Genomic DNA, 72,089 nt, shown 5'->3' with positions numbered 1-72,089 from the left:
CTCCCAAGCTGCTGCTGCCCAGCACAGGTGAGTTTTGATTTGTAGCAGATTGCCTTCCACTCGCTAGCCACTGCTCAAGCTAGGAATGGAATGGGTATGCCTCTGCTTGGCTCTCCCTCCCATAGACGAAACTGGTAGAGTACTGGAAACTCACCAGGTGTGACTCTGAGAGGGAACTGTTATCATCCCTGGTGTAAAGTCTGAAAGCTGTGGGAGCAGATGAGTTCATTGAGGAAGTACATGTAGATTGAAAATAGAAGGGGAACTAAAGTTAAGCCTTGAGGGAATCCTAAGTCAGAGGTCAAAGAAGATTGAGAAGGAACGGTCCAAAAAGTAAGAGGAGAATCAGGAAAGGACTTTGTCAAAAAAAAAGGTTAAATAGTGTTTCCAAGGAGAAAGGGGTCGTTCACAGTGTCAAAGACAGTGGAGTGGTTGAGGAGGATTTGGATGAAATAGAGTCTGTTAGATTTGGTGAGAAAGGATCATTGGTGACCTTGGATAAAGTGGTCTTGGTGGAATGAAGGAGGGTGAAAGCCAGATTGCAGAGCGTAAAAGAGATATTTGGAGAAGAGGAAGTGAGGCAGTGGGTGGATAAAACGTGTTCAAGGAGTTTGGAGAGGACTGGTAGGAGGGAAATTAGGCTCTCTCTTGATTATGTTGCCAACTTGTACTTCCCTAGTGCTTAGTACAGTGCTCTGCACACAGTAAGTGCTCAATAAATACAATTGAATGAATGAATGGTGCAGTGGAGTCAAGGGAAATTTTTTTTGGATAAGGAAAATGTGGGCATGTTTGAAAGCAGAGGGGAAGGAGCCATCTGATAGTGAGTGATTGAAGATGGTAGTAAGGGAGGGAAGGAGAGTAGGAGCAAGTGTCTCTATAAGGCATGAAAGGATGGGGTTGGAGGTGCAGGTAGAGGGTGTGGATTTTGAAAGCAGAGGAAAGACTGAGAGAGTACCAAAGTGGCATGGTTAGCAAGAAGCAGCCCAACACCTCTCAATTTTCCAGTAAGTCAGGTGGAGTGGGAAGTGAGGCCCCCCGGCCCCCCTTTAAGAGAGCAGCAGGAGAGGCAGTGTTGTCTGAAGTGAGCCAGAACTTGGTGATGACAAGGAGAAGCCACTGTCACTCCTTGCGTGGGGATGGGTTCGAGGATTGGCACGGAGAGAGCTAGAGACCAGGGTCAAAAAGGCTGAGCCATGAAAGATTTATTGTATGTGGTGAACTGAACTTCCCTTTTGGGAGAAATACATTCATTTTAGTTATTCACACGCAGCGAACTGAACTTCCCCCTCGGAAGGACTACACTTATAATAATAATAATAATGGAATTTATTAAGCACTTATTACATGCTAAGCACTGTTCTAAGCACTGGGGAGGATACAAGGTGATCAGGTTGCCCCACGTGGGGCTCACAGTCTTAATCCCCATTTTACAGATGAGAGAAGTGAGGCACAGAGAAGTTAAGTGACTTGCCCAAAGTCACACAGCTCACAAGTGGTGGAGCTGGGATTTGAACCCATGACCTCTGACTCCCAAGTCCGGGTTCTTTCCACTGAGCCACGCTGCTTCTCTATGTGTGTGTATGTATATATATATATATATATATATATATATATATATATATATATATATATGCACACACATATATAACCTAACCTAATATATATTACTTATCTATATTATATATATGTATACATATATACACACTCATATACACACATATATATGTAACGTGTGCATATATATATATATATATATGTAACTTATGTGTTACTTGCACATGGCGAAGCACCTAGGCTCCGACCATGAACGCTTCCCTCTCGGGAGGAATCCACTTATGTGTTACATACACGTGGAGAAGTGCCTAGCATCCAGATCCATGAGTGCTCAATGGGACACTCACCTGTCCCAGGGCTTCTCACTTGGTGCAGACAGACCCGGCATCCCACGCTCCGGGTAGAGGTGACAGACATTCAGCTTCTGCGAGTCTTGATCCACTGCCCAGAATATTAGGAGCAGCAGGTATTTATCAGCTGTCCTTCTGGGCTGTTTGGGCTTCTGGTTTCTGCCTGTCCAATCTCCGTCCCACCCCTTCCTCCATTCCTTATTTGATTAGCATGGGGGTGAGGGACACCTTCTGTATTCCTGGCCTGGTATTTCTGTCGATTTCAGTTGCAGTGTCCTGCCCATGCTCCCAAGTTCTGCTTTGCTAGCTCAGGCAGTCATGGGATTGTATTCATTCATTCAATTGTATTTATTGAGCACTTACTGTGTGCAGAGCACTGTACTAAGCGCTTGGGAAGTACAAGTTGGCAGCATATAGAGACGGTCCCTACCCAACAGTGGACTCAGTCTAGAAGGGGGAGACAGAGAACAAAACAAAACATATTAACAAAATAAAATAAATAGAATATGTACAAGTAAAATAAATAGAGTAATAAATATGTAAAAACATATATATAGGTGCTGTGGGGAAGGGAAGGAGGTAAGGTGGGGGGGATGTAGAGGGGGAGGAGGGGGAGAGGAAGGAGGGGGCTCAGTCTGGGAAGGCCTCCTGGAGGAGGTGAGCTCTCAGTAGGGCCTTGAAGGGAGGAAGAGAGCTAGCTTGGCGGATGTGCGGAGGGAGGGCATTCCAGGCCATTGGGATGACGTGGGCTGGGGGTCGACGGTGGGACAGGCGAGAATGAGGCACGGTGAGGAGATTAGCGGTAGAGGAGTGGAGGGTGCGGGCTGGGCTTGTCAAATGATTTTGACAGTCTAGAGTCTTCTAGACTGTGAGCCCACTTTTGGGTAGGGACCGTCTCTATATGTTGCCAACTTGTACTTCCCAAGCGCTCAGTAAGCGCTCAATAAATAGGATTGATTGATATAGAGACGGTCCCTACCCAACAGGGGGCTCACAGTCTAGAAGGTGGAGACAGACAGCAAAACAAAACATATTAACAAAATAAAATAAATAGAATAGAGTAATAAATACGTACAAACATCTATACAGGTGATACATCTATACAGGTTGATGGAGGCAGTGGTTCCGGATGGCCACCAAGTCGCCGGGCGACTAAAGAATTAGTTAGGCAGCATGTGACTACCGAAAGTTTTAATAAAGTTTTATTGGTAAGGCCGAAGACCGAATAGGGGGTAACGCACCCGGTGGGCTCATTTCCTTAAGGGAAAAGGCCCCAAAGACCGAATAGGGGGTAACGTACCCGGCGGGCTCATTTCCTTAAGGGAAAAGGCCCCAAAGACCGAATAGGGGGTAACGCACCCGGCGGGCTCATTTCCTTAAGGGAAAAGGCCCCAAAGACCGAATAGGGGGTAACGCACCTGGCGGGCTCATTTCCTTAAGAGAAAAGGAAAAGGTATTGACCTTGAGTTGGTGAGTACCCCAGTTCCCCTTGGAACAGCCATCCCCCTCTTTTTTTACAGGTTAAGGCTGAAGGAGAGTTTGCCTACGACGGAACAAGGGTTCCACAGACTGCATTTAGATGAGGTTACTGGGCAGGGGAAAGGACAGCATGAGCAGTGGGGATGGATTGGATAGGAGTGACCTGATGGGGTGCAATGCTGAGCAGTTTGGGGTGGAAGTGGGAGAGTAGGACAGGGACAGGGTGAGCAGAGAGTGCTTGGGTGGGAGTTTCATGGTGTAGTCCTAGGACCTCAAGCACCCCAACTACTAGACTTTAGTCTGGAGTGGTCCGGGGTCCACAAGATCCAGTTCCAGGGTGGAAGAGACCACATCTACCAGTCCCTGGTCTGGAGTCAGCACTGCTTCCAGTTCCTGGTCTGGAGTGACCATGGCATCCACATGGAGTAGTGGATAGAGCACAGGCCTGGGAGTCAGAAGGTCATGAGTTCTGATCCCAAGCGCTTAGTACAGTGCTCTGCACACAGGAAGTGCTCAAGAAATACGATTGAATGAATGAATTTTACTTGTACATATTTATTCTATTTATTTTATTTTGTTAATATGCTCCGTTTTGTTGTCTGTCTCTCTATGTGGCCAACTTGTACTTCCCAAGCGCTTAGGACAGTGATCTGCACACAGGAAGTGCTCAATAAATATGACTGAATGAATGAATTTATTTATTTTACTTGTACATATTTATTCTATTTATTTTATTTCGTTAATATGTTCCGTTTTGTTGTCTGTCTCTCTATGTGGCCAACTTGTACTTCCCAAGCTCTTAGGACAGTGCTCTGCACACAGGAAGCGCTCAATAAATACGATTGAATGAATGAATTTATTTATTTTACTTGTACATATTTATTCTAATTATTTTATTTCGTTAATATGTTCTGTTTTGTTGTCTGTCTCTCTATGTGGCCAACTTGTACTTCCCAAGTGCTTAGGAAAGCACTCTGCACACAGGAAGCGCTCAATAAATATGATTGAATGAATGAATTTATTTATTTTACTTATACATATTTAGCCTATTTAATTTCGTTAATATGTTCCGTTTTGTTGTCTATGTGGCCAACTTGTACTTCCCAAGCGCTTAGGGCAGTGTTCTGCACACAGTAAGTGCTCAATAAATAAGATTTAATGAATGAATTTATTTTACTTGTACATATTCATTCTATTTATTTTATTTCGTTAATATGTTCTGTTTTGTTGTCTGTCTCCCCTTTCTAGACTGTGAGCCCGCTGTTGGGTAGGGACCGTCTCTATATGTTGCCGACTTGGACTTCCCAAGCGCTTAGTACAGTGCTCTGCACAAAGTAAGCGCTCAATAAATATGATTGAATGAATGAATGAATGAATCCTGGCTCTGAACCATATCTTCTGTGTGACCTTGGGCAAGTTACTTTACTTCTCTGTGCCTCAGGTACCTCGTCTGTAAAATGGGGATTGAGACTGTGAGCCCCACGTGGGACAGGGACTGTGCCCAACCTAACTTGTATCTACCTAAATGCCTAGTACAGTGCCTCGCACATAGTAAGCACTAAACAAATAACATATGTAATAATAATAATGGCATTTTAAGTGCTTACTATGTGCCAAGCACTGGTCTAAGTGCTGGGGTAGATATAAGGTAATCAGGTTGTCCCACGTGGGGTTCACAGTCTTAATCCCCATTTTACAGATGAGGTAACTGAGGCACAGAGAAACTAAGTGATTTGCCCAAGGTCACACAGCTGTCGAGTGGTGGAGCCAGGATTAGAACCCACGGCCTCTGACTCCCAAGCCCGTGCTCTATTATTACCATTACTAAGTGGGTGCAGCTTCTAAACCTTCTACAGGTTGTGAAGATATGCACTTGGTGGCAGTGTTGGGGGAGAAAATTCTAGGTAAGATTTCAGGCCTGGGTTCCTCTGAATGAGGAATGAGCGGGTTGAAAGTTTCCAGGCCCTGGAAATGGTAGCTATAGCTATAAGCAAAGATACACTTTTCTTGTGTGTTGTGTAGAAGGGAAACATTCATTTTTTCAACCTCTACCTATGCCCACAGACAAAGATACCTTTCAGACACACCATCTCTGAAAATGGAGAATAATCAATCAGCTGACTTCTTACTTGAAAGTTATGCTATAACTGGTGAATTACTAGCTCTGTGTGTGTGTGTGTGTGTGTGTGTGTGTGTTCATGTGTGTGCTCATCTGAGATTAACCAGATGGGTTGGGAGCCACATTGCTATCGATCAATAAATCAATCAATCAATTTTATATATTTAACACTGTGTGCAGAGCATTGCACTAAGGGCTCGGGAGATAGAGTTGGTGGAGGAGGAGACAGACATTAATATAAATAAATAAATTGTGGATATATGCAATAAGGGCTTTGGGACAGAGGGTAGGGTGAAAAAAGGGTGTAAATCCATGTACAGAGGCCATCAGAAGGGAGTGGGAGAAGAGAAAAGGAGGGCCAAGTCAAGGACGACCTCTTGGAGGAGATTTGATTTTTATAAGGCTTTGAAGTTGGGGAGGGTGATCATCTGTCAGTTATGAAGAAGGGTACAGGGAGTTCCGGCCAGAGACAGGACATGGGCGAGGAGTTGGCGGTGACATAAACGAGACTGAGGTACAGTGCTTAGGTAGGCATTAGAGGAGTGAAGTGTGCAGGCTGGGTTGTAGGAGGAAATCAGGGAGGTAAAGTAAGAGGGGGAAAGGAGATTGAGTGCTTTAAAGGAGTTTCTGTTTGATGCAGAACTGGGTAGGCAACCACTGGAGGTTCCTGAGCAGTGGAGAAACATGAACAAAGCAGTTTCATTGAAAAATGAGCTGAGCAGCAGAGTGAAGTATGGATTAGAGTGGGGAGACAGGAGGCAGCAAGGTCAGCAAGAGGGCTGATGCAGTAATCAGGGCAGGGAAGGATAAGTACTTGGATTAACACGGTAGCAGTTTGAAGGGAGAGGAAAGGGCAGCGTTGTTATAAAAGTTGACCTGACAGGATTTAGTGACAGATTGAATAAGTGGGTAAAATGAAAGAGATGAGTCAAGGATAATGTTAAAGTTATGGGATTGTGAAAAAGGGAGGATGGTGGTGCTGTCTACAGTGATGGGAAAGTCAGGGGGAGGACAGGGCTTGAGTGGGAAGATGAGGAATTCTGTTTTGGACATGTTAAGTTTGAGGTGTTGGTGGGACATCCAACTAGAGATGCCCTGAAGGCCGGAGGAAATACAAAACTGCAGAGAGGGAGAAAGATTAGGGCTGGAGATGTAGTTTTGGGATTCATCTACATAGAGATGGAGATTGAAGCCAAGAGATCCAATGTAGATGAAGAACTGAGCCTTGAGGGACTCCCAGTTAGGGGTTGGGAGGCCAAAAGGAAACAGGCAGTAGAGACTGAGAAGGAGCAGCCAGAGAGACAGGAGGAGAATCTATCTCTTAGACTAGAACCCCCTTTAGCTAGTAAGCTCCTTGTGGACAGGGATCATCTATAATTACTCCTTTGTATTGCACTCTCTCAAGCACTTAATACAGTGATCTGATAAATACCATTGATTGATTGACTGATTAATTGAGAGTATCAGTGATTCTAAGGTTAAATAATGTTTCCAGAAGGGGGTGGTCTACAGTGTCCAAGGCAGATGAGTGGTCGAGGAGGATTAGGATGGAGTAGAGGCCATTGGAGTTGGTAAGACGGAGGTCATTGGTCAGTGGAGAGGGTGGAGGCCAGATTGCAAGCGGTCAATGGGAAAATTGGAGGAGAGGAAGTGAAGGCAGCAGGTGTAAACAGCTCACTCGAGGAGTTGGGAAAAGAATGGCTGGAGGGAGATGGGGCAATAACTGGAGGGTACAGTGGGGTCAAGGGAGGGTTTTTTCGGACAGGGGATACATGGACATGATTAAAAGCAGTGGGGAAGGAACCGTTGGAAAGTGAATGGTTGAAGATGTCAGTAGGGAAGGGAAGAAAGGAGAGAGCAAACCTTTTAATAAGGTGTGGCAGGATGAGGTTGGAGGCATTGTTGGAGTGGATAGATTTGAAGAGGAGGTGGGAGGTTTTTTTAAGATTCTGTTGGGAAGGATGATAGAATCAAAGAGGGCAGGAGGAGGTAGGACTGGAGAAGAGCAGGGGAGATTTTAGAGAGACCACACCAAATGGTTTCAATTTTATCAGTGACGTAGGTGGCAAGGTCATTAAGGGAAAGATATGGGAGAGGCAGGGGGACAGAGTTTGAAAGGGAGTTAAAAATCTACAACAACTGGCGGGGGAAATGGGCATGGTAGTAAGGAAAGAAACGCATTGCTGCTGGGGGAAGGAGAGGGCAGTGTAAAAGTAGATGAGGATGAGTTTAGGATAGACAAGGTCAGCCTGGTGTCTGAATTTCCTCCAGCAGCACTATGCAGATTGTGCACAGGAGCGGAGGAAGCGTGCTGTGGAGGTAGTTTTTCCAGACATTGTTCTACACTATGCTAATGAAACTTGATCCTTAGAGATGATCCCCTTAAGCAGTGAACTATGGACCTGCCCCACCAAATCTCTGCAAAGTTTAAATTACAAGGCTGCTGGAGTTTCTGAGCAGGGGGGTGGTACCAGGGAAGAGGGAGGTGGGAATTTGAGCTGAAAGTCATGTGATGCAATGCAGACCATCAAAGGTCCCAGGCCAGGTAAGATCTCTGCCCTTCACAGCAATTATGTTGACAGTATGAGCAGGGCAACGTGGAGGCTGGCATTTGTGAGATGGGCCGGGACCCTGGAGGAAGAATTTTATTCTGGAGGGAAGGTGGAGGTGAAAGAATGGGGAGTGGGGGCGGGCCGGCAGAGAAGAGAATTTACAAATAATTAAATTATGCTCTCCTCATATTTTCAAGTATTTGGGAATTAATAGGAAGCTGTCACCCATTGGGTGGGGACGGGTTGGAGGACTGACGCAGTGAGAGTGAGAGACTGAAGTGAGAAAGGCTAAGCCTTGCACGATTTATCCTGTGTGGAGAATTGAACTTTTCAGGAGGAATACACTTATTTAGTTACCAGCACATGGTAAAGCACCTAGCTCCCACCCCATGAACACTTCCCACTCTGAAGGAATACACACTTATGTGGCCAGCATGGTCACCAACTTCTAACAGCCCGAGGAACTGGGAAGGAGATACTGGTTGTCTCTAGGGGCTACTTTTCAAATCACGCTGGCATGGGGTACCTTTCAAATAACCCAGCAGTTGAGCTCCCTCCCCAAGAGGATATTCACTTCTCCCTGCTCCAGAGAGGAGGTCTGATCATTCATTCATTCAATCATATTCATTCATTCATTTCATTGTATTTATTGAGCGCTTACTGTGTGCAGAGCACTGTACTAAGCGCTTGGGAAGTACAAGTTGGCAACATATAGAGGCGGTCCCTACCCAACAGTGGGCTCTCAGTCACTCGATACTGCTCAGGGTCCAAAAGAGTGGGCATACCCTACTCTGGGTAGAGGCGACTTGCCACATCGGTGTGACAGAGTTCCAACCTACTGAAGAGTTTGTGGAGACGCCCCTCCATATATGCCCTGCCATATCTTGGTTGCTCTCCTCTGTGCTGGCAATAGACCAATGGCAGTTACAATGCCTTATTCAGTGGGGAAGGAGGAGGGGCGAGGATTGTGCGGCAAGACCCATCGGACCCTTCAGTATTGTTTCTGTGATCCCTTTGAATGGGGCCTAGTTTCCTGTTACGAACTTTGGGTTTATTTCTGAGATTTTACATCCCCTCTCAGCTGGGGCCTGGTTTCCTGTTATGTACTTTGGGTTCACAGACGCCTGCTTATGGCAAGTGGCAGATGCTTACAAAGATGGAGTTGGTCACACAGCAGACAAGTGGCAGAGCTGGAATTAGAACCCAGGTCCTTCTGACTTCCAGGCCCAGGCTCTATTCACTAGGCCACTCTAGCTCCTTTGAGGGTGAAGGGTGACCAAGGTGGGGAGCAGGAGCCAAACCTTTAGAATCTGTGGCGATAAGCAATAGCACAACCCTTCCTGTCAGGAACAGTGGCTTTGGTCATTTTCACTGACCTACAAAATGAAAGCCTGTTCGGGTGTCACGGTGCCTGTCCAGGAGGACAGAAGAGGCCCTAGAACAGACCTAGTGACATTGCTAATTCTCCCTCCCTCTCCCCTTCCCCCTTGGCCCCTTAGGCCCGGGAAGACCCATTTCTTGGAAACCCTGCCTACCCTCTCCAGTTTTGGCCTTGAAATATTCAGTCACCTGCCATTCCACTGAAATTCTCCCTAGAGTCGACCTGGAACTGGACTTGGAAAGATGGGAGAGGTGAGGGAAGTGGATGGCAAGCACATATCTGGCAGAAAGGGTTGCCGGGGTGGTATTAGCAGGGGCAGGGGGTGGGACCAGGAGGTGAGGTTGAAAAGACTGAACTGCGGAACTCAAGGGCAGACTATGGCTCTGAGGGGAGTTGGAGAGTGGGACTGGGGCAAGCAAGAACCTGAAGATCTGGAAGAAGGAGTGAGAGGATGGAAGGAAGACATTTGATCAGGACTCTGGGAGGGAAGATAAGGAGCTCTTATAAGATAAGGTCATGTTGAGTTTTAGGGGGCGGGAGGACATCCAAGTAGAGATGTCCTGAAGGCAGGAGAAGATGCGAGCCTGGAGGGAGGGAGAGAGAACTGGGGAGGAGATATAGATTTGGGTGTCATCTGCGTAGAGATGATAGGTGAAGTCGTAGGAGCAAATGAGTTCTCCAAGGGAGTGAGTGTAGATGGAGAATAGAAAGGGACCAAGAACTGAACCTTGAAGGACCCCTACAGTTAGGGGATGGGAGAGGGAGGAAGGGCCCACAAAGGAGACTGAGAATGAAGGGCCAGAGAGATGAGGAGAACCAGGAGAGGACAGACAGTGAAGCCAAGTTTGGATAGGTGTTGAGGAGAAGGGGGTGGTCCACAGTGTCAAAGGCAATAATTGTGGTATTTGTTAAACACTTACTATGTGCCAAGCACTGTCGGAAGGCATTCCAGGCCAGAGGCTGGACAAGGACAAGAGGTTGGTGGCAAGATAGATGATACTGAGGTATAGTGAGTAGGTTGGCATTAGAGGACCACAGTGTGCAGGCTGGGTTATAGTAGGAGAACAGCAAGGTGAGGTAGGAGGGGGAAAGGTGATTGAGGGCTTTAAAATTAATGGTAAGACATTTCTTTTTGATGCAGAGGTGGATGGGCAACCACTGGAGGTTCTTGACTAATGGGGAAACAGGGACTAAACATTTTTGTAGAAAAATGAACCAGGCAGCAGAGAGAAGTATGGACTGGAGTGGGGAGAGACATGAGGCAGGGAGATAAGCAAGGAAGCTGATACAGTAATGAAGGTGAGATACAATAAATTCTTGGATTAACGTGGTAGCAGCTTGGATCGAGAGGAAAGGGTGGATTTAGCGACGTTGTGAAGGTTGAACCGGCAGGATTTAATGACAGATTGAATATGTCTATAAATATTAATTGAATATTCTTATCTTCTACCAACTCTGTTGTATTGTACTATCCCAAGCACTTAGTACAATGCACTGCACACACAGTAAGCTTTTAATAAATATGATTGATTGATTTATCAATTCATAGAAGTGCTAATATGCGGATGTCAGCTGATTTATCCCTAAAGATCTCATATGGGATCTCTTTGGGTTGCAAGAAGAATGAAACACAGAAGGTCAATTGGAAAGCTCATCACAAGTCCCACTTACTTCCCACATTTTATAAGGATGACCTCTCCGTCTGCCCACTTTTTTCCTCCCCCTCAGCAGAGGGACTCCCTATCTCTTTAGCTATTTCAAGCAGCAACCTAAACTCCATAGTTTCCTGAGTCCCAGAAGGAAAAACTCCATTTTCAACCCCAATTTCCTAGCATCACCCTACCTGGGCATTTCCACCCAGGCAGCTGCTCCATAAGGGAGTTTTGGGTACCTGCAGTCACCCAAGCCCAACCCTCTGGAAGAAACGTAGCCCATCTGTGGCTCTGCTTTGTGTCAGAATCCTTCTTTCCATCAAACATTGCTGCCGCAACATTGCCAAGATCCGCCCTTTCCTCTCCATCCATACCGCTACCCTGCTCATTCAACCTCTCATCCTATCCCGTCTGGACTACTGCATCAGCCTTCTCTTTGATCTCCCATCCTCGTGTCTCTCTCCACTTTAATCCCTACTTCATGCTGCTGCCCGGATTATTTTTGTCCAGAAACGCTTGGGGCATATTACTCCCCTCCTCAATAATCTCCAGTGGCTACCAATCAATCTGCGCATCAGGCAGAAACTCCTCACCCTGGGCTTCAAGGCTCTCCATCACCTCGCCCCCTCCTACCTCACCTCCCTTCTCTCCTTCTACAGCCCAGCCCGCACCCTCCGCTCCTCCGCCGCTAATCTCCTCACCGTACCTCGTTCTCACCTGTCCCGCCATCGACCCCCGGCCCACGTCATCCCCCGGGCCTGGAATGCCCTCCCTCTGCCCATCCGCCAAGCTCGCTCTCTTCCTCCCTTCAAGGCCCTACTGAGAGCTCACCTCCTCCAGGAGGCCTTCCCAGACTGAGCCCCTTCCTTCCTCTCCCCCTCGTCCCCCTCTCCATCCCCCCCATCTTACCTCCTTCCCTTCCCCACAGCACCTGTATATATGTTTGTACATATTTTTTACTGTATTTATTTATTTATTTTACTTGTACATATCTATTCTATTTATTTTATTTTGTTAGTATGTTTGGTTTTGTTCTCTGTCTCCCCCTTTTAGACTGTGAGCCCACTGTTGGGTAGGGACTGTCTCTGTATGTTGCCAATTTGTACTTCCCAAACGCTTAGTACAGTGCTCTGCACACAGTAAGCGCTCAATAAATACGATTGATGATGATGATGATGCCTCCCTTTCCATGGGTTATGCCAATGCGGAGACAAGAAGACAGATGCGATGGTGCTGGGACCCAGAACACTTTATTGGAAGCTCATGGATATGTGTCTGTTACCCTTCCAACCTGCACCCAGGCCCACTCGATGGTCTCTTGCTACTGACAAGAGCCCCTATCTCCCTTTTGCCTTTGGTGTGTCTTTTGACTTTGTCTTTAATTATAACTGTGGTATTTGTTAAGTGCTTACTATGTGCCAAGTAGATACAAGATAATCAGGTCCCACATGGGGCCTGTCTAAGTTGGAGAGAGAAGTAGTGTGGCTCAGTGGAAAGAGCACGAGCTTTGGAGTCAGAGGTCACGGGTTCAAATCCCAGCTCCGCCAATTGTCAGCTGTGTGACTTTGGACAAGTCACTTAACTTAACGCCTCAGTTCCCTCATCTGTAAAATGGGGGTTAAGACTGTGAGCCCCCCGTGGGACAACCTGATCACCTTGTAACCTCCCCGGCGCTTAGAACAGTGCTTCGCACATAGTAAGCACTTAACAAACACCATAAAAAACAGGCATTGAATACCCATTTTGCAGATGAGGGAACTGAGGCACAGAGAAGTTGAGTGACTTGCCCAGGGTCACACAGCAGACAGTATTGGAACTGGGATTAGAACCCAGGCCCTCTGGCTCCCAGGTCTATCTTTCCATTAGGCCCTGCTGCTTACTAAGTTTGATCAACTTGTGGTCAGCTTCTCGTCCTACTACCGCAATCTCTACCGATTCAACCCCAGATGAGCTGAGAACGCTAACAGAAGGATGTTTATTTTTTTGGATGTATTCAAACTTGCTCCGGGCTGCCTGGGTCTAGTCTTTGCACACATCTTCATCTCCACAGATGTTACTATTGAAATTCTTTTCCTCAACTGGACTCACATTCCTCCTCTCCTTCCCCCGGGCTCCCCGCTGCTTCCTCCTCCAGGTGAAGCCACTCTGCATGTCCTTGGTATCCTCCCAAGTGTTTGATATACACAGAGGTTATCTTAGGCTACTCTCAGCCACTTGGCCCCCCTTTTGCAGCATAATGGTTTATGGCTCCGCCTCCTGAATAATAATTGTAGTATTTGCTAAGGGCTTACTTTGTGCCAAGCACTATGCTAACTGTTGGGGGAGATACAAAATCATCAGATCCCACATGTGGCTCACAGTCTGAGTGATTCATTCATTCATTTGCTCTGATTCATTCATTCAATCGTATTTATTGAGTGCTTACTGTGTGCAAAGCACTGTGCTAAGCACTTGGGAGAGTACAATACAGCAATAAATAGTCACACTCCCTGCCCACAGCGGGCCTACAACAGGTATTGAAACCCCATTTTGCAAGTGAGGGAACTGAGGCACAGAGAGTGAAGTGACTAGCCCAATTTCTCACAGCAGACAAGTGGCTGAGCGAGGATTAGTACCCAGGTTCTCTGACTCTCAGGCCTGTGCTTGCTTTATACACTAGGCCATGCTGCTTCTCCCTGACAGGATTGGCTACTAGGTTTGCATTCCTGCCCACCCAATCTGAGTGCCTATCCTGAGTCCCATATACCCCAACATGCGTTGCCTGAGAAATTTCTGCACAATTGGCATCATATCCCCAAATCCCACAAGTCCTGGAAACAAGTAATTTGCTACCAGGGATGACTCAGTTCTGGGCGCCTTTTTCCTGCTGGGTCCTCTCTCCCTTCCACATGGTGACTCCAGAGTGGACCTCTATTTATTCATTCAATCGTATTTATTGAGCACTTACTGTGTACAGAGCACTGTACTAAGCGCTTGGGAAGTAAAAATAGCACCAAGGGTATGAGGAGGCGTTTACAGGACTAGTCTTTTCCCCAGTCCCCTGTAAATCCAGAGAGGGATGGTAAGGGCTAGCATTATCAATCTTAAACAGTAGGTGGCACCCGAATGTCGCCTGAACGATCATGTAACCACCCTCCCCTCCATCCCCCCACCAACAACCTGAGGTCTCACCTCGAAGAGAAAGGGAATTAGGAGGTCCCTTCTAGGTGAGGAGGAGGAGGACTAAGGCAATAGGAATCACGGGCCCTTGCTAAGGCAACCCCTTCACTCCATTACCTGCCTATCCAGAACTTCATGTCCCAGCAGAGAGCAATGGACAGCACAAACAGTCCTTGTCTGAGCCAAGACCTTGGCAGGGATAGGAGAGAATAATAATAATGATAATAATGACAGTCTTTTCAAAGGACTATGTGGCAAACACTGTGCTAAGATACAACACACTCATTATATATTGTATACAATAAAAATCAATAGGGAATATGGATGGAATCTCCAGATGAGGGGGAGTGGGAGGAGTTGCAGTCAGAGCAGCAACTGGAATTTCCCTTTCAGGGAGAAAAGATGGAACCAGATTTTTATATGTGAGAAGGTATATATATGTATTAGAGAAGCACCGTGGCTATGTGGCAAGGCCACGGGCTTGGGAGACAGAGGACATGGGTTCTAATCCCAGCTCTGCCATTTGTCTGCTGTGTGACTTTGGGCAAGTCGCATCACTTCTCTGTGCCTCAGTTACCTCATCTGTAAAATGGACATTCAGACTGTGAGCCCCACGGGGGACAACCTGATTAGCTTGTATCTACCCCAGTGTTTAGAACAGTGCTTGGCACAAAGTAAGTGCTTAACAACTTCCATTATCATTATTATTATTATTATTGTTGTTATTATTATTATATGTGTGCATGGTATTCCACCACATGTGAAATACACCTTATTTTCAAAGCATTGAAAACAGCTGCAAAACCTTAGCTTTGGCCTTGTTTCTAGCGAACAGGCAAATCTCCCAATCATTACGATTATACAAATATAGGCCTGTAGGCAGTACCCCAATTGAGGAAGTCAGCTGGGGAGGGGCGGTGAGGGTGGCTAGGCAGGGCAGAAAGCCAGGTGGGGGAGAGGTAGTCCATTCATTCATTCATTCATATTTATTGAGCACTTACTGTGTGCAGAGCACTGTACTAACTGCTTGGGAAGTACAAGTTGGCAACATATAGAGATGGTCCCTACCCAACAATGGGCTCACAGTCTAGAAGGGGGAGACAGACAACAAAACAAAACATGTGGACAGGTGTCAAGTCATCAGAATAAATAGAATTAAAGCTAGATGCACATCATTAACAAAATAAATAGAATAGTAAATATGTACAAGTAAAATAGAGTAATAAATCTGTACAAACATGCATACAGGTGCTGTGGGGAGGGGAAGGAGGTAGGGCGGGGGGGATGGGGAGGAGGAGAGGAAAAAGGGGGCTCAGTCTGGGAAGGCCTCTTGGAGAAGGTGAGCTCTCAGTAGGGCTTTGAAGGGAGGAAGAAGGCTAGCTTGGCGGATGTGCGGAGGGAGGGCATTCCAGGCCAGGGGGAGGACATGGGCCAGGGGTCGACGGCAGGACAGGCGAGAATGAAGTACAGTGAGGAGGTTAGCGGTGGCAGAGGAGCGGAGGGTGTGCGCTGGGCTGTAGAAGGAGAGAAGGGAGGTGAGGTAGGAGGGGGCGAGGTGATGGACAGCCTTGAAGCCGAGAGTGAGGAGTTTTTGCTTGATGCGTAGGTTGACTGGTAGCCACTGGAGATTTTTGAGGAGGGGAGTAACATGCCCAGGGCGTTTCTGCACAAAGTGCAGGGATGTATTAACTGAAGGTGGGGTCCAGAAGAGGGCTATTTAAGGGGCAGTATGTTAGGGGTCTGTGTCACAGGCTGGTGTGGAGGAAGAGCTGAGATTCAAACAAGAGGTGTGGACTGGGGGGGAACTGAGTATAGGAGAAGAGAGGGTCTGTGTGCATTTGGATCAAACTGTGCGCGTATAGGGTGCGGGCCTGAATGTGGGCCTTCAGGGTGGTGAGAGGGGCTGTAGGGAGAGGCACTGTCTCTGTCCCTCAGTTCCTCATCTGGATCTGATAGCAGCCAGCCAGCCAAGTAACAGTCTGCACTGAGTACCCAATTTGTGCACAATTCTATACTATGCACTATGAAGAGTAAAAGGCACCGTCCTAGTCCTTGAGGTGCTGACAGTTCATTAGGGGGAGAGGAGATAGACACATAGGTGTGCAAACACAAGTACAGAAAACATTTTAGAATAAAAATGCAACAAATAGCCATAACTTCAGGAGGATTTAAATAAAAGAATGGACAGGTGGTCCAAAATTGGTAATTAGAGGGAACATTATAAGGAAAATTTAGAAATGTGAGAAGACTCAAGAGAGGAAGCAGCGTGGCTCACTGGAAAGAACCTGGGCTTTGGAGTCAGAGGTCATGGGTTCAAATCCTGGCTCTGCCAACTGTCAGCTGTGTGACTTTGGACAAGTCACAACTTCTCTGGGCCTCAGTTACCTCATCTGTAAAATGGGGATTAAGACTGTGAGCCCTCCGTGGGACAACCTGATCACCTTGTAACCTCCCCAGCACTTAGAACAGTGCTTTGCACATAGTAAGCGCTTAATAAATGCCATTATTATTATTATTATTATATAGAAATAAGCCCAGGTAAAAGTTGGTGCAACTCCGAGGGAGCTCCTCCTTCCTTCTGCCCACGTGGCAAAGAGTGCCCAGGCATTAGGAGCTGCTGTCAGTCATGTTTTCCATGGGGACACTTGGAAGGCAGTGGTAGGCAAGGTGATTGGACGAAAAATGGAGAATTACTAACCTATACCCTAGAGATCAGGGAAGGGGAGAAGAAGGCAGCGTGGGAATTTCCTCCAGCCAATAGAGCCTGGGCATTGGAGTCAGAGGTCATGGGTTCGAATCCCTGCTCCGCCACATCTGCTGTGTGACCTTGGGCAAGTCACTTCACTTCTCGGAGCCTCAGTTACCTCATCTGGAAAATGGGGATGATGACTGTGAGCCCCACGCGGGACAACCTGATCACCTTGTATCCCCCCAGTGCTTAGAACAGTGCTTTGCACATAGTAAGCGCTTAACAAATACCATTATTATTATTATTATTATTCCCATTAGACCTTTCCACTTTCACAATGCAGTTTCAAAAGGGAGAGTCTTCTTTCCCAGAAGGCAAGCATGTTTAAAATTACGGAGGGCAGGAGACGGAAAGTGGAAATCAACTATCAATTCATTTATTCAATCGTATTTATTGAGGGCAGAGCACTGCACTAAGCACTTGGGAAGTACAAATCAGCAACATACAGAGATCACTAGAATCTGTTCTAGGGAATAAGGGCATGGAACTTATTCCCACTGTTGACGGCACTACCATCTTTCCCGTCTCACAAGCCCGCAATCTTGGTGTCATCCTCGACTCCGCTCTCTCATTTACCCCTCACATCCAAGCCGTCACCAAAACCTGCCGGTCTCAGCTCCGCAACATTGCCAAGATCCGCCCTTTCCTCTCCATCCAGACCGCTACCCTATTCGTTCAAGCTCTCATCCTATCCCGTCTGGACAACTGCATCAGCCTTCTCTCTGATCTCCCATCGTCATGTCTCTCCCCACTTCAATCCATACTTCATGCTGCTGCCCAGATTGTCTTTGTCCAGAAACGCTCTGGGCATGTTACTCCCCTCCTCAAAAATCTCCAGTGGCTACCAATCAATCTGCGCATCAGGCAGAAACTCCTCACCCTCGGCTTCAAGGCTCTCCATCACCTCGCCCCCTCCTACCTCACCTCCCTTCTCTCCTTCTACAGCCCACCCCGCACCCTCCTCTCCTCTGCCGCCAATCTCCTCACCAATCTCCTCTCGCCTGTCCCAACGTCAACCCCCGGCCCACGTCATCCCCCTGGCATGGAATGCCCTCCCTCCCAACATCCGCCAAGCTAGCTCTCTTCCTCCCTTCAAGACCCTCCTGAGAGCTCACCTCCTCCAGGAGGCCTTTCCAGACTGAGCCCCCTCCTTCCTCTCCCCCTCATCCCCCTCTCCATCCCCCCCATCTTACCTCCTTCCTTCCCCACAGCACCTGTATATATGTATATATGTTTGTGCATATTTATTACTCTATTTATTTTACTTGTACATATCTATTCTATTTATTTTATTTTGTTAATATGTGTGGTTTTGTTCTCTGTCTCCCCCTTCTAGACTGTGAGCCCACTGTTGGGTAGGGACTGTCTCTATATGTTGCCAACTTGTACTTCCCAAGCGCTTAGTACAGTGCTCTGCACACAGTAAGCGCTCAATAAATACAATTGATTGATTGACTGAACAAGGAACAAGAGAAGCAGAATGGCCTAATGGATAGAGCAGGGGCCTGGAAGTCGGAAGGACCTGGGTTCTAAATCCGACTCTGCCATTTATCTGTTGTGTGACCTTGGGAAAGCCACTTCACTTCTCTGTGCCTCGGTTACTTCATCTGTAAATGGGGATTAAGACTGTGAGCCCCAGGTGAGGCAGGGGCTGTATCCAACTCAATTTGTTTGTATCCACTCCAGTTCTTAGTACAGTGCCTGGCATATAGTAATTGCTTAACAAATATGTTTATTATTATTATCATCATTATTACACCTGTAGGAAAATCCCATGTGTGTCTAGGTTTGGGGGAGCTGGCATGGGTTGGTTGAAGAGTTTCAGCCTTGGTCTTGGAAGGTGGAATGGCACCCTTACATTCCCAATTCCGCTTATAGGAAGGGGTTTTCCCTTGGGGCTCAGAGGCAAGCTAAAATGCACATATAAAAGAGCAGAAGCTTTAGCCATTCACTGACAAGGAGGCTGGAAGCTTGTGTGCTATTGAAAAAAAAACTACATGTGAATCAGGGTTTGGGGGAGGGGCTGATGGAAGAATACTAGCCTTGATCCTTGCACATACATGGACCCCTAAATGTCCATAACTTCAAACGCCTTGTTCCTGCTCTTTCCCTTTCCAAAAAGCCAGAACTCTTCCATTAACCAATTACCCACCCATCCATATTGCTAAGGCTTTCTGATAAGTAGCTAAATAGAACATTAATTGAAAATCTACATGTAAAAACCTCCAACAGTTCTATTGCTGATAACTGCCCTCCATCAATAATGTACCCCTTCTGGGTCCCTGAAAATGAGCTCACAAAAGCCACAGTGCCCCTGCCCTAGCATCCCACCCTAATTACCCAAAGGATGAACCAACACACCAGGAGGGCCAAAGCAATGCAGTTCACTGGATACAGTAAAATGTACACTAGCCATCTCACACTGGCATGCTCCCCAGCAGAGCAGAATGCAAATCACAATATAAGAAATGCCTTTTACCCCTTCCCAAATCCCTTGGTCCTCCCTGATTCGATCCCCGCTTCTGACATTGTCTCAAGGGTTTCAGGGTTCTTGGTCACATGAAGAGGAGGTTGGTATGATTTCATTCTCCTTGATCCCTCTCTTCATCCAGTACCATCTTTGTGATCAAAGGTCATCTTTTGGTCTCCCTTTATGGTGGTGGGGGGTGGTCCCCCCTTGCTCTTACTCTTTCCTCTCTGTGTGCTTGATTCTTGGTAATTGCTACCCTTAAATTTCCTGTGTTCCTGTTCTGTTTACTGAAGAAAATCTTTTGCTCTGATTCCTTACTATTATTATTCTTTATTATATTTGAATCAAACTATAATGATTGCAGCATTTGTTAAGTACTTATTATGTGCCAAGCACTGTATTAAGTGCTGGGGTAGATACAAGAAAATCAGGATGGGCACAGTCTCTGTTCCATACGGGGCTCACAGTCTACCCCACTCCACCCCAGTGCTTAGCATGGTGCCTGGCACATAGTAAGTGCATAACAAATACCACGGTAGGGAGAGTAGATAATGAATCTTCACTTTACAGGTGAGGCAACTGAGGCAGAGAGAAGTTCAGTGACTTGCCTAAGGTCATACAGCAGGCAAGGAGCAGAGCCACTCTCTGTACTTGTTATCCTTGAGAATAAACTCCAGGCATTCTTACTCCTTCATCCTGTATTTGCTGGTCTTGGAGACAGCATTACTAGCTTTGTAGTTGATGTCCTATTGGTTGAAGGTGATTTTCAGACACTGCTTCTTTCATGTTACTCTTTAATCTGGTGGTGTTGGCTCAAAGCGGGTTACCCCACACACTCAAACCCAACATCTTAATTGTCCCCAACATGTTTGAGTGATGGATGAGCCACACTCAACAATCAATAGTATTTATCAAGTACCCACTATGAGCACAGCACTACACAAATTGCTTGGGAGAATACCGTAGAGGTAGAAGTCATGATCCCTGATACAAGAAGTTTAAATCTACTGGGGGCAGACAGACAACAAATAATATACAAATAAGAGGGAGAAGTACCTAAATAAGTAGAGTATGTAAAGCAAGAGGCTATGAGGGTAAACATGGTTTAGTGGAATGAGCACGGTCTTGGGAGTCGGAGGTCGTGGGTTCTAATCCCAGCTCTGCCACTTATCAACTGTGTGACTTTGGGCAAGTCACTTAACTTCTCTGTGCCTGTTACCTCACCTGTAAAATGGGCATTAAGACTGTAAGCTCCACGTAGGACAACCTGATTACCTTGTACCTTCCCCAGTGCCTAGAACAGTGATCGGCACATAGTAAACACTTAACAAATACCATCATTATTTTACAGATGAGGTAACTGAGGCCCAGAGAAGTGAAGTGACTTGCCCAAGGTCACACAGCAGACAAGTGGCGGAGCCGAGATTAGATCCCATGACCTTTTGACTCCCAGCCCTGTGCTTTATCCACTACGCCAAGCTGCTCCTTTCACTACTCAGTTCCACCAACCTCTTTCTCCAACCCACCTCACACTCACCAACTCGGTCACACACTCAATCTCACCATCTCTAGTCCCTGTACAATTTCTACTCTCCCACTCTGGACTCCCTCTATCCGACCACAACATCCTCATCTGTCTTCTCTCGAACACACTTCCCACCCGCAAATCTGTCCTGTTCCCCGACAGAGACCTCTGATCTTTTGAAGTGCTTCAATTTTCTAAAGTCACCGTGCCCCTTTTGGACTCCGTACCCAAACTACCTTCTCTTGATGTACAAATTGATACCCCCCACACCACCCTCTCCATCCATCCTAACTCACTTCTCCCCCTAACCCTGCTGATGGAAACCCAGAAATCAGGCCGACCTCGTCCATTTCACCTGCTTTAGCTTTCCCCTCCCCTTCTCTTCCTGCCTTTCCCATCACTGTGGACAGCACCCCCATCCTTCCTGTCTCACAAGCCCATAACCTTGGTGTTATCCTTGACTCAACTCTCTCATTTAACCCACATATTCAATCTGCTACCAAATCCTCAGTTCAACCTTTACAGCATCGCTAAAGTTCACCATTTCCTCTGCATTCAAACTGCTACCTCATTAATCCAAACACTTATCCTATCCCACCTTGATTGCAGCATCAGCCCCCTTGCTGATCTCCCTCCCTCCTGACTCTCCTCACTCCAGTTTGTACTTCACTCTGCTGCTTGGATTACTTTTCTACAAAAATGTTCAGTCCAAGTTTCCCCACTCTTCAAGAAGTGGTCGCTCCTAACTTACCTTGCTGCTTTCCTACTACAACCCAGCTGACACAGTTCGCTCCTTTAATGCCAAACTAAGCACTGTACCTTGATCTTATTTATGTCGCCGCCAACCCCTAGCCCACATCCTGCCTCTGGCCTGGAATGCCCTCCCTTTTCATATCCAACAGGTGATCTCCCTCCCCACCTTAAAGCCTTGTTGAAGGCATATCTCCTTCCAAGAGGCTTTCCCCGGCTAGGCCCTCATTTCCCCTTCTCCCACTCCCTACTGCATCACCCTTGCACTTGAATTTTCACCCTTTATTTACCCCTCCCTCAGGCCCACAGCACTCATATATCAATTAGTCAATCAATCGTATTTATTGTATACTTAGTGTGTGCAGGGCACTGTCTTAAGCACTTGAGAGAGTGGAATAAAGCAGAGTTGGTAGGCACGTTCCCTGCCCACAATGAGTTTACAGTCTAGAGGGGGAGACAGACATTAATATAAATAAATACATTATGGATATGTACATACCCATATGTACATTCCCCACAGCTCTTATGTACATAGCGGTATTTTATTTATTTATGCACATTGTGGGCAGGGAACGTGCCTACCAACTCTGATACTATACTCTTCCAAGTGCTTAGTACAGTGCTGTGTGCACAGTAAGCGCTAAATAAATATGATTGATTGAGAGGACAGTGTTAGTGAAACCAAAGTTTCTTCTCTATAGGTAACATCCTCTCTATTGTCATCTCAGGACTTTTTTTACGACATCAATACTTTTAATAATAATAATGGCATTTGTTAAGCGCTTACTATGTGCCAAGCACTGCCCTAAGCGCTGGGGTAGATACAAGGTAATCAGGTTGTCCCACGTGGGGCTCAGTCTTAATTCCCATTTTACAGATGAGGTAACTGAGGCACAGAGAAGTTAAGAGACTTGCCCGATGTCACACAGCAGACAGATGGCAGAGCCGGGATTAGAACACATGACCTCTGACTCCCAAGCCTGTTCAGCCTTTCTGCTGAACCACACAGAGGAAAGTGAAATGTATATGAATTAGTACTTGATAGGATATAAGATAGTGCTATGGCTGATTGTGAATATACAAGTGTATAATTGGAACAGAAGTGCTGTGGTTGTACTTGGGGGAAACAACCTGAGGGAGTAGAGAAATTATTCCTGCAAGGCTTCTTGGAGGAGATGTTGGGGTTTGAGACTGTGAGCCCCATGTGGGCCAGGGACTGTGTCCAACCCGATCTGCTTGTATCCACCCCAGCACTTAGTACAGTGCCTTGCACATAGTTAAGCGCTTAACAAATACCACAATTATTATTATTGAAGTACCCGAGGATCAATGTTGGCATGGAGAAAGATAATGCGAGAAAGGGAATGTGAGGAAGGGATCAAAATGGTTAAAGAAGTTGGAGGTGGGACCTGGGAGGGGATAGATGACTGATACTAGAATCTGGAGTGGGTGGCAGAGACTGATGATATGGGCTTCAAAGGAAGGGAAAGAAAGGGATAGGGGAGTGGAATCATGTGAAAGCGACACTGGAGTGTGAGAAGGAAGCCAAGGCCTCCTCCTTTCTCAGTGAATCTTAACTGGGAGCCCCATATGGGACAGGGACTGTGTCCAACTCTATTTGCTTGTATCCTGCCCAGCACTTAGTACAGTGCTGGCACATAGTAAGTGCTTAACAAATACCGTTATTATGACTATGATTATTATTAAGAAAATGAGGACCCCTCTAGAGAGGTGATGTGAGAAAGGGAACAAAGTGGTTCAGAAAGTTGGAGGTGGGGTCTGGGGGGTAGTAGATGACCATTACTAGTAACTGGAGTGGGTGTCAGAGGCAGTTGATAGGGGCTTTAAAGGAAGGGAAAGAAAGGGTTCGGGTAGGTGGGCTGGTGAGAAAGCATGAGAAGGAAGTCAATTCCTCTCCTTTTCCCAGTGAGTTTTGGGGAGTGGGACATTTCAACATTTCTAGAACCTGTGCCTTCTTTGCCATTGAAACTGCTTCCATCCTGATCTAAGCACTTATCCTATCTCACCGTGACTACTGCATCAGCCTCCTTGCTGACTTCCCTGTTTCCTGTCTCTCCCCACTCCAGCCCATACTTCACTCTGCTGCCTGGATCATTTTTCTTAAAAACTGTTCAGTCCACATTGCCCCACAGCTCAAAAGCCTCCAATGGTTATGTCGCAAGCCCCCGGCTCATAATAGAGTCAAACCACAGCACCGACCACCAAGGTTACTGTGGAAAGTTTTTTACTTAGTTTTACCAATGCGCAAGGGAGTCAGTCTCTCTCTCTCTCTCTCTCTCCCCTCCCCCCTGGGTCCAGTACCAGTCTGCTGGTCAAGGGAGCCCATTCGGCTGATACTTCTGTCTTCTTCCAAGTGCTGCTACTTTCCGCGGCTTCTGCTGCTCTCTCGCGACTCAAAATGAGTGCCTTTTATCTACGTTAGGCATTGCAGCTGTGGCTCTACATGGCAGTCATTGATTGGTCCAGGCCCGTTACTGGGTAGAGCAGGGAGAGAAGGTCATATCTCCCTCCATGCTCCGACCCTACATGGACTGGCAACTACCAGACTTCAAGTACACCACATCAGTGCCTTCGCGAGTCTCTTCTTTGTTTGTCGTTATTTGTTCGCGGGATCACAGTCACTACTAAAGTGGCTTGCTGCAGGCTCAACACAGGTTATTCACCCATCTCTGCATCAAACAGAAACTCCTTACCATGATCTTTAAAGCATTCACACAGCTCTCCCCCTCCTACCTCATTTTACAAATCTATTACAAGCAAGTGGAAGGCAATCTGCTATAAGTCAAAACTCACCTGTGCTGGGCAGCAGCAGCTCATACACTGGAGTGGAGGCAGACTGTGGAGGCAATCCAAGGCAGTGGGTTAGTGGTCCAAGATGGACAAAGGGATAGGGGAGCGAATGAGTTGAGTTCAGTAGAAAGGGTGGTGTTGAGAGCAGCAATTTGGTCATCAAGGGAAAGTATATTGGGTATGGAGGCTAAGTGGGGCATGATGAGTTGAGAAAATTGGATGGGGTAAAAAAATTGGAGGTCTCTGTGGAGCAGCAGTACAGATTAGAGAAGCAGTGTGGCTCAGTGGAAAGAGCACAGGCTTTGGGGTCAGAGGTCATGGGTTCAAATCCCTGCTCTGCCAATTGTCAGCTGTGTGACTTTGGGTAAGTCACTTCACTGGGCCTCAGTTACCTCATCTGTAAAATTGGGGATTAATACTGTGAGCCCCCCCGTGGGGCAACCTGATCACCTTGTAACCTCCCCAGCGATTAGAACAGTGCTTTGCACATAGTAAGTGCTTAATAAATGCCATCATTATTATTATTATTATTTATGGGGAGGAGGTATGTGTGAAGGAATACAAGTGGGGAGGTTGAGGTCAGATTGAGGGATTTCAGAGTTGGTGAGGGTGGAGACTGTGCAGGGACTAGAGATGATAAAATCAAACATGTGTCCAAGTTGGTGAGTGGGTGAGGTGCGGTTGAGCAGGAGGTCAGTGGAGTTGAGAGGCGATCCAAGGTGGGAAGCAGAAGGGGCATCAGGAATATCTATGACACTATGGGTCAGAGATTCATTCATTCAATCGTATTGAGTGCTTACTGTGTGCACAGCACTGTACTAAGCGCTTGGGAAGTACAAGTCGGCAACATAGAGAGCCGGTCCCTACCCAACAATGGGCTCACAGTCTAGAAGGGGGAGACAGACAACAAAACATATAGACAGGTGTCAAAATCGTCAGAACAAATAGAATTATGGCTATATGCACATCATTAACAAAATAAATGGAATAGTAAATATGTACAAGTAAAATACATAGAGTAGTAAATCCGCCCTTTCCTCTCCATCCAAACTGCTACCCTGCTGGTTCAATCTCTCATCCTATCCCGACTGGATGACTGCATCAGCCTCCTCTCTGATCTCCCATCCTCCTGTCTCTCCCCACTTCAATCTATATTTCACGCTGCTGCCCGGATCATCTTTGTGCAGAAACGCTCTGGGCATCTTACTCCCCTCCTCAAAAATCTCCAGTGGCTACCAATCAACCTACGCATCAGGCAAGAACTCCCCACTCTCGGCTTCAAGGCTCTCCATCACCTCGCCCCCTCCTACCTCACCTCCCTTATTTCCTTCTACAGCCCAGCCCGCACCCTCCGCTCCTCTGCCACTCACCTCCTCACTGTGCCTCATTCTCGCCTGTTCCACCGTCGACCCCCGGCCCACATCCTCCCCCGGCCTGGAATGCCCTCCCTCCGCACATCCGCCAAGCTAGCTCTCTTCCTCCCTTCAAAGCCCTACTGAGGGCTCACGTCCTCCAGGAGGCCTTCCCAGACTGAGCCCCCTCCTTCCTCTCCCCTTCCTCCCCCTCCCCATCTTACCTCCTTCCCCTCCCCACAGCACGTGTATATATGTTTGTACCTATTTATTACTCTATTTATTTTACTTGTACATATTTACTATTCTATTTATGTTATTTTGTTAATATGTTTTGTTTTGTTTTGTTGTCTGTCTCCCCCTTCTAGACTGTGAGCCCGCTGTTGGGTAGGGACTGTCTCTATATGTTGCCAACTTGTACTTCCCAAGCGCTTAGTACAGTGCTCTGCACACAGTAAGCGCTCAATACGATTGAATGAATGAATGAATGAATGTACAGATATATACAAGTATATATATACACAACCTGATGACCTTGTATTCTCCCCAGCGCTTAGAAAAGTGCTTGGCACGTAGTGCTCGGCAGTAAGCGCTTAACAAATGCCATCATTATTACAGAATGGGGATGAAGACCATGAGCCCCATGTGGCATAACCTGATGACCTTGTATCCCCACAGTGCTTAGAACAGGGCTTGGCACATAGTCAGCGCTTAACAAATGGCATCATTAGTATTACTACCTGTGGGCCTGCCAGGCCGGGGGCGGCTCGGAGCATGGAGAAATCGATGACAGCGGCCAGATGGTTGCCCGCTGGGGCACCCCGCTGGTAGAAGCAGAACAACTTCTGCTGACTCGACAGCATAAGACAAGACAACACTACAACCTAGCCCGCACACCTTATTACTCTAACACCAACCTACTCACTGTAACTCTATTTCACCACTTCCTCCAATGGGCCTTGAACTCCCTCCTCCTTCAAAATTATGTCATCAATGGTATTTATTGGGTCCTTATTTTGTGCAGAGCACTGTACTAAGTCTTGGGAGAGTACAATATAACAGAGATGGTAGACATGTTCCTTGCCCACAATGAGTTTACAGTCTAGAGGACATCTCCTCCAAGTGGCTTGGTTAGGCCTTCTCTATTTGCCCTCATTTCGTTTCCCTTATGTACTTGGGTCTGTACCCTCATAATAATCATCATCATCATCATCATCATCCTGGCAATTGTTAAGCACTTACTATGTGCCAGGCACTGTACTAAGTGCTAGGGTGGATACAAGCAAATCAGCTCTGATACTCACCCCACCCCTTGGCACTCATGTACATATACTCTGCTTTTTTTGTCTGTCTGAAATTCATTTTAATGTCTGTCTCCCCAATTATAGTCTAAGCTCCTTAATAGTAATAATTATGGTACTTGTTAATCCCTTACCATGTGCCAAGAACTGTTCTAAGCACTGGGGTAGATACAGTTTCTGCCCCATATGGGGCTCACACTCCTAATCCCCATTTTACAGATGAGGTAACTGAGGCCCAGAGAAGTTAAGTGCCTTGCCCAAGGTCACACAGCAAACATGTGTCAGAGAAGGGATTAGAAGCAAAAACTCCTCACTACTGGCTTCAAAGCTCTCCATCACCTTACCCCCCTCTTACTTCACCTCCCTTCTCTCCTTCTACAGCTCAGCCTTCACACTCCGCTCCTCTGCCGCTAACCTCCTCACTGTGCCTCATTCTCCCGTCTCACCGCCGACCCCTGGCCCACGTCCTACCTCTGGCCTGGAATGCCCCCCCGCCTCACATCCGCCAAACTAGCACAATTCCCTCCTTCAAAGCCTATGGAAAGCTCACCTCCTCCAGGAGGCCTTCCCAGACGGAGCCCCCCTTTTCCTCTGCTCCTCTTCCCCTGCTCATCGCCCCTACTCCCTCCCTTTACTCTATCCCGCTCCCCGCCACACAGCACTTGTGTTTATATACCAGTGCTTTGAACAGTGCTTGGCACATAAGCACTTAATAAAAACCATCATTATTATGATTATGTACATATTTATTACTCTATTCATTTTATTAATGTGTATATATCTATAATTCTATTTATTTTGCTTCTATTCTACTCTATTTAATTCTATTTATTTATTTCTACTTGTTTTGTTTTGTTGTCTGTCTCCCCACTTCTAGACTGTGAACCCGTTGGGTAGGGATTGTCTCTGTTGCTGAACTGCACTTTCCAAGTGCAGCACTCAATAAATACAATTGAATGAATGAATGAATGAATGACTCCCACAGTTAGGGGGTGGAAGGCAGATGAGGAGTTCCAAAAAGAGATTGAGAATGAGTGTCCAGAGAGGTAAGAGGAGAACCAGGAGAGAACAGTGTCAGTGAAGCCAAGGTTGGATAATGTTTCCAGGAACAGGAGGTGGTTCACAGTGTTGAAGGTTCAAGCACAAACTCCTCACTCGGCTTCAAGGCTGTCCATCACCTCACCCCCTCCTACCTCACCTCCCTTCTCTCCTTCTGCAGCCCAGCCTGCACCCTCCGCTCCTCTTCCACCGCTAACCTCCTCACTGTACCTCGTTCTCACCCGTCCTGCTGTTGACCCCCTGGCCCACGTCCTTTCCCTGGTCTGGAATGGCCTCCCTCCACACATCTGCCAAGCTAGCTCTCTTCGGCCCTTCAAAGCCCTCCTGAGAGCTCACCTCCTCCAAGAGGCCTTCCCAGACTGAGCCCCCTCCTTCCTCTCCTCCTCCCCATCCCCCCGCCCTACCTCCTTCCCCTCCCCACAGTACCTGTATATATGTTTGTACAGATTTATTACTCTATTTATTTTACTTGTACATATCTACTGTTCTATTTATTTTGTTAATGATGTGCATTTAGCTGTAATTCTGTTTGTTCTGATGACTTGACACCTGTCCACATGTTTTGTTCGGTTGTCTGTCTCCCCCTTCTAGACTGTGAGCCCATTGTTGGGTAGGGACTGCCTCTATATGTTGCCAACTTGTACTTACCAAGCGCTTAGTACAGTGCTCTGCACACAGTACATGCTCAACAAATATGGTTGAATGAATGAATGAATGAATGAATGATTTAAGGCAGGTGAGAGATCAAGGAGGATTAGGATGGAGTAGAGGCTGTTGGATTTGGCAAGAAGGAGATCACTGGTGATCTTTGAGAGGGCAGTTTTGACAGCGTGAAGGGGCAGAAGCCAAATAGGAGGGGGTCAAGGAAAGAATTGGAGGAGATGAAGTAGAGACAGTGGGTGCAGACAACTTGCTCAAGGAATTTGGAGAGAATAATAAGAATAATAATTATGGTGCTTGTCAAGCACTATGTGCCAGGCACTGTACTAAGCACTGGGGTGGATACAAGCAAATCAGGTTGGACACAGTCCATGCCCTGCACAGGGCTCACAGTCTTAATCCCCATTTTACAGATGTGGTAACTGAGGCACATAGAAGTAAAGTGACTTGCCCAAGGCCACCCAGCAGATACATGGCGGAGCATTGGTAAGAATGGTAGGAGGGAGATGGGGTGATAACTGGAGGGAGTGATGGGGTCAAAGAAGGGTCTTTTTAGGATGGGGGAGACATAAGCATATTTGAAAGTAGTGGGGAAGAAGCCATTGGAGAGCAAACAGTTGAAGATGGCTGTTAGGGAGGGGGCAAATGTTTTGATAAGGTGTGAAGGCACAGGTGGAGAGGTAAATTTTGAGAGGAAGTGGGTGGTCTCCTCTTGACATACAGCTGGGAAAGATGGGAGAGGTGAGGGGCAGAGGAGATTTTAGGGAGATCACTACTAATGGTTTCAATTTTATCAGTGAAGTACTAGCCAACTGAATAATTCCGTCTTTTCATTTTCACCAATGATCTAGGTGGGGTTCATTTTTCTGGAATTGTGTGCTAATGGATGATCACAATTCACCATTGTGTCAGTTGGGAGCAGATGCCTCACTGTTTGGGGTTTATTCATTTTTACCAGCTTTTGTTTTCCATAGCCTGATTTATTTGATTTCTTTAATTACTTTTCTTGACAGACAAAACATAGCAATTATATGGAGCTTTTTTTGGTTGCCTGGATCTTGGAACCAAGAGATGCTTAGAGCTCACCTCCTCCTGGAGGCCTTCCCAGACTGAACCCCCTCCTTCCTCTCCCCCTCCCCATCCCCCCGCCCCTACCTCCTTCCCCTCCCCACAGCACCTGTTTTAATGTTTGTACAGATTTATTACTCTATTTATTTCACTTGTACATATTTACTATTCTATTTATTTTGTTAATGATGTGCATCTAGCTTTACTTCTATTTATTCTGATGACTTGACACCTGTCCACATGTTTTGTTTTGTTTTGTTGTCTGTCTCCCCCTTCTAGACTGTGAGCCCGTCTCACAGTCCCTAGACTGTGGGTAGGGACCGTCTCTATTTGTTGCCAACTTGTACTTCCCAAGTGCTTAGTACAGTGCTCTGCACACAGTAAGCGCTCAATAAATATGATTGAATGAATGAATGAATGAGTCTCTCTCAAGTATTACAGGGTCCAAACTGGTGTTTTAGGTTGAAACTCAATATGACAAAACCTGACCTCCTCATCAACCCTCTCCTCTCCTCCCACAGGCTTTCTCATCAATGTTGACACCACCACACTCCCTGTCTCACAAGCCCACAACCTTGGAATTACCTTTGACTCATCTCTCCTTCAGTCCACATAGTCAGTCACGAAATCCTGTTGGTTCTAACTTCATAACATCTCCAGAATCTGCCCCTTCCTCTCCATCCAAACTGCCACCACCCTGATCCAAGCACTTGTCATGTCCCCTCTTGACTACTGTATCAGTCTTCTCTCTGATCTTCCTGCCTCCATTCATTCATTCAATCGTGTTTATTGAGTGTTTACTGTGTGCAGAGCACTGTACTAAATACTTGGAAAGTACAATACAGCAATAGAGACAATCCTTGCCCACAACAGGCTTACAGTCTAGCAGGGACTCCAGCATCTCCCCTCTCCAGTCTATACTTCACTTTGCTGCCCGGATCACTTTTCTAAAACATCATTCTGCTAACACCTCCCTGCACCTCAGAAATTTCCAATGGTTGCTCATCCACCTCTGCAACAAGCAGAAACTCCTCACCATTGGCTTTAAGGCACTCGAATGACTCTCCCCCCATACTTATCCTCACACATCTCCCACTTCAACCCAGTTTGCACACTTTGCTCCCCTTATACCAACCTACTCACTGTGCCTCTCTCCCATCTTTCTTTACCCACACTCTCTTTCCTGCCTGGAACTCCCTCCCCTATCACATCCGACAGACTACTACTCTCCCATTTTCAAAGCCCTACTAATATTACATCTACTTCAGGAAGCCTCCCTTCAGTAATCTCTCATCTCCCCATCCTATTTTCTCTCCTTACTGTAACACCCATGCACCTGAATCAGTGCCCACTAAGCACTTAGGAACTCACCCACCTCTCACCCCTTCTGTGTGGATCTTTATTTGATTAATTCCTCTACTTGTAATTAATTTAATGTCTGTCTCCCTTGATAGACGGTAAAATCCTTGAGCAGGGATTGTCCTTGCTTACTCTATTGTACTCCCCAAGTGCTTAATACAGTGCTTTGCACACAGTAAGCATTCAATGAATACCATTGATGATGGCTAGGGAGGTATATCAGTTCAAAGCAGCATGGCCTAGTGGATAGAGCATGGGCCTGGGAGTCAGAAGGACCTGGGTTCTAATCCCAGCTCTGCCGCTTCTCTGCTGTGTGACATTGGGCAAGTCATTTATTTCCTTTGTGCTTCAGCTATCTCATCTGTAAAATGGGGATTAAGACTGTAAACCTGATGTAGGACAGGGACTGTGTCCAACCTGATTATCTTGTGTCTACCCCAGCTCTTAGTACAGTGCCTGACACATAGTAAGAGAATAACAAATACCATAAAAACGGGTAGAGCTGTAGCCAAGCCAAGACAGGACAATTGCCTGGACCAGTGTGGGGGCCTTTGGAAGCTGGGCTCCATTCTCAGGCTGAAGGGAGCAGAAGCCAAGAGGACCCAGCTCCACTAAGGTTTGGATGTTGCTCCATCAATCAATCAATCAATCATATTTATTGAGCGCTTACTGTGTGCAGAGCACTGTACTAAGCACTTGGGAAGTACAAGTTGGCAACATATGGAGATGGTCCCTACCCAACAGTGGGTTCACAGTCTAGAAGGGGGACACAGAGAACAAAACAAAATTAACAAAATAAAAACAAGTAAAATAGAGTAATAAATACATACAAACATATATACATATATACAGGGGTTGTGGGGAAGGGAAGGAGGTAAGGCAGGGGGGTGGAGAGGGGGAGGAGGGGGAGAGGAAGGAGGGGGCTCAGTCTGGGAAGGCCTCTTGGAGGAGGTGAGCTCTCAGTAGGGCCTTGAAGGGAGGAAGAGAGCTAGCTTGGCGGATGTGAAGTCTCTTTTGCAGGCTCCTCCTCCCCCTCCCATCCCCTTACTGTGGGGGTTCCTCAAGGTTCAGTTCTTGGTCCCCTTCTGTTCTCGATCTACACTCACTCCCTTGGTGACCTCATTTGCTCCCACGGCTTCATCTATCATCTCTACGCTGATGACACCCAAATCTACATCTCTGCCCCTGCTCTCTCCCCCTCCCTCCAGGCTCGCATCTCCTCCTGCCTTCAGGACATCTCCATCTGGATGTCTGCCCGCCACCTAAAACTCAACATGTCCAAGACTGAACTCCTCGTCTTCCCTCCCAAACCCTGCCCTCTCCCTGACTTTCCCATCACTGTTGATGGCACTACCATCCTTCCCATCTCACAAGTCCACAACCTTGGTGTCATTCTCGACTCCGCTCTCGTTCAACCCTCACATCCAAGCCGTCACCATAACCTGCCGGTCTCAGCTCCGCAACATTGCCAAGATCCGCCCTTTCCTCTCCATCCAAACTGCTACCCTGCTCGTTCAAGTTCTCATCCTATCCTGTCTGGACTACTGTATCAGCCTCCTCTACGATCTCCCATCCTCTTGTCTCTTCCCACTTCAATCCATACTTCACGCCACTGCCTGGATTGTCTTTGTCCAGAAATGCATGTTACTCCCCTCTTCAAAAATCTCCAGTGGCTACCAATCAACCTGCACATCAGGCAGAAACTCCTCACCCTCGGCTTCAAGGCTCTCCATCACCTCGCCCCCTCCTACCTCACCTCCTTCTACAGCCCAGCCCGCACCTCCGCTCCACTGCCGCTAATCTCCTCACCATGCCTCGTTCTCGCTTGTCCCGCCGTCGACCCCCGGCCCGCGTAATCCCCCTGGCCTGGAATGCCCTCCCTCCCAACATCTGCCAAGCTAGCTCTCTTCCTCCCTTCAAGGCCCTACTGAGAGTTCACCTCCTCCAGGAGGCCTTCCCAGACTGAGCCCCCTACTTCCTCTCCCCCTCCTCTCCACCCACCTGCCTTGCCTCCTTCCCTTCCCCACAGCACCTGTATATATGTTTGTACGCATTTATTACTCTATTTATTTATTTTACTTGTACATATCTATTCTATTTATTTTATTTTGTTAATATGTTTTGTTTTGTTCTCTGTCTCCCCCTTCTAGACTGTGAGCCCACTGTTGGGTAGGGAACATCTCTATATGTTGCCAACTTGTACTTCCCAAGCGCTTAGTACAGTGCTCTGCACACAATAAGCGCTCAATAAATACGATTGATTGATTGATTGATGTGGGGAGGGAGGGCATTCCAGGCCAGGGGGATGACGTGGGCCGGGGGTCGACGGTGGGACAGGCGAGAATGAGGCACGGTGAGGAGATTAGTGGCAGAGGAGCGGAGGGTGCAGGCTGGGCTGTAGAAGGAGAGAAGGGAGGTGAGGTAGGACGGGGCGAGGTGATGGAGAGCCTTGAAGCCGAAGGTGAGGAGCTTCTGCCTGATACGCAGGTTGATTGGTAGCCACTGGAGATTTTTGAGGAGGGGAGTAACATGCCCAGAGCGTTTCGGGACAAAGACAATCTGGGCAGCGGCGTGAAGTATGGATTGAAGTGGAGAGAGACAAGAGGATGGGAGATCGGAGAGGAGGCTGATACAGTAGTCCAGACGGGATAGGATGAGAGCTTGAACGAGCAGGGTAGCGGTTTGGTTGGAGAGGAAAGGGCGGATCTTGGCGATGTCGCGGAGCCAAGACCGGCAGGTTTTGGTGACGGCTTGGATGTTTCCTGATGGGAAGCACAGTGGAATCCCCTGCTTGGGGGAGGGTGATAACAACCCAAATCAGCATAGGGATGAACAACTTCAGGGCTTTGCAGCTGCTTTCCCAGTGCAACTTTTAAACCCCTTCTCTGTCCAAGGACAATTCCCCTCCAATTTACAAAGAAGCCACCAGCACCAAGAGACCCTCCCCACCAGACTCTTTTGCTGCCCGGGCTGGGGGTACAGGCAGTTTAGAGGGTGGGAGGGGTTTGCTTGCTACTTGGGCTCCTCCAGGGATAATGGGCCCGCTAGACTGTGAGCCTGCTGTTGGGTAGGGACCATCTCTATATGTTGCCAACTTGTACTTCCCAAGCGCTTAGTGCAGTGCTCTGCACACAGTAAGCACTCAATAAATACGGTTAAATGAATGAATGGGCCAAAGCTATGGGAGTGGTGTTGGCTGGGGGCTTGTGTATGATGATGATGGCATTTGTTAAGTGCTTACTATGTGCCAAGCACTGTTCTAAGTGCTGGAGGGGATACAAGGTAATCAGGTTCTCCCCCGTGGGGCTCACAGTCTTAATCCCCATTTTACAGATGAGGGAACTGAGGCCCAGAGAAGTTAAGTGACTTGCCCAAAGTCACACAGCAAACAAGTGGCAGAGCCAGGATTAGAACCCAGGACCTCTGACTCCTAAACCCGGGCTCTTTCCACTGAGCCACACTGCTTCCCATGTATCTAATAATAATATCTAATAATATATTAGATATCATCTATTACTATTATCTACATTATTACCATATCTATTATTAGATATTATTATTACACTATATATAGTGTATCTAATAATGATAATGGTATTTGTTAAGTACTGTATCTCCTTCCTTAGCATCCTTCCCACTGTACTGGGAAATAAAATATTTCTACAGGGTTGGGTTTTCATTTTTTAAAAAATTTAAGTACGGTGGTATTGTTGGTCTCTCTCCTCCCACCTCCCCTCAGTGGTGAGAGCAGATTAGTGGGAGGGAAACAGGGACATAAAGCCAGTCCATCTGGCCACACCCCGGGAAGTTGTCCTGCATACCCAGGATCTGCTGGCCCCTGTGCCCAAGGGGTTTCCACAGCTGCCACCTTACCTGCCCTGGCCTTTGAGCTGAATACTGGGGGATGCTCCAAGGAGGAGCTGATGACCAAGACAACTTCAAAAAATGTGACTGAATGAATGAATGAATTCAGAATTGCAACCTTTAAGCCCAGGCATCCAGAGCAGTCCTCCTCCCCAGAATGATCTGGAGGTGGAGTTGGGGGGCAGCAAGTGGTGCGTCAGGGAGTTGAGCTGGGAAAGGGCCTGCAGGGGACAGGGTGAAAGGCCCAGAGCCTTGGAGAGTAGGCGTACTCAGCTGCACTGAGGCAGGGCAACTTGGTTGTTGCTCCATCACAGTTACTGAGCAGGGTTTCCTGCAACCTGGAGGGTTCTTGGAGTTGGGTGGCAGGTTTTCCGCTCCTTCAAGCCTGTTTCACAACTGGTGGGCACTGCAGGGGTTGAGCTAAGAAGCAGCATGGCACAGTGGCTAGAGCACAGGCCCGGGAGTCAGAAGGGCTGGGTTCTAATCCTGGCTCTGCCATTTGTCTGCTGTATGACTTTGGGCAAGTCACTGGACTTCTCTGTGCTTCAGTTACCTCATCCGTAAAATGAGGATTGAGACTGTGAGCCCCATGTGGAACAGGGACTGTGTCCAGCCCAATTTGCTTGTATCCTTCCCTAGCCAGGTGTTGCCCAGGACTGGAGCGAGTGGCCTGGGTTAGTAGCAGGGGTGGCCTCACAAAACTGCTTCCTGTTTGGCTGGGTGAGGGACACAGTGTAATGATCTCACAAGGCACAGGCTGTATGATATTTTCAGGTCATGTAGGGGAATGGCCCTCTGGGCTCTGGTGCTTTAAAACCTTTGGAGAGGTGTTTCTGTTTGATGTGGAGGTAGGAGGGAAGGATCTGGGAGACAAGTACAATAACACTGGAACAAGCGGGAGCGGGATGAAGGTAGAATGGGGTTTCCCTCCCACCCCCCAAAATGCTCTAGGCTTAGGGGAGTGCCAAGTACTTCTGCAAAATGGCACTTGTGACATCATCACGTTAACATGTGGCATGAGGTTTTTTTTAATGGTATTTGTTCAGCGCTTACTGTGTACCATTCATTCATTCGTTCAATCGTAATAAAATAAATAGAATAGTAAATATGTACAAGTAAAACAGAGTAATAAATATGTACAAACATATATACAGGTGCTGTGGGGAGGGGAAGGAGGTAAGGCGGGGGGGGATGGGGAGGAAAGGGAGAGGAAAGAGGGGGCTCAGTCTGGGAAGGCCTCCTGGGGGAGGTGAGCTCTCAGTAGGGCTTTGAAGGGAGGAAGACAGCTAGCTTGGCGGATGTGCGGAGGGAGGGCATTCCAGGCCAGGGGGAGGACGTGGGCCGGGGGTCAACGGCGGGACAGGCGAGAACGCTAAGTGCTGGGGTAGATACAAGGTTGTCAGAGGTGCCTGTCCCACATGGGGCTCACAGTCTTAATCCCCATTTTACAGATGAGGTAACCAAGCACAGAGAAGTGATGTGACTTGCCCATGGTCACACAACAAGTGGCAGAGCAGGAATTAGAACCTAGGACTTTCTGACACCCAGGCCCGTACTCTGTTCACTAGGGCATCTCAGTGTCCGGTATGCCTAACTGCCAACAGAGGCACCCCTAGCTGCAGCAGAGGGAAGGTTAACACTGACACATGTACTTATAAGTAATTTCATTTATATGTATTGATGTTTGTCTTCCCCACTCTGATAATAATAATAATGATGATGATAATAATAATGATAATGCTGGCATTTGTTAATAGTAACGATAGCATTTATTAAGCACTTACTATGTGCCAAGCACTGTTCTAAGTGCTGGGGGGGAGGATACAAGGTAATCAGGTTGTCCCCTATGAGGCTCACAGTCTTAATCCCCATTTTACAGATGAGGTAACTGAGGCCCGGAGAAGTTAAGTGGCTTGCCCAAGGTCACCCATCAGACAAGTGGTGGAGCTGGGATTAGAACCCGTGACCTCTGACTCTCAAGCCCATGCTCCTTCCAATAAACCTGGCATACACCCCCTTATTTTGCCAGATGATCCCACCGGTAGGAGTTCTCACTAGGGTGCACAATCAACTGGTTGTACAGTAGACAGGCCATTTTTCATTTGGTCTGTCCAATTTTGATCTGAAACTGGACACCTTTTTGTCCAGTTTTTTAATTATCATTCATTCAATCATATTTATTGAGTGCTTACTGTGTGCACGCAGAACACTGTACTAAATGCTTGGGAAAGTTTAATATAACAATGAACAGTGACATTCCCTGCCCACAATGAGCACACGGTCTAGAGTAGAGTCTGGTAGAGAAGCAGCGTGGTTCAGTGGAAAGAGCACAGGCTTGGGAATCAGAGGTCATGGGTTCTAATCCCAGCTCTGCCACTTGTCTGCTGTGTGACTGTGGGCAAGTCACTTAACTTCTCTGTGCCTCGGTTACCTCACCTGTAAAGTGGGGATTAAGACTGTGAGTCCCATGGGGACAACCTGATTACCATGCATCTATCTCAGCGCTTAGAACAGTGCTTGGCACCTAGTAAGCACTTAACAAATACCATTATTATTACATCCCCCTGAAGCCCTCTTCACTGGCTGACATGGAAAAATCTATCTGGGCATCTCTAAGAGGATATTCTGGTGACACTGCAAAGGAAAAACAACTTGGCCTAGTGGATAGAGAATGGGTTAGGGAGTCTGAAGGAGCTGGGTTCTAGTTCCAGCACAGCCACGTGTCTGCTGTGTGACCTTGGGCAAATAACTTGACTTCCCTGTGTCGCAGTTACCTCATCCGTAAAATGGGGATGAAGACTGTGGGCCCCATGTGAAGCATGGGCCGCGTCCAAACCTGATTCCCTCGTATCTAGTCCTGCACTTAGAACGGGGCCCGGCAAATATCATAAAGAACCAAAACAACAACAGCAACTAAAAAGTACCCTTCACCGGGAATCAATTTTGTCCCGAATGGGAGGTTGAGTGCTGAGTGAAGACACCGCGTTGCCGCAGAAGCCAGCTGTCCCGATAGGCTCCCCTAGTTTCCTTCAGGTGCCCCCGCCCTCACCAGGCCTTACAAAACCTACCGTAGCCGCCGCCAACACGAAATCAGCCGAACCCACCCCTCGTCACGTGACGAGGTCAATCACGAGAGCAGGGGAAGTCTCTCCGCGGCTCAGAGCGCCAGGACCTCTGGGAATTGTAGTTCCGCGGCAGCTCCCGCAGACGGCTGCTTCGGCACAGTGAACTACCACTCCCATCCTGCCCTGCGGTTGCGTGGGCGGCGGGGCGGCCGAAGGCGCGGGAGGCGGCTGAGGAGGCGGGGGAAGGTTGGTGTTCTGGCTGTGTTTAGGTAAGTTGAGGGGAGACCCGCCTTTTCTTTTCCATATTAAGAGTGGGCGTCAGGCGTTCAGAGCGCGGGACCCCGGGCGGAGGGAGGATTTTCGTCGTTTGTCCTCCTCCTCCTCCTCCCTGTAGCGGCGCGGGAGAAGTCCAGGCGCGGTCGGCGTGCGGATCCCTCCGCCTCTCCAGGTCCCGGGCCCGTCTCTGAGCTGGGGATTGCGGTGCCCGGTGTCGTCGCCCCTCCTTAAATCACTCAGAACCCGGTCGCTTCTGCTGCCCGCTGCCTTGTGCTGGCTGCCAGGACTATAAAGGGCCCGGCTCTGGCGCCTCCGCCGCGCACGTTGTCGTGAATATGATGGTCAAATAGCGATCTGCAAGGACTCTCAGTTCATCCCATGGGGGAGGTTTCCGTGTTCGCTCGCAGATGGATTATCGCGGTAAAATGCAGCACACTAGCGTACCGGCCAGTTGAAGACCCTGCCGAAAGCCGCTCTGTGCTAACAAAATGGCTCCACTTAGCTGCAGGATAACTATTTCCAAAGCTATCATTCCCCACTGTTCCAGTAGACTCTGAGAGCCTTGAAGGTAGAAACTGGGTCTTTTACTTGTATGTTTTTCGAAGGCTAGATTCAGTGCCCTACTAGATTATAAACGCCTTGAGATCAAGGATTATATCCTGTAACTCTCCCAGTGCCCTGCCGCCACGCAGTCAGGCTAAATACTGTTTGAGATGGTGAATGCCCATTATTTTGTAGTCCAAATTCTCTGGTAAGGTAGAGGAAGCTGGGGTAGTTATTATTATTGTCATCATTAACCCACGTTCAGCATGCATGTGAGCACTGAGGCAGAATTTTGGTCTGGACGAGACCCTTGATCTACACAGTTCACTGTAAGGCTATCTTCACACATTCACACATTTTCTCCTGTCCCCTGCTCAGGACTGCACATAGCCTAAGGTCGCCTGCTTGTGGCGATACTCGTCTGTATCGATCAGTCATATTTATTGAGCCCTTACTGAGTGTAGAGTGCTTGGGAGAGTATAATATAACAGAGTTGGTAGACACGTTACATGCCCACAATTAGCTTACGGTCTAGAGGCGGGGGACACGCAGACATTAATATAAATAAACGATGGATATGTACGTAAGTGCTGTGGGGCTGAGAGTGAAGTGAGTAAAAGGTGCAAATCTAAGTGCACCCTGTTGCTCTGGAATGCTCTCCTACACTCTCAAGAGGAAAGAACTTAAAGCTGGTTTTCGGGAACCAATTGTATGCCAAGTCAGAGGACTGCCTATACTAAGATTGGCCCAATGAAACATTACTGAGCTGGGTGAATAAGCAGTAAGCTAAAGCAAAATGAATTACTCAGAAATGTTCAATTATTATTTAACTACCTTCGAAGTGTGGAACCCCTACAAGAAGGAAAGGAAGCAACACCATCTCAAAGGAGCAGGTAGCCAGATAAAGTCCTTTTCAGTGTACTAAATGCTATCACAAAAGTGATGTACTCTTAGAGTGCTAAGAAAATACACGCAGTTCTGTAAAAGCCCGTGCAAGTAGGGAACAGATATCCAACAATAAGCATCTGCCAGGATTGAGCGCCAGTTGTTGGCAGTCAAGGGGAAAAGTAGTGCAGTGCATTTTCTCCTGAACATGAGGTTCTTAAAGAACACAACTCACGTTACAGAACTGAGTGTATTTAGGTAGTAAGCCACAGGAAAATGACCCAGAAGCAGGAATTTGTATTTTTGTACCCCCGATAATAATAATAATAATAATAATAATAATGGTATTTGTTAAGTGCTTTCTAGGTGCTAAGCACTGGGGTAGATCCAAGGTTATCAGGTTGTCCCACGTGGGGCTCACAGTCTTAATCCCCATTTTACAGATGAGGTAACTGAGGTATAGAGAATTGTGACCCTCGCCACCTATGAGAGGCTCAGCCTGCCACTGGCAGCAGGCTGCTTCATTTTATTCATTCTTCATTCAATCATTTATTGAGTGCTTACTGTGTGCAGAGCGTTGTACCTAGGGCTAGTACAAGACAACAAACTGTGACATTCCCTGCCCACAGTGAGCTTACATTCTAGAAGCAGGGGAGACAGACATCAATACAAATAAATAAAATTACAGACATGTACATAAGTACTGTGGGGAAGGGAAGGGGGGGGAGCAAAGGGAGCAAGTGGGCAATGCAGAAAGGAGTGGGAGATGAGCCCCATCTAGCCACTAGGCTATGTGCCTAGTTGCTAGAGCATGGGCCTGGGAGTCGGAAGGACCTGGGTTCTATTCCCAGCTCTGCCACTTGTCTGCTGTGGCTTTGGGCATGTCACTTAACTTCTCTGGGCTTCAGTTACCTCATCTGTGAAATGGGGATTAAGACTGGGCCCCATGTGAGGCATGGACTATGTCCAATCTTATTAATTTGTATATACCTCAGCACTTAGTACAGTTCCTGGCAAGTAGTAAGCGCTTAACAGATACCATATGAAAAAATACATTGGCTTCAGCTTGCTACTCATTCACCCAACACAGTGATGTTTGACTGGGCCGTTCGTAGTACATGTAGTCCTCCAACTTAGAATACCGCTTATTCCTGAAGATTTGCCAAAGTTGAGGTACAGATGGGAACCAATGTTCTAAATGAAGGATTGGTTCCAGAACCAAGATCAGATTCCCCATTTTCATTCATTCATCAATTGTATTTATTGAGTGCTTACTGTGTGCAGGGCACTGTACTAAGCGCTTGGGAAGTCCAAGTCGGCAACATATAGAGACGGTCCCTACCCAACAACGGGCTCACAGTCTAGAAGGGAGACAGACATCAGAACAAAACATGTATACAGGTGTTAAAATCATCAGAGCAAATAGAATTAAAGTTATATGCACATCATTAACAAGATAGAGTAGTAAATATGTACAAGTAAAATAAATAGAGTAATAAATCTGTACAAGCATTAAAACAGGTGCCGGGAGGGGAAGGAGGTAGGGTGGGGGGGGATGGGGAGGAGGAGAGGAAAAAGGGGGCTCAGTCTGGGAAGGCCTTCTGGAGGAGGTGAGCTCTCAGCAGGGCTTTGAAGGGAGGAAGAGAGCTAGCTTGGTGGATGTGTGGAGGGAGGGCATTCCAGGCCAGGGGAAGGACGTGGGCCAGGGGTCGACGGCGGGACAGGTGAGAACGAGGTACACTGAGGAGGTTAGCGGCAGAGGAGCGGAGGGTGCGGGCTGGGCTGTAGAAGGAGAGAAGGGAGGTGAGGTAGGAAGGGGTGAGGTGATGGAGAGCCTTGAAGCTGAGGGTGAGGAGTTTTTGCTTGATTCGAAGGTTGACAGGCAACCACTGGAAATTTTTGAGGAGGGGAGTAACATGCCCAGAGCGTTTCTGTACAAAGGTAATCCGGGCAGCAGAGTGAAGTATAGACTGAAGACTGGGGAGAGACAGGAGGCTGGGAGATCAGAGAGGAGGCTGATGCAGTAATCCAGTCAGGATAGGATAAGAGATTGAACCAGCAAGGTCACGGTCTGGATGGAGAGGAAAAGGCGGATCTTGGCGACGTTGTGGAGGTGAGACCGGCAGGTTTTGGTGAAGGATTGGATGTGTGGGGTGAACGAGAGAGCGGAGTCGAGGATGACACCAAGGTTGCGGGCTTGTGAGATGGGAAAGATGGTAGTGCCGTTGATAGTGTAGCCATGTTTTATATTGGGTCCGAGAGGTTCCATGGTAGCATAGCTGGCTTTAGCTTCATGAGAAGTAAAAGGGATGTGTGACTTCTTGGTGATTCCAGCTTGAGTTCAAGTAGCCTCCTTCAGAACACCTCTCTTCTCCACCCGCCGCCACGACTCTCCTGTTCCACCCACCCCATTTCCACTTAAAATTGCTTCTCGTTTGTAATCAATCAGTAGATTAATCATGTTTATTGAGTGCTTACCATGTGCAGAGCACTGTACTGAGTGCTTGGTAGAATACACTATAACAGAACTGGTAGACACATTCCCTGCCCACAGTGAGTTTACAGTCTTCCCAAGCATTTAGGACAGCACTCTGCATACCTTAAGCACTGAATAAATGCAACTATGTGATTGAAATACTGGATGTAAATTTAGTAATAGACGTGCCAATCAACTGTATTTATGTGCTAATTTTTAATGGTACTTGTCAAGTACTTACTTTGTGCCAAGCACTGTACTAAGCGTGGAGGAAGAAACAAGGTTGGACACTGTCTCTGTCCCACATTGGGGCTCACACTCTTTAAAAGTAGGAGGGAGTAGGATTTAGGATTTAATCCCTATTTTCCAGATGAGGAAACTGAGGCACAGAGAAGTCGTGATTTGCCCAAGGTCACACAGCACACATGTGGCAGAGTTAGGAATAAAACCCATGTCCTCTTGACTCCCAGGCCTGTGCTCTTTACAGTAGACTATGTGCTCAAATGTATTGAGTGCTTACTGTTTGCAGAGCACTGTTTGCAGAGAGTCCAGTACAACAGAGTTAGTACGCATGTTCCCTATCCACAACAAGCTTACATTCATCTTAACCTGTAATGTCTTAAAAGTTGAGGACTGTCAGTATAAAGGCAAACATTTTATGTTTTTCCTGTTGTTTTTTCTTTTACCTCAGGAAACGATTTGGGGTAGGCAGCAGCCTCTTGGTTTCTCATAGCTTTTAAAAACCGTTTTAAAACTGGGAGGTAGTCACACTCTGGTAGGGCCAAAGAAGGATTTTTTTGTAATTTTGAACTGGAGATAGTGGTAGCTTTCATTAACCCTAGACTGGATTTTGTGTCTACCAAAGGGGAGGTATGTGAATTAATTCAGGTGGCATGAGAAGCAGCGTGGCTCAGTGGAAAGAGCATGGGCTTTGGAGTCAGAGGTCATGGGTTCAAATCCCGGCTCCACCAAGTGTCAGCTTTGTGACTTTGGGCAAGTCACTTAACTTCTCTGTGCCTCAGTTACCCATCTGCAAAATGGGGATGAAGACTGTGAGCCCCCAGTGGGACAAGCTGATCACCTTGTAACTTCTCCAGTGCTTAGAACAGTGCTTTGCACATAGTAAGCACTTAATAAATGCCATTATTATTATTATTATTATTATTATTAAAAACAGAGTTCACTGTTTACTTGGCTGTAATCACTCTCTACTTATATCTGCTGAAAAGAATGTGCATTTGTTACTTCACTGTACTTTGTAAAAGTGAAATGCTAATCTTCAATTATTGTTATTATTGTAATTGAATAGCAGTTCTGCAAGGATTGAGGCATGGTAGTTTTTTTTAAATTTGCATTTCTATAAATTCACACTTTTAAGTGGGTTACATATTGGGTTGTTTAATATATATATTCATGGATTTTGAGTTTTTCAGCTATAGGCAAATGCAGTGATTCCAGTCACCATAAGTGTTGATAATGTTGCTGGTTTATTAAACTCCTATCCTTACTGTACAAAATGGATATAGCAACAAGAATGTTTAAAAAAACAAGAGCTCGTCTTTAAATTTGCTGGTTTTAAACCTCAGTTTAAATGGGGATTTTTGCTTGCATAAATCTCTCCCTATAAGTTTCATTTTCTGAATATCCAGTAAGTACAGTAAACACAAAGTAGTAGCTCGTGAACATTTTCTAGTGACGTGTTGGATGACCATATTTTTTGTATTTAGTTAAAACTTGGTCTACCAAGGTAGCTACTAGATTAAATATACTTTTAGTCCTAAATGTTAACAGGCACACAGACTGATACAGGGAAGTAGACAAGCACACACCCATGGACCCAGGAAACTAGATATGCAGACTCTGTGTGTGTGTGTGTGTGTGTGTGTGTGTGTGTGTGTGTGTGTGTGTATTTCCCCACTCTCCTATGCATGTAGTCCTGTTGACCCTTGCACGTACACACTCACTGTCCCTGGGATGTGACCCCCTTACGCACCCAGGGCAAGCAGATGCACATTGACCCTGAGAGGTAAATAATAATTGTGGTTTTTATTAAGTGCTTACTATGCACTTAAGAAATAGTAAGTGCCAAGCAGTACTAAGTGCTGTGGTGGATACAAGCAAATCAGGTTGGATACAGTCTCACATGGGGCTCACAGACTTAATCCCCATTTTACAAATGAGGTAATGGAGGCACCGAGAAGTGAAGTGACTTACCCAAGGTTACACAGCAGAGATGTGGCGGACCCGGGATGAGAATCCATGACATTCTGATTCCAGGGCCCATGCTCGATCCACTACGCCATGCTGCTTCTCATGTAGACACGTGTACACAGACATGTATGCCCACCAGAGAAGTAGGGGGTGTGCATGTGCATAGTGCACACACACACACACTCCGACATCCTCACAGACCTCACTGTCTCCAGTCTCACCCCTCTTGTCCACATTTCACTTGGCTGCCCAGGTCATTTTTTCAATTAATAATATTTGAGTGCTTACTCTGTGCAGGATATTTTACTAACTACTTGATGGGGTAGAAGAGAGACGGGATCCCTACTCTCACAGAGCTGATAATTGTGCTGGTGAGACAGACACTGAAATAAATTACTGATAGGAGGAAGCAACTATGTATAAAGATCAATGCCGGGGGTGGGAGGGATGGGATGAGTAAGTGCGTAGCAGGTAGAGACTCATGTGCATAGGTGACATTGAGGAGGTGGTAGTATGGGGGAGTTGGAGGAGATGTGATTTCAGAAGAAATTTTAAGATGGGGAGAATAGTGGTCTGCTGATTGTGAAGGCAGAGCTACTTCCAGGCACGAGTGGGCATCTTGCAAGAGGTCAATACCATGGGAGCTGAGGGCGAGGCACAGTATAGAGGATCAAAGTGTCTGGGCTGGGTTGTAGTGGGAGAGGAATGAGGATCAGTAGAGGGAAGAGTACCTTAAAGCTGATGGTCGGGTGTTTCTGTTTGAGGTGGAGAGGGATGGGCCATCATTGGAAGATTTTGAGAAGTATCATTAATGGTATTTGATCGTTTATTGTGAAGTGAGGAGACATGCTGAGTGATATTTATGAAAAATAAGGGCAACAGAGGGAAGTGTGCACTAGAGGAGAAATGCAGGAATGCCAGAGGCTGATGCAATAGTTGAGTTGGAATTTGGAAAGTTCTTGGACCAGCATGGTGGCAGTTTGGATGAAGAGGAAGGGGAGGATTCTGGAGTTGTGAAGGAAAAAACCAAAAAACTGATGGGATTTGGTGACTGGTTTAATATGCAGGTTGACAGAGAGGATATGTCCAACCCGATTATCTTGTACCTACCCCAGTGGACAGTACAGTGTCTGGCACATAGTGAGCACTTAACAAATACCATATTTTTAAAAAAAAAAACAAGGATAATGCTGAGATTGCAGTCTTGAGACAGGGAGAATGGTTGCTTCAGTAGTGATTCATTCATTCAATCGTATTTATTTTTGTTAATGGTATTTATTAAGCACTTACTATGTGTAAAGCACTGTTCTAAGCACTGAGGAGGTTAAAAGGTGATCAGGTTGTCCCATGGGGGGCCCACAGTCTTAATCCCCATTTTATAGATGAGGTAACTGAGGTCCAGAAAAGTTAAGTGACTTGCCCAAAGTCACACAGCTGACAATTATTGAGCGCTTACTGTGTGCAGAGCACCGTACTAAGCGCTTGGGAAGTACAAGTTGGCAACATATAGAGATGGTCCCTACCCAACAGTGGGCTCACAGTCTAGAAGGGGGAGAAAGACAACAAAACAAAACATGTAGACAGGTGTCAAAACCATCAGAATAAATAGAATTATAGCTATAGGCACATCATTAACAAAATAAATAGAATAGTAAATATGTACAAGTAAAATAGAGTAATAAATCTGTACAAATATTTACAAGTGCTGTGGGGAGGGGAAGGAGGTAGGGCGGGGGGCGATGGGGAGGAGGAGAAGAAAAAGGGGGCTCAGTTTGGGAAGGCCTCCTGGAGGAGTTGAGCTCAGTAGGGCTTTGAAGGGAGGAAGAGAGCTAATGATGGAGAGCCTTGAAGCCGAGAGTGAGGAGTCTTTGCTTGATTCGTAGGTCGACAGGCAACCACTGGAGATTTTTGAGGAGGGGAGTGACATGCCCAAAGCGTTTCTATACAAAGAAAATCCTGGCAGCAGAGTGAAGTATAGACTGAAGCGAAGAGAGACAGGAGGATGGGAGATCAGAGAGGAGGCTAATGAAGTAATCCAGTCGGGATAGGAAGAGAGATGAACCAGCAAGGTAGCGGTTTCGATGGAGAGGAAAGGGTGGATCTTGGCGAGGTGAGACCTGCTGCAGGTTTTGGTGATGGATGGATGTCAAATGCAAATTTGTCGATGGGGAGAGGGGACAGTATAATTGCATAGTTGTTTCAAATATACCACCAACTAGTGACAAACCAATTCAGGAGCCAATTTTCAAATCTTGATTGCAGCTTTCACTAGAGAAATCTACCTCCGCCCACTCTGTTACACTCTCCTCTCCCAGGATGGGGCCCCAGGGAGACAGAAAGCTTTTCCAGCACTTTCCAGCTAATGCAGGATGGATTTGTAACAAATTCAGTGACACTTTCTGTGCTCACCAGGGTCTTTCCAGAGCAAGATTAGTGTCATCCAGACAACTAACTCTTTGATGGGACTTCTGGGGGTGAAATCTGCCACCAGTAGGGTGTGGTGCAGTAAGGATCCTTTGTGTAGGGCTTCTCAGGAGCTGTATGTTGTGGGAATGACCTAGAAATGCTCATGTGTCGGAGACTTGCAGATCCCGGGCTTGTCAGAGGGATTGGGTGAGCCTGAGGCCTTGTGAACTATTGTTGCCAGCCTGCTGACAGTGCACAGTAGTCTCTGATTTTTGAAGAGCAAAGGCCATTACACCTGTTGACTTGTTTTGTTTTATTGTCTGTCTCCCCCATCTAGACTGTGAGCCCGTTGTTGGGTAGGGACCGTCTCTATAAGTTGCCGATTTGTACTTCCCAAGCTCTTAGTACATTGCTCTGCACACAGTAAGCACTCAGTAAATACGATTGAATGAATGTGTGGGGTGAATGAGAGAGCGAAGTCGAGGATGACACCAAGGTTGTGGGAATTATCCACATAGAGGTGGTAGTTGAAGATGTGGGAGTGAATGAGTTCCCTGAAGGAATGGGTGTAGATGGAGAATAGAAGGGGCCCCAGAACAGAACATTGGTGCCCGTAGGGAGTGTGAGTCAGAGGAGGAGCTAGCCAAAGAGACCAAAAAGGAGTGGCTAGGGAGGTAGGAGGAGAACCAGGAGAGGATGGTATCAGAGAAACTAAGGTTTGATACTGTTTTCCGGAGAGAAAGGTGGTCCACTGTATCATAGGTTGCTGAGAGTTCAAGGAGAATTAGTAGAGACCATTAGATTTTGCAGGGAGGAGGTCTTTGGTGACTTGGCGAGAGGAGTTTCAGTTAAGTGGAGGCAGTGGCAGTCAGGTGGCAAGGGGTCAAGAAGGGAGTTGGTGGGAATGATGTGGAGGCAGTGGGAGAAAAGTGATCATTCAAGGAATTTGGACGGGAATGGTCGGAGCAAGATGGGTTGATTAGCGGGAGGGAGGAGTGGGCGTGTTTGAAAGCAAAGAGAAAAGAGCCATTGGAGAGTGGACGATTAAAGATGGCAGTCGGGAGGAAGAAGGACAGGTACAAATGTTAAGATCCAAAGGGATGGGGTTGGAGGCACAGATGGAGGGGGTGGATTTCAGAAGAAGGTGGGGAGGTTTTCTTTTGAGAGATAGCCGGGGTAAAATGAGAGAGTGTTGGAGGGTGGAGTAGGAGGGGACTGGAGAGGTGAGGGGGAGATTTTAGAGAGTTCACGCTTGGTTTCAATTTTATCACTGAAGTAGATTTCAAGGTCATTGGGAGCAAAAGATCTGGGAGGTGGGGGCACGGGGGTTTTAAAGAGGGAGTTAGGAATAGTTGATGTGGGGAATGGGCATGGGGGTCAATAAGGGAGGAGAAGAGGAGCAGGTAGATCTATAGTGGGCGAGGTTGCATTTGTGATGGATGAGAGGGACCTGATGCTGGGATTTTTGCCAACATTGTTCTGTGGCATGAACACATGAGTGGAGGAAGCATTTCCAAGCGCTTAGTACACCAGAAGGTATACTAAAACTAGAAGGTGTACTTAGAACTCCGAAGGTCTAAATACACCTCACTTCTCTGTGCCTCGGTTACCTCATCTGTAAAATGTAAAAATCTAGTTGCAGTGTCTAATTGAAGTTCCTTTCTGATGGCTGTGAGGGACACTCCCAGCTGTCGTGCAAATGAGAAAAGGTTCACTTAATCACCTGTCTTCTACGTCCCAATTGATCCATTGTATGTATTGAGTTCTTAGCATGTGCAGAGCACTGCAGTGAACACTTGGGAGAGTACAGTAGAACAGAATTGGTGGACACATTCCTTGCCCACAATGAGCTTACAGTCTAGAGGGGGAGACAGACATTAATATAAATAAATGAATTATGGATATGTCCGTAACTACTGTGGGGCTGAGGGAGGGATGCATAAAGGGTACAAATTCATCTCCTACTGCTGCACTGTCTCCACCCTCACCAACTCTGAAATCCCTCTCTCTGATCATAATCTTCTCACCTGCCTCCTCACTCACACTCCTTTCCCCTGTAAATCCATATTACTCCCTCATAGAGATCTCCGCTCTCTTGACCCCATCCATCTTTCTGAGCGCCTCACACCCCACCTTGCCTCCCTTTCCTCTCTACCCAATCTTGGTGATCAGATTACTGCTCTCAACTCTACCCTTTCTACTCAGCTAGACTCACTCGCTCCCCTTTCCCTTTGCCGCTCTCGTACCACTAACCCACAGCCCTGGGTCACTGCTACTGTCCGCCTCCTTCTCTCTTATGCTCGAGCTGCCGAACGCTGCTGGCGAAAGTCCAAACACCATGCCAACCTCGTTCACTTCAAGTTTATCCTTTCCTGCCTTAACTCAGCCCTCTCCTCTGCCAGAGAAAACTATTTCTCCTCCCTTATTGACACCCATGCCCATCATCCCCATCAGCTCTTCCGTACATTCAACTCCCTTCTCAGGCCCGCGGTTCCTCCCCCTCCTCCTTCCCTCACCCCCAACGATCTGGCCTCCTACTTCATTAATAAAATTAAATTCATCAGGTCTGAGCTCCCCAAAGTCACTCCCCCCCCTCTTCTGCAACCCCCCGGCTCTCAATGCTCTCCACTACTCTCCCATCCTTCCCAGCAGTATCCTCAGAGGAGCTCTCCTCCCTCCTCTCAAGTGCTACTCCTGCCACCTGTGCTTCTGACCCCATTCCCTCTCATCTCATGAAATCTCTCACTCCGTCCTTTCTCCCCTCCTTAACTTACATCTTCAACTGCTCACTCTCCACGAGTTCCTTCCCCTCTGCCTCCAAACATGCCCACGTCTCTCCCATCCTAAAAAAACCCTCACTTGACCCCACCTCACCTTCTAGTTATTGCCCTATCTCCCTCCTACCATTCCTTTCCAAACTCCTTGAACGAGTTGTCTACACACGCTGCCTCGAATTCCTCAACGCCAACTCTCTCCTCGACCCCCTCCAATCTGGCTTCCGTCCCCTACATTCCACGGAAACTGCCCTCTCAAAGATCACCAATGACCACCTGCTTGCCAAATCCAACGGCTCATACTCTATCCTAATCCTCCTCGACCTCTCAGCTGCCTTCAACACTGTGGATCACCCCCTTCTCCTCAACACGCTATCTAACCTTGGCTTCACAGACTCCGTCCTCTCCTGGTTCTCCTTTTATCTCTCCGGTCGTTCATTCTCAGTCTCTTTTGCAGGCTCCTCCTCCCCCTCCCATCCCCTTACTGTGGGAGTTCCCCAAGGGTCAGTTCTTGGTCCCTTCTGTTCTCGATCTACACTCACTCCCTTGGTGACCTCATTCGCTCCCACGGCTTCAACTATCATCTCTACGCTGATGACACCCAAATCTACATCTCTGCCCCTGCTCTCTCTCTCCCTCCCTCCAGGCTCGCATCTCTTCCTGCCTTCAGGACATCTCCATCTGGATGTCTGCCCGCCACCTATAACTCAGCATGTCCGAGACTGAACTCCTTGCCTTCCCTCCCAAACCCTGCCCTCTCCCTGACTTTCCCATCACTGTTGACGGCACTACCATCCTTCCCGTCGCACAAGCCCGCAACCTTGGTGTCATCCTCGACTCTGCTCTCTTGTTCACCCCTCACATCCAAGCTGTCACCAAAACCTGCCGGTCTCAACTCCGCAACATTGCCAAGATCCGCCCTTTCCTCTCCATCCAAACCGCTACCCTGCTCGTTCAAGCTCTCATCCTATCCCGTCTGGATTACTGTATTAGCCTCCTTTCCGATCTCCCATCCTCCTGTCTCTCCCCTCTTCAATCCATACTTCACGCCGCTGCCCGGATTGTCTTTGACCAGAAACGCTCTGGGCATGTTACTCCGCTCCTCAAAAATCTCCAGGGGCTACCAGTCAACCTACGCATCAGGCAGAAACTCCTCACCCTTGGCTTCAAGGCTCTCCTACCTTGCCCCCTCCTACCTAACCTCCCTTCTCTCCTTCTACAGCCCAGCCCGCACCCTCCGCTCCTCTGCCGCTAGTCTCCTCACCGTGCCTCGTTCTCGCCTGTCCCGCCGTCGACCCCCGGCCCACTTCATCCCCCTGGCCTGGAATGCCCTCCCTCCACACATCTGCCAAGCTAGCTGTCTTCCTCCCTTCAAGGCCCTACTGAGAGCTCACCTCCTCCAGGAGGCCCTCCCAGACTGAGCCCCCTCCTTCCTTTCCCCCTCCCCATCCCCCCCGCCTTACCTCTTTCCCCTCCCCACAGCACCTGTATATATGTATATATGTTTGTATGTATTTATTACTCTACTTATTTTATTTGTACATATTTATTCTATTTATTTTGTTTTGTTAATATGTTTTGTTCTCTGTCTCTCCCTTCTAGACTGTGAGCCCACTGTTGAGTAGGGACTGTCTCTATATGTTGCCAACTTTTACTTCCCAAGCGCTTAGTACAGTGCTCTGCACACAGTAAGTGCTCAATAAATACGATTGAATGAATGAAAAGTGCATGGGTGATGCAGAAGATAGTGACAGAAGAGGAAATGAGGGTTTAGTCTGGGAAGGCCTCTGGGAGGAGATCTGCTTTTAATAAGGCTTAGAAGGTGAGGAGAATGATTGTTGGATATAACGAGGGAGGGAGTTCCATGCCAGAGGCAGGAAATGGATGAGGGGGTGGTGGTGAGATAGACAAAGTCGAGCTTCAGTTGTAGACTGGGTAGTAAGAGGGGGCAAGGTGATTGAATGCTTTAAAGCCGATGGTAAGGAGTTTCTGTATGGGGATGTATATGTTGCCAACTTGTACTTCCCAAGCGCTTAGTACAGTGCTCTGCACACTGTAAGCGCTCAATAAATATGATTGATTGATTGATTGGGGATGGGCAACCACTGGAGGTTCTTGGGGAGTGGGGAAACAGACTGAATGGTCTTGTAGAAAAATATGAGCAGCAGAGTGAAGTATAGGCTGAACTGGGGAGAGACAGGAGGCTGATGCAGTAATCAAGGTGGAGTAGGATGAGTGCTTGGATTCATATGGTACCAGACTGGATGGAGAGAAAAGGGCAAATTTTAGTGATTTGAAGAAGTTTGAATTCACAGGATTTGGTGACAGATTGAATATTCATTGCCATATTTACTGAGTGCTTACTGTGTGCAGAGCATTGAACTAAGCACTCGGAAGAGTACAATACAACAATAAACAGGCACACCCCCTGCCCACATCGAGCTTACAGTGTAGGGGAGTGGAGACAGACATTAATGTAAATAAATTACAGGTATGTACATAAGTGCTGTGGGGCTGGGAGGGGGGGAAGAATAAAGGGAACAAGTCAGGGCAACACAGAAGGGAGTGGGAGAAGAGGAAAGGGGGGCTTAGTCAGGGAAAGCATCTTGGAGGAGATGTGCCTTCAATAAGGCTTTGAAGCAGGGGAGAGAGAGTAACTGTTGGATTTGAGGAGGGAGGGCGTTCCAGGCCAGAGGCAGGACGTGGACTGAGGGTCGATGGTGAGATAGATGAGATTGAGGCACAGTGAGCAGGTTAGCAGTGGAGGAGCAAAGGATACAGCCTGGGTTGTAGTAGAGACTAGTGAGGTGAGGTAGGAAGGGGCAAGGTGATTGATTTGATTTAAAGATGATGTTAAGGAGTTTGTGTGATGCAGAGGTGGGTGGGCAACCACTGGGAGTTCTTGAGTGGGGAAACATGGCCTGAACGTTTTTGTAGAAAAATGATCCAGCCAGCAAAGTGAAGTGTGTAGGGAGAGGCAGGAGGCCGAGAGGTCAGCAAGGAGGCTGATGCAGTAATCCAGGGCAGGATAGGATGAGTGATTGTATTAACATGGTAGCAGTTTGTTTGGAGAGAAAAGGGCAGATTTTAGTGATGTTTTGAAGGTGAGACCAACAGGATTTAGTGATGGATTAAACAAGTGGTTTGAATGAGAGAGATGAGTTAACGCCACGGTTACGGGCTGGCTTGTGAGACAAGAAGGATGGTGGTGCCATCTCCACTGATGGGGAAAATCAGTCGGGGAGGACAGGGTTTGGGTGGGAAGATGAGGAGTTCAGCTTTGGACATGTTAAGTTTGAGGTATTGGCAAGTTATCCAAATAGAGATGTCCTGACGGCTGGAGGAAATACGAAACTGCAGAGAAGGAGAGAAAGAGAAGGAGCAAGATCAGGCCCGGAGATGTAGGATTGGGAATTATCTGCATCGAGATGGTAGTTGAAGCCATGGGAGTGAATCAGTTCTCCCATCCTCCTGTCCCTCCCCTCTTCAATCCATATTTCACGCCGCTGCCTGGATCGTCTTTGTCCAGAAACGCGCTGGGCATGTTACTCCCCTCCTCAAAAATCTCCCTTCTCTCCCCTCCTCAAAAATCTCCCTTCTCTCCTTCTACAGCCCAGCCCGCACCCTCCGCTCCTCTGCCGCTTATCTCCTCACCGTGCCTCATTCTCGCCTGTCCCGCTGTTGACCCCTGGCCCACGTCATCCCCCTGGCCTGGAATGCCCTCCCTCCGCACATCCAAGCTAGCTCTTTTCCTCCCTTCAAGGCCCTACTGAGAGCTCACCTCCTCCAGGAGGCCTTCCCAGACTGAACCCCCTCCTTCCTCTCCCCCTCCTCCTCCTCTCCATCCCCCCCGCCTTACCTCCTTCCCCTCCCCACAGCACCTGTATATATGTTTGTATGTATTTATTACTCTATTTGTACATATTCTATTTATTTTATTTTGTTAATATGTTTTGTTTTGTTCTCTGTCTCCCCCTTCTAGACTGTGAGCCCACTGTTGGGTAGGGACTGTCTCTATATGTTGCCAACTTGTACTTCCCAAGCGCTTAGTACAGTGCTCTGCACACAGTAAGCGCTCAATAAATACGATTGAATGAGTGAATGAATGAATATACACACAAGTGCTGTGGCGCAGGGAGGGGGTAGAGCAGAGGGAGGGAGTGGGGGTGATGGGGAAGGGAGGGGGAGCAAAGGAAAAAGGGGTCTTAGTCTGGGAAGGCCTCCTGGAGGAGCTGAGCCTTTAGTAGGGCTTTGAATGGGGGAAGTGTGCTAGTTTGGTGAATTTGAGGAGGGAGGACATTCCAGGCCAGAAGTAGGAGGTGGGCTAGGGGTCGACGGTGGGACAGGGGAGAAGAAGCACAATGAGGAAGTTAGTGGCAAAAGGGCAGAGTGTGCGGGCTGGGCTGTAGAAGGCGAGATGGAAGGTGAGGTACGAGAGGGCAAGGTGATGGAGAGCTTTGAAGTCAATAGTGAGGAGTTTTTGCTTGATGCGGAGGTTGATAGGCAACCACTGGAGATTTTTGAGGAGGAGGGATGACATGCTGTCACCTGCCGTCCGGGGATGGGTTCGTTCAGTAATGGGCGAGGCGAGAGAGGAAGAGAGGCCGGGGATGGAAAGCCTGAGTTTTATATAAAATTGATTCTGCAAGGCGTATTGAATTATTTAATTGTTTAGGCTCAATGGGTTGAACTTCCCTTTCGGGAGGAATGTAAACAATTAGTAATATTAGAGCTTCCCTAACGGGAGGAACACACGTATACATTACTCGCACATGGCAGAACCCCCAGGTCCCATCCAGGCGGAATTCCCTTACAGTTTGTTTGCACTCATGTGCACTTCCCACTCGGGAGTAATCCACTTGAGTTACACACCCATGGGGGAAGTCCCTAGCTCCCACCCACAAGGATTTTCCATTTGGGAGGAATCCATTCATTTGTTACGTACCCATGGCGAAGCACCTGGCTTCCAGCCTCACGAGCATCCAGTGGGACGGGACACTTCCCCATCCCAGGGCTCCTCACTTGGTGCAGGCAGAGCGGGCTTCTCACACTCTGGACAGAGGCGCCCTGCAGCAATCCGCTGCAAATCTCGATCCTCTGCCTAGAGGGCCAGAGGCCGCAGTATTTATCACCTGTGCTCCTAGGCCATTCCAGCTTCCGGCCTTAGTTTATCCAATCTCTGCCATTCCCCTCCTCCATACCTAATTTGATTGGCACGGGGGCAAGGGACACCTTCTGTATTCCCAGCTTGGGTTGTCAATCTAGCAGTTTGGGTTGTGGGGACGGTATCCCACCCTTACTTCCGAGTTCCTCCTGCTGGCTCAGGTGGCCACGAGATAGTATTTGACCTTGAGATGGCTGGTACCCAAGGGTCACGTTGGGACACATGCTCAGAAAGTTTCTTTAGAAAGATAATCTGGGCAGCAGAGTGAAGTATAGACTGAAGTGGGGAGAGACAGAGGTTGGGAGATCAGAAAGGATAGTGATGCAGTAATCCAGTTGGGATATGATGAGAGATTGTACTAACGTGATAGCAGTTTGGATGGAGAGGAAAGGGCAGATCTTGGTGATGTTACGAAGGTGAGCCCGGCAGGTTTTGGTGACGGATTGGCTTTGTGGGGTGAATGAGAGAGCGGAGTCAAGGATGACACCAAGGTTGTGGGCTTGTGAGATGGGAAGGATGATAGTGCCATTCACAGTGATGGGAAAGTCAGAGATAGGACAGGGTTTAGGAGGGAAGATAAGGAGCTCAGTCTTAGACATGTTGAGTTTTAGGTGGCGGGCGGACATACTGGTAGAGATGTCCTGAAGGCAGGAGGACATGTGAGCCTGGAGGGAGGGAGAGAGAACCGGGGTGGGGGTGGGGGGGAGAGATGCAGATTTGGGTATCATTCATTCATTCAATCGTATTTATTGAGCGCTCACTGTGTGCAGAGCACTGTACTAAGTGTGCTTGGGAAGTACAAGTTGGCAACCATAGATGTATGTCCTGAATTTATATTCTTTTTGCTTTTTGCTGCCTTCTCATAGGTGCATTTTGCTTTCCTTTTATGGATCAGATTCCATGTTTCAAAGACTGATAAAGTCAATCTTAATCAATCTTCTTAAAATTCCATTTTGTATGTAAACAGAATTAAATTGGTTCTGAACACTCATATTTAACTTTGCATAATTAGAAAATACAATTGGAAAATATTTTAACTGTAAATTTATGTTTTTAAATAACCCTGAATAGATAGGTGTGCTGTATTTTTCCACTGAAAGGAATAAGTAAAGTAAGCTTATTGTGGACAAGGAATGTATCTGTTTTTTGTTGTATTGTACTCTCCCAAGCACTTAGTGCAGTGCTCTGCACACAGTAAGCGCTCAGTAAATATGATTGAATGAATGAATGAAAGAGCGTGATCCTCTGCTTCAAACATGGGAAAAGTACAACTTTTCCGTGACCTTCCATTCTTACTCAGTGGAATTGGATTCAACTGCTTTAATGCATTAAGGATGATATGATTAAGAGTATGCAGTCTTAGCATTCAACAAATTATATTCTCCCTTTCTGGTGTGGCAAAGCAAACAGACTCACCCTCCTAAACTGCAGAGAAGTGCCCGACGTCCTTCTAGAACCAGAAATCGTGCCTAATTCTTATCCATATTATACTTTTTCCCTGGGTTTTTCCCACAGCAGACCCTTAATACGTGGTCTTACTACTACCATCCCTCCCTTCCCGGCTGCTCCCAGCATTGCCTGGCTGCACTTAAAGAATCACTTGTTCAACCTGACAGCCAATCTCCTCTGAGCAGCATATTGTTGGGAGCTGGGGAGAACTGGAGTTCAAACTGAATCACAAAGAGAGCCCCACCCTACTCCTTTTCCTTTCCTGTCCCATCTCGTGCCACTTTCTGGGGTTGCCCACTAAGAACAAATTTCACAGGCTGCAGCAGAATGGGTGATTAGGGATCTCAGGGAGAGGGGAGGGAGGGAAACCTTTCCCTTTACTGTGTACATCCAGGGGGGTTCTAAGATTGATCTGCTTTTTCTGATCTTCTTAGATGGTGAGCTCCTTGGGGGCCAGAGACCGTATCTGTATACACAGTGTAGTACACAGTAGGTGTTTAATAAATACTATTATTGCTGGCCACTTATGGCAACTCATGCTCCTCCACACAGTGACTGGACTGAGAGAATCTGCCAGCATTGTTGGAGTATAAAAAGCAACAAAAATGAGGTCTTTTTTTTTATTTTTAAGCTTAGCTTGTTTTGGTTGAAGTTGAACTAATGTTTCTTTCATTTTTTTCCACAGCTAAGGAATATCTTCTTGTCGTTCTTCAGAATCCATATGACTAGACCTTCTGCAGTATTAATCTTGCATTCACGAAACTATACTTTGAAAAAGGCTCAAGTTTTCATTGTGGTCCTTACTGAATTTACTAATGTACTGAGCTTGTCTTTATTAAAACTGTTTCTAGCACAGCTTCTTAGTTTTTGTTTCTGGTTGAATTTTAGAACTGTGCTTTAGCAAGATATACACAGATCAAAATCTGATGTGAATTGCCAAGCTTAATGACTAATGTAATAAAAATGAATATGTGAAACATGCTCCCTGAAGGTGTTTCTGCTTAACTTCTGCTGTGTGCTGAGAGACAAGGAGGCAAAAGAAAGAACAGCACCTTTATCTGCAAATATGAAGTGTACAGCATCACAACAAAAGGTCATCTTTTTGTGTGTCCAATGTGGCTGGGACTGTGGATCCCACGTTGTCCTTTTCAGCCACACACACACACGCACAGGTGTACTTCAAGTAGTGTCTTCTTGGAATACGAAGGACAGCTCTACATACGTATAGTACCATACTAGGCAGAAAAATTCCCTGAATGCCTCACTCAAGCTTCCACAGGGTTTTATAGTTGCCATACCATTGGGGCAATTGGGCAAAGATGTGTGCTGAGCCTGTTACAATGACCTCTAGCCACAACAATTTGCCTCCCTTCTCCTCCTGGCACTTCTGTGACACTTTTGCCATTCTCTCTTTCCTTCCCCTACCATCCTTTCCCCTTCCCTCTCCCTTGTCCCATCCCTGCTGACAGCAACGGCTGTTGCTAAGAAGCAGCCACATGGTGCAGTGATGTCATCACTTAGCCTCTTGTACGGTGGCACTAAATTATATGTCTTCTTGTGAACCGACTGCTCAGATATTTCATTTGGGTTGACTCTTCTGCACAAGAGACATGCCTACCCCTATTCTGCCTGATGAATATTTAGCCATGTGCCCATTTTTCTCCATTAGATTTTAAGTGTCTCAGTTGCAAGAACTGAGTCTCTTTTATACACCTTCCAAGTGACTGGTACAGTACAGTGCTCAGGACATCATAAACACTTCATCAGTGGTATTTATTGAGCAGTTACTGTATGTAGAACACTACTAAGCGCTTACTCGATACTAGCAGTGATCCTGGGTAATGAACAGATTAGTCCCTTCTGACTTGGGAGAGAGAACTCACCCTCTTGGATTCCAATGGTGAAAATTGGTGACTCCTCCTAGTCTCTCACCGCTATTGTACCCTTGCACTTGGTTGAAGATTAGAAAGAATTGCACACTACCCAGAAGACAACCACCTCAACAACCGCTGGAATTAGAGAAGCAGCATGGCCTAGTGGATAGAGCTTGGGAGTCAGAAGGGCCTGGGCTCTAATGTTGGCTGTGCCACTTGTTTACTGCGTGATCTTAGACAAGTCACTTAACTTCTCTGTGTCTCAGTTACCTCATCTGTAAAATGAGGATTAAGGCTGTAAGCCCCATGTGGGACAGGGACTGTGTCCGATCTGATTAGCTTTTATCTACCCCAGGGCTTATTATACAGTGCCTGGCACATAGTAAGTGCTTAACAAATACCCTAAAAGAAACTAGCTCCCCTGCAAGTCTCAGATAGGCACTCAGGGAAGCTGCTTAGGAGAAATGAGAATGAGAAGACACCTGAGCTCCCGACTGAGTCCCCTTCAGTGGGAAACACCGATCAATAAGCATTAAGCTTTACTAGCTTTACTGCCCTGTGGGCCAGAATAGGGGGCATAGATATTCTCCCTCCACTGGCCTTAAAGTGTGCTGGCCTAACAGTGCACATTTTACAGAATTAAAAATGAATAATTTCTAACAATGAATAAACTCATTCAAAACAAAGCAATGACAAATGGTTTTGCATCCATTTTGAATATGAGTAGTTGGGGCAATAAGTAGGTTAAGGAAGGGAATGAGTGGGAGAGGGGAAAGAAGAGGGTTGGGGGGTGCAGAAGAGAAGGTTAGGGGAAGGGATAGAGGAGGAGTTCTATGGGCTGGCACTAGCCCCTGCTCCTGCCTACAGCTTGCTGATGCCAGAAGTGAAGCAGAGAGGCAAGAGTCTGTGGGAAGGGCTTTAGTGCCTGCCCCTTCCCCTGCTCTTCCTCCTCCACTGCTGCTCAACTCCTCCAGGAACTGGTATGCCTGGCAGTCCATGACAAGTGCTTGTGGCACTGGGCACGAGGCCTGAACTTACTCCCTACCCTGCCACTTTTCTGCCTGGAGTGCACCCTGCCCTCGGTCACTGTTGCTGGGCCTGGTGCCTTAGCACGGGATCTACTGCTGGGCCTCGTGCACAGAAGGGGTAAGTTGTCTCCTCCTACTTGGCTGATCTGCCTCAGCACCAGTGCTGCTTGCTGTGGCTGGGGGACGGTTGGTGGTGTAGGGTTTACCTTGCTGTTTGGTGAAGCATGGAGCCACCATCCTTAATAGTAGTAAGTGTATTTATGTTTGTGTTATAAGGCTTAATGTTTTCAGGACCTGGTACTATTGTTTGCTTGTGTCTCTCTTTCCTTTTGAAGCTCTTGTTTGAAAAGAGCCACTCCCTTCTTGAAGGCAGTGTGCCATGCAGGTCTGTCCTCAGCAGTTGGCTCTCAGCTTGCAGCTGGGGTACAGCATTGTCTGAGGGTTTGTTTTACTGTGTCCTCACAATGTTTCCTCTGACCTCCTTGCTTTCAGTTTCCTAGTTTCATAGCCAAGGGAAACAATAATAATAATAATGATGGTATTTGTTAAGTGCTTACTATGTGCCAAGTACTGTTCTAAGCACTGGGGGGGGGGGGGGCGGGGATAAAAGTAATCTGGTTGTCCCACGTGGGGCTCACAGTCTTAATCCTCATTTTACAGATGAGGGAACTGAGGCAAAGAGAAGTGAAGTGACTTGCCCAAAGTCACACAGCTGACAAGTGGTGGAGGCAGGATTAGAACCCACGACCTCCGACTCCCAAGCCCATGCTCTTTCCACTGAGCCACATGGAGGAGGTCTCATGATCTGGCCAGATTGTTCTTTTGGGGGTACGTTGAGGTACTGACCTCAGTTGGAAGCTGCCACGCCTAAATTCTACTTCCCCCAACTGGCTCATAACAAGCCACTTAGGCCAAATTGCTTGAAGTGGATGTGGGGCAGGATAGGTTGTTTCCTCCCAATCACTCCGTCTTCCTAACCTGCTGCTAGGCTTCCAGTGGACAAATGAACAAGATGAATGAGAAGTAATGTGGCCTAGTAGAAGGATCACAGGCTCAGGGGTCAAAGGACCTGGATTCTAATCCCACTCCACCACTTGTCTGCTGTGTGATCTTGGGCAAGTCACTTAACTTCTCTGTGCCTCAATTACCTCATCTGTAAAATTGGAATTAATTCATTTAATTATTTATTGAGCACTTACTGTGTGCAAAGCACTGCATTGTTTGGGAAAGCACAATATAACAGTAAGAAGACTCATTCCCTACCCACAGCAAATTTACAGTCTAGAAGGGGTGGCAAACATTGATAGAAATAAATAAATTGCAGCAATATACATAAGTGCTGTGAGGCTGGGAGGGGGATGAATAAAGGGAGCAAGTCAGAGCTATGCAGAAGGGAGTGGAGGAAAGGAGGGCTTAGTCAGGGAAAGCCTCCTGGAGGAGATGTGCCTTCAATAAGGCTTTGAAGGGGGGAGTGTAATCGTCTGTCAGATATGAGAAAGGAGGACATTCCAGGGCAGAGGCAGGATATGGGTGAGAGGTCATCGGCGAGATAGACAAGGTCGAGGTACAGTGAGAAGGTTAGTATTAGAGGAGTTGAATGTTTGGGCTGGATTGTAATAGGAGAGTAGTGGGGTGAAATAGGAGAGGGCAAGGTAATTGAGTGCTCTAAAACCAATGGTGAGGAGTTTTTGTTTGATGCGGAGGTAGATGGGCAAACACTGGAAATTTTTGAGGAGTGGGGAAACATGGTCTGAATGTTTTTGTAGGAAAATGAGCTGGGCAGCAGAGTGAAGTATGGACGAGTGGGGAGAGACAGGAAGCACGGAGGTCAGCAAGGAGGCTGATACAGTAATCAAGGCGGGATAGGTTAAGTGCTTGCATTAACATGGTAGCAGTTTGGACGGAGAGGAAAGGGCAAATTTTAGCGAATCGACAGGATTTTTTGATGGATTGAGTATGTGGGTTGAACGAAAGAGAGGAGTCAAGGATAACACCAAAGTTACCGGCTTGTGAGACAGGAAGGATGGTGGTGCTGTCCACAGTGATGGGAAAGTTGGGGAGGACAGGATTTGGGTGGGAAGATAAGGACAATGTTAAACATGAGATGACTGGAAGACATCCAAGTAGAGATGTCTAGAAGGCAGGAGGAAATGTGAGACTGCAGAGAGGGAGAGAGATCAGGGCTGGAGATGTAGATTTAGGTATCATCTGAATAGGGGTGGTAGTTGAAGCCATGGGAGCAAATGAGTTCTCCAAGGGAGTGGGTGTAGATGGAGAATAGAAGGGGACCCAAAACTGAACCTTGAGGGACCCCCACATTTAGGGGATGGGTGGCAGAGGAGGAGCCCGTGAAAGAGACTGAGAATGAGCGGCCAGAGAGATAGGAAGAGAAGCAGGAGAGGACAGTGTCAGTGAAGCTGAGGTTAGTTAATATTTCCAGGAGAAGCGGGTGATCGACAGTGTCCAAGGCAGCTGAGAGATCGAGGAGGATTAGGATGGAGTAGAGGCCATTGGATTTGGCAAGAAGGAGATTATTGGTGACCTTTGAGAGAGCAGTTTCTGTGGAGCGAAGGGGATGGACTCCAGATTGGAGGGAGTCAAGGAGAGAATTAGAGGAGAGGAATTGAGGCAGCGGGTGTAGACCACTCGCTAAAGAAGTTTAGAGAGGAATGGTAGGAGGGAAGTGGGGTGATAACTAGAGGGAGCCATGGGGTCAAGGGAGGGTTGTTTTAGGATAGGGGAGACAGCATATTTGAAAGCAATTGGGAAGCAGCCATTGGAGAGCAAATAATTGAAGATGGCAGTTAGGCAGGGAAAAAGGGCCGGGGAAGCAGGGAGGGCAAGTATTTTGATAAGGTGCAAAGGAGTGGGGTCGGATGTACAGGTGGAGGGGTGGATTTTGAGGGAAAGCAGGAGATCTCCTCTAGAGGTACTTCTGGGAAAGTTGAGAGAGTTGAAGGGGGCAAGAAGGGGAAGGGACTGGGGAGGGGCAGGGGAGATTTTAAGGACATCATGCCTGATAGTGTCAATTTTCTCGATAAAGTAGATGGCCAAGTCATAGAGGACAAGGGATAGGGGAAGCAGGGAGACAGGGTGTTTGAGGAGGGACGTCTGGAACAACTGATGAGGGTGATGGGCATGGGTATGAATAAGGATGGAGAAGTCATTTTGCCTGGCAGAGAGGAAGGCAGATTTAAAGCACGCGAGGATTAACTTGAAGTGGACAAAGTTGGCCTGATCTAGATTTCCACCACCATCACTCAGCGGTTCACGTGCAAGAACAAAGGCGGCAGACTGTGGAGGTGATCCAGGGCTGTGGGTTAGTGGTATGAGATCGATGAAGGGATAGGAGGGCGAGTGAGTTGAGTTCAGTAGAGAGGGTGGTTTTGAGAGAGTCAATTTCGTCATCAAGGTGTCAGGTCCAACAAAAGAAGCAAATTGCAGCAACACAGCACAAGGGGTTTATAAATGGAATGCTATTACAGATCTGCATGGGTGAGGACAGACAAAGTGTGTTATCCTAAAAATGGACTCAACACCCTCACAGAAATGTGGGAGAGGTAGTTATACTCCGTGGTGGGGATGGTGTTCCTTCACACCATCAACAGATCCAATTGTTCCAATCCAATTCAGATCCAATCCAGACTGAACTCCTTGTCTTCCCTCCCAAACCTTGCCTTCTCCCTGACTTTCCCATCACTGTTGACGGCACTACCATCCTTCCCGTCTCACAAGCCCGCAACCTTGGTGTCATCCTCGACTCCGCTCTCTCATTCACCCCTCACATCCAAGCTGTCACCAAAACCTGCCGGTCTCAGCTCCGCAACATTGCCAATATCCGCCCTTTCCTCTCCATCCATACCGCTACCCTGCTCATTCAAGCTCTCATCCTATCCCGTCTGGACTACTGCATCAGCCTTCTCTCTGATCTCCCATCCTCGTGTCTCTCCCCACTTCAATCCATACTTCATGCTGCTGCCCGGATTATCTTTGTCCAGAAACGCTCTGGGCATATTACTCCCCTCCTCAAAAATCTCCAGGGGCTACCAATCAATCTGCGCATCAGGCAGAAACTCCTCACCCTGGGCTTCAAGGTTCTCCATCACCTCGCCCCCTCCTACCTCACCTCCCTTCTCTCCTTCTACAGCCCAGCCCACACCCTCCGCTCCTCTGCTGCTAATCTCCTCACTGTACCTCGTTCTCGCCTGTCCCGCCATCAACCCCCGGGCCTGGAATGCCCTCCCTCTGCCCATCCGCCAAGCTAGCTCTCTTCCTCCCTTCAAGGCCCTGCTGAGAGCTCACCTCCTCCAGGAGGCCTTCCCAGACTGAGCCCCTTCCTTCCTCTCCCCCTCGTCCCCCTCTCCATCCCCCCCATCTTACCTCCTTCCCTTCCCCACAGCACCTGTATATATGTATATATGTTTGTACATATTTATTACTCTATTTATTTATTTTACTTGTACATATCTATTCTATTTATTTTATTTTGTTAGTATGTTTGGTTTTGTTCTCTGTCTCCCCCTTTTAGACTGTGAGCCCACTGTTGGGTAGGGACTGTCTCTATATGTTGCCAATTTTTACTTCCCAAGCGCTTAGTACAGTGCTCTGCACACAGTAAGCGCTCAATAAATACAATTGATGATGATGATGATGATCCAATTAAATGTGGCTGCAGTTGTCTTAACTGATGATAGGGTGTGGCTGAAACTGTTGACTGGACGGTATGGCTGAAATTGACTAAAGGAGAAGGGTGTGGCTGAATCATAATTTAGGAAAACAAGCTAGATTAATGCAAAATGGAGAATGAAAACAAAATGGAGTAAGGCTGGTTAAGAGTTGGTGTCCACAAAGGGAGGGTAGTTTGGCTAAACGGGGTATGATGAGTTGAGAAAATTGGATGGGATCAAAAGATTGGAGGTCTCTGTGGGGAACAGTACAGATTTACGGGTAGGAGGTGTGTGGGAGAGAAGGCAGATGAAGAGGTTGTGATCTGATAGAGGGATTTCAGAGTTGGTGAGGGTAGAGATTGTGCAGTGACTAGGGATTATGAGGTCGAGTGTGTGTCCAAGTTGATGAATGGGTGAGGTGGAGTGGAGCAGGAGGGCAGTGGAGTTGAGGAGTTATAGAAGGCGTGCAGCAGAAGGGTCATCAGGAACATCTAAGTGCAAATTGAAGTCCCCAAGGATCAATGTATGCATGGAGAAAGAAGGAATGTGAGAAAGGGATCAAAATGGTTAAAGAAGTTGGAGGTGTAGCCTGGGGGCGCGGTAGGTGACCATTACTAGAACCCAGAGTGGTTGGTAGAGGCAGATGATAAGGGTTTCGAAGAAAGCTAAAGAAAGAAAGGGATGGGGAAGGTGGAATGGTGTGAAAGCAGCATTTGGACACGAAAAGGAAGCAACACCTCCTTTCCCAGTGATAAAATGAGGCCCCCTCTGGAAAGAGCAGCTGGAAGACCATGTCATCTGGGGACAGCCAGATATCCGTGATTCATTCAATCATTCAAACGAATTTATTGAGTACTTACTGTGTGCAGAGCACTGTACTAAGCACTTCGGAAGTAATTATATGGTACTCAATTATAATACTTGTTAAGTGCTTACTATTTGCCAACCACTGTTCTAAGTGCTGGAGTAGATACAAGTTAATCAGGTTGGACACGGTCCCCGTCCCACATGGGACTCACACTCTTATCCCTATTTTACAGATGAGGCAACTGAGGCACAGAGAAGTGAAGTGATTTGCCCAAGGTCACACATTAGACATGTGGTAGAGCTGGGATAAGAACCCAGGTACTTCTGACTCTCAGGCCTGTGCTCTATCTACTAAGCTGCTTCTCTACAGTACAATAATACAGCAAGAAACAGACACAGTCCCTGCCTACAATGAGCTTAAAGTCTAGAGGTGGAGACAGACACTAATATAATAAATTACAGCTATGTACATAAGTGCTGTGGGGCTGGGAGGGGAAAAACAAAGGGAGCAAGTCAAGGTGATGCAGAAGGGAATGGGAGAAGGCAAATACAATACAAATAGACATCAATATAAAATAAATAAAATTACAGAAATATACAACCACTGGAGTTTCTTGAGGAATGGGGGCATACGGCCTGAACATTTCTGTAGAAAAATGATCCGGGCAGCAGCGTGAAGAATTGCCTGGAGTGGAAAGAGGCAGTGAGGTCAGCAAGGAGGCTGATACCGTAATCAAGGAGGGTTAGGATAAATGGGATTAATGTGGTAGCAGTTTGGATGGAGAGGAAAGGGTGGGTTTTAGCGATGTTGTGAAGGTTAAAGAATAATAATAATAATAGCATTTATTAAGTGCTTACTATATGCAAAGCACTGTTCTAAGCGCTGGGATTTAGTGACAGATTGAATACGTGGGTTGGATGAGAGAGAGGGGTCAAGGATAATGCCAACTTTATGGGCTTGTGAGACAGGAAGGATAGTGGTGATGGAATAGTTATGGGGAGGGCAGGGTTCGGATGGGAAGATAAGAAATTCAGTTTTAGACATATGAAGTTCAAGGTGGTGATGGGAGGATATACAAGTAGACATGTCTTGAAGGCAGGAGGAAATGTGAAACTGCAGAGAAGGAGAGGGTCATGGCTGGAGATATAGATTTAGGTATCATCCTCATAGAGATGGTAGTTGAAGCCATGGGAGAGAATGGGTTTTTCAAGGGAGTGGATGTAGATGAAGATTAGAAGGGAACCCAGAACTGAACCTTGAGGGACCCCCACAGTTAGGGGGTGGGAGGCAGAGGAGGAGCATGCGAAAGAGCCTGAGAATGAGTGGCCAGATTGGAGGAGAACCAGGAGAGGACAGTGTCAGGGAAGCTGAGTTTGGATAATGTTTCCAGGAGAAGGGGGTGGTCAAAGGGAAACTTCTCCATGATGGAGCCGGGGGTCCACAGGCCACACTTGGCTGAGTCTGTGGGGAGGTTGCGTGGAGTGGAGATGGTGCAAAGAGTAGGAAGAAGTTGAATGGGAATAAACTGGCAGGGGCCAGTGCGGGGGGAGGGGGATGAGTAGTGGTGCTGGGACAGGGTGACAGGGATGGAGCTGGGGAGAGGGGTGGGGAGGGGTTGGAAGAGAGCGCACTGAGGAGGGCCGGCCTGTGGAGAGGGGGATGAAGAGGGGTCCTGGATGCAGGAGACAGGAGAGGAGAGACCAGAGGGAGGGGACTAAAGGCACACTGTGGATCCAGGGTGTAAGAGAAAGAAAGTCCTGAGCTGCAGCAGCTGATCTGTAGAGCCAGTGGACTGGTAAATTCCTCTAGTATGGGGCTAATCAGCAGCTCCCACCTGGAGTGGGCACTGGGATGGTCAGTGGGTCTTCTCTCTGGCATGATTTTTAGGCCTCTGGAGTGAGGGGAGGGGACTGAGGGCTCAGCGTACCTTCTCTCTTCAGCGATCCTAGGTTAGGCTGTGAGCCCCATGGAGGACCTGGACTGTGTCCAATCTGATTACTTTGTATCTACCACAGCACATAGCACAGTGCCTGGCACAGAGTAAGCGTTTAACAAATGCCATTAACACCCTCCCACCCCCAAATCCCTACAAGACACCAGGTGAACTAGCAGTGAATCCTCTTCCAAGTCCAGAGCTCTAACCTCCCATGTGACCCCCAAAGTGACTTTCTAGCCTCCTCCTGAGGGGAATAGGAGGGGATCAGAAATACTGTCCCTTTGGGAATGTCCCCAGATGCCCAGCCGGTTGAGCTGGGAGCTAGATTTATCTAGATGAATGTCTCTCCCTGCTAGACTGTAAGCTCTTTGTGGGCAGGGAACGTGTCTACCAACTCCGTTATAGTGTACTCTACCAAGCACTTAGTATGGTATTCTGTGCATATAAAGTGCTCAAGGAATATGATTCATTCATTCGGTCATCTGTTATTTCAGGCAGGTTTAGTATTTTTGTGACAACATGTTGCCAAATGATTGCCAACACATCATCATAACTTGTTATGGGGAATACTGTTTGGGGGAATACGTGTAGGTCAGCCTCCCTCTCAAGGCCTCATCTTGAGTCCTATCAGATGATTACTTGTTTTCTTCTTATTTTCTTCTCCTATAGCATATTGCCTTGACTCAGCCACTTCTCCCAATTTCACTTGTCAACTGGGCCATGGGTTCTGTGATCCAGGCTTGGGAGTTTGGTTCACTCTTTGGCCTTTAGCTCAGGCTCGTGCATTTCTCCATACTCTTCTGCTGGAAAATGAGTAGCTGAACACAACTTTCACCTAATTATTTCTAATACCTAGAGTAACTACCCTATACTAACAATCAGGTACCAAGAGTAATGGTTCATTCCAAGTGCAATGGGTTGGTAGTATTTGTCACCATACCTAATTATCAGCCAGGGAGGTGAGAGCTAGGCCTTTGAATCCCGAGGAGTGTGTGATTGAATGTGAACAAGTGCATGGAGGTGTCCATGTGTGTCTCCTTTCCACACCCTGTCCTCCCTTGAGGCTGTTTGTCCCTTCTGCTCATGTCCCACCTCCCATGTCCCCAGTATCCCTCGCCCAGGGAAACAGTGTCCTTTCTGTGCTGTCTTCCCCCAATCGCATTCCCAGTGACTGAGGAATCAAGGTCCCTTCTTCCCTCCCAAACCCTGCCCTCTCCCTGACTTTCCCATCTCTGTTGACGGCACTACCATCCTTCCCGTCTCACAAGCCCGCAACCTTGGTGTCATCCTCGACTCCGCTCTCTCATTCACCCCTCACATCCAAGCCGTCACCAAAACCTGCTGGTCTCAGCTCCGCAACATTGCCAAGATCCGCCCTTTCCTCTCCATCCAAACCGCTACCCTGCTCGTTCAAGCTCTCATCCTATCCCGTCTGGACTACTGTATCAGCCTTCTCTCTGATCTCCCATCCTCGTGTCTCTCCCCACTTCAATCCATACTTCATGCTGCTGCCCGGATTGTCTTTGTCCAGAAATGCTCTGGGCATGTTACTCCCCTCCTCAAAAATCTCCAGTGGCTACCAATCAATCTGTGCATCAGGCAGAAACTCCTCACTCTCGGCTTCAAGGCTCTCCATCACCTCGCCCCCTCCTACCTCACCTCCCTTCTCTCCTTCTACAGCCCACCCCGCACCCTCCGATCCTCTGCCGCTACTCTCCTCACCGTACCTCGTTCTCACCTGTCCCGCCATCGACCCCCGGCCCACGTCATCCCCCGGGCCTGGAATGCCCTCCCTCTGGCCATCCGCCAAGCTAGCTCTCTTCCTCCCTTCAAGGCCCTACTGAGAGCTCACCTTCTCCAGGAGGCCTTCCCAGACTGAGCCCCTTCCTTCCTCTCCCCCTCGTCCTCCTCTCCATCCCCCTCATCTTACCTCCTTCCCTTCCCCACAGCACCTGTATATGTGTATATATGTTTGTACATATTTATTACTCTATTACTCTATTTTACTTGTACATATCTATTCTATTTATTTTATTTTGTTAGTATGTTTGGTTTTGTTCTCTGTCTCCCCCTTTTAGACTGTGAGCCCACTGTTGGGTAGGGACTGTCTCTATATGTTGCCAACTTGTACTTCCCAAGCGCTTAGTACAGTGCTCTGCACACAGTAAGCGCTCAATAAATACTATTGATTGATTGATTGATTCTCCTGCCTTACCTCCCACACTACGTGGCCTGGTGCCACCTGGTGGTCGATGTAGCTCATTTCACCATGTATTGTTACCCTTCACCGCATCCTCTGCTCAGCGTATCCCTATTCTCTCTCACCTTTGCCGCACATAACCTACCCCCTGTGGCGTCTTGCCGCCCTCTCAACCCATCCAATGGAATCCCTGGTCTCTGTGGGCAAACTCCCTTTCATCCTGGATCTGTTTCTTCCTTGCTTTACCTCCTTGCCATTGCTGAAATCTGACTCTCCCCAGCTGATACTGGCATTGACAAACAAGGAAAGGGGAGGAGGTAGTCTATTTATCAGTCACCACTGCCAAGTCCCTATCAGGTCACCATCTCCATCAGTCATCTTTACATCCAGAACTGACAGCAGGAGCTATGATGGGAGCCCAGATGCTCCTGCACAGGCAGAAGCCCCCAGCTCCTGCCACTGGGAGCCTGTCTCACAAGCCTGCGACCTTGGTGTCATCCTTGACTCCGCTCTCTCATTCACCCCACACATCCAATCCATCACCAAAACTTGCCGGTCTCACCTCCTCAACATCGCCAAGATCTGCCCTTTCCTCTCCGTCCAAACTGTTACCTTGCTGGTTCAATCTTTCATCCTATCCTGACTGGATTACTGCATCAGCCTCCTCTCTGATCTCCCATCCTCCTGTCTCTCCCCACTTCAGCCTATACTTCACTCTGCTGCCCGGATTATCTTTGTATAGAAACGCTCTGGGCATGTCACTCTCCTCCTCAAAAATCTCCAGTGGCTACCAATCAATCTGCGCATTCAGGCAGAAACTCCTCACCCTCGGCTTCAAGGCTTTCCATCACCTCGCCCCCTCCTACCTCACCTCCCTTCTCTCCTTCTACAGCCCAGCCCGCACCCTCCGCTCCTCTGCCGCTAATCTCCTCACCATGCCTTGTTCTCGCCTGTCCCGCCATCGACCCCCGGCCCACGTCATCCCCCGGGCCTGGAATGCCCTCCCTCTGCCCATCCGCCAAGCTAGCTCCCTTCCTCCCTTCAAGGCCCTACTGAGAGCTCACCTCCTCCAGGAGGCCTTCTCAGACTGAGCCCCTTCCTTCCTTTCCCCCTTGTCCCCCTCTCCATCCCCCCCACCTTACCTCCTTCCCTTCCCCACAGCACCTGTATATATGTATATATGTATATATGTTTGTACATATTTATTACTCTATTTTACTTGTACATATCTATTCTATTTATTTTATTTTGTTAGTATGTTTGGTTTTGTTCTCTGTCTCCCCCTTTTAGACTGTGAGCCCACTGTTAGGTAGGGACTGTCTCTATATGTTGCCAACTTGTACTTCCCAAGCGCTTAGTACAGTGCTCTGCACACAGTAAGCGCTCAATACGATTGATTGATTGATTGATTGAATACCCTCCCTCCACACATCCACCAAACTAGCTCTCTTCCACGCTTCAAAGCCCTACTAAGAGTTCACCTCCTCCAGGATGCCTTCCCAGACTTTTTCCTCTCCTTCTCCCCTCCCCATCTCCCCTCCTCTGCCCTACCTCCTTCCCCTCCCCAAAGCACTTGTATATATTTGTACATATTTATTACTCTATTTATTTTACTTGTACATATTTACTACTCTATTCATTTTATTAATGATATGCATATAGCTATAATTCTATTTATTCTGACAGCTTTGACACCTGTCTACATGTTTTGTTTTGTTGTACGTCTCCCCTTTCTAGACTTTAAGCCTGTTGTTCGGTAGGGACCATCTTTATATGTTGCCGACTTGTACTTCCCAAGCACTTAGTACAGTGCTCTGCACACAGTAAGCGCTCAATAAATACGATTGAATGAATGAATGAATGCACATTCTTAGGATGGATTCTGCACCCCTCCACCCTGAGCCTTAATGCTGCTGTTGACATTGCGGGACAATGGCAATGGCTTGTGCCTGCCCCTGGCTCAGACCCTTCACTACACCCTGGACCCTACAGCTGTCCCATGGCTGTAGTTTTGGCAATAGTTGCAACAGAGATCAGGGTCTTCTGCCTGAGCGAGATCCCTCACATAGTTCCTGTTGCCTTCTCTGTGCGGCAGCCACTATGAAGAAGAGAAGAAAGGCAGTGGGGTATTGGTCATGTAGCATGATGTGGTGAAGGTATGATTAATCTCATCATTAGTCACAGGGGGATAGGGTTGGCCAGTATCCTTTGGTTGGCCCTGTGCATATGCAGCTGCCATCTTAGAAATATTTGTTGCATCCTGGGTCACGTATTTTGGGGGTGGGGGTGGGGGTGGGCACTAATGGCTTAGGCCTTAGGGTGAAAGGCCATGCTAAGGTCAGCCCTGGATGTAAAGGTGACTGATGGAGATGGTGAGATGATGGGGATTTGGCAATTGGGGTACAGACTCAAGTGCTTAAGAGTTGCTGTAGGGAAGGAAAATAACCTGGGGAGATGAAAGGTTAGTCAGGGAGGTGGCTGTAAAACTGGTGAGGGGAAGGCAACCGATGCAGTGTCCATCCTCAGGCGGTCTGGGGTCGGTAGTAGATGGTGTGGCCAGATGCCCAGGGCAGAACAAGGTCCGGGAGGAGGGATGCATCTCTGCTGGGGGAAGACAGCCTCATAGTCTAGAGAGAGGGTGTGCCCAGGTGGTGGACTGTGTCCAAGGAGTGGTGGTCAGGGAAGTGGCTGAAAACCTGAAGTAGATCAGTGACCAAGGGAAGGCACGTGCCGCAGTCTCTGTCCTGGGATGCCTGGAGCTACCCCTCTGCATCTCTATGTTTGTACATATTTATTACTCTATTTATTTTACTTGTACATATCTATTCTATTTATTTTATTTTGTTAATATGTTTGGTTTTGTTCTCTGTCTCCCCCTTCTAGACTGTGAGCCCACTGTTGGGTAGGGACCGTCTCTATATGTTGCCAACTTGTACTTCTCAAGCACTTAGTACAGTGCTCTGCACACAGTAAGCTCTCAATAAATACGATTGATTGATTGATCGCACAGGCCCATGCACCCCCGCTGTTGCTGAGACATTACACTTTCCTGCCTGGCTGTCTGGGAGCTTAAATAAATGAATAAATGAACAAACAAACAAACAAATAAA

The 72,089-nt window shown here is 47.5% G+C and overlaps 1 long non-coding RNA gene and 1 other non-coding gene across 2 annotated transcripts; one reads left to right on the top strand and one right to left on the bottom strand.

Annotated features, from left to right (window-relative positions):
* Positions 1–37: 37 nt before the first annotated feature.
* Positions 38–175, bottom strand: LOC119949743. Its single transcript, XR_005457281.1, has one exon. It is a non-coding gene; the product is annotated as a small nucleolar RNA SNORA7 (small nucleolar RNA).
* A 38,311-nt stretch (positions 176–38,486) lies between these two features.
* LOC119949567 lies at positions 38,487–57,322 on the top strand. Its single transcript, XR_005457223.1, has 2 exons — positions 38,487–38,551; positions 57,152–57,322. It is a non-coding gene; the product is annotated as an uncharacterized LOC119949567 (long non-coding RNA).
* Positions 57,323–72,089: the final 14,767 nt, after the last annotated feature.

Source organism: Tachyglossus aculeatus, chromosome X2, assembly GCF_015852505.1.
Source record: "Tachyglossus aculeatus isolate mTacAcu1 chromosome X2, mTacAcu1.pri, whole genome shotgun sequence".
NCBI classification, from domain to species: Eukaryota; Metazoa; Chordata; class Mammalia; order Monotremata; family Tachyglossidae; genus Tachyglossus; species Tachyglossus aculeatus.
The sequence above is the reverse complement of the archived record's forward strand: the minus strand, read 5'-3'. Positions and strand labels throughout refer to the sequence as shown.